The 67,365-nt window shown below is 35.1% G+C and overlaps 2 protein-coding genes and 1 long non-coding RNA gene across 3 annotated transcripts; 2 read left to right on the top strand and 1 right to left on the bottom strand.

Annotated features, from left to right (window-relative positions):
* The first annotated feature begins 19,191 nt into the window (after positions 1-19,191).
* On the top strand, positions 19,192-20,237 carry LOC139197634 (uncharacterized). The gene is made up of 2 exons (XR_011583207.1): positions 19,192-19,917; positions 20,019-20,237. It is a non-coding gene; the product is annotated as an uncharacterized lncRNA (long non-coding RNA).
* A 966-nt stretch (positions 20,238-21,203) lies between these two features.
* LOC103438366 (linoleate 13S-lipoxygenase 2-1, chloroplastic-like) lies at positions 21,204-29,517 on the top strand. Its single transcript, NM_001293856.1, has 9 exons — positions 21,204-21,591; positions 24,853-25,121; positions 26,126-26,363; positions 26,846-27,181; positions 27,316-27,401; positions 27,607-27,717; positions 27,803-28,104; positions 28,337-28,603; positions 28,758-29,517. The coding sequence occupies exons 1-9, from the start codon at positions 21,204-21,206 to the stop codon at positions 29,515-29,517; spliced, it is 2,757 nt and encodes a 918-aa protein (NP_001280785.1).
* Positions 29,518-29,740: 223 nt separating this feature from the next.
* Positions 29,741-33,924, bottom strand: LOC103438491 (O-fucosyltransferase 20-like). The gene is made up of 6 exons (XM_070825121.1): positions 32,906-33,924; positions 32,474-32,642; positions 31,781-31,870; positions 31,376-31,659; positions 31,016-31,274; positions 29,741-30,639 (listed from the first exon to the last, which is right to left on the bottom strand). Exons 1-6 carry the CDS (start codon positions 33,613-33,615, stop codon positions 30,403-30,405), a joined length of 1,749 nt encoding a protein of 582 aa, XP_070681222.1. The 5' UTR covers positions 33,616-33,924; the 3' UTR covers positions 29,741-30,402.
* Between the last annotated feature and the right edge of the window lie 33,441 nt (positions 33,925-67,365).

Here is a 67,365-nt window from a genome sequence, read left to right as displayed (position 1 = left end):
TTTCAGCTTTTCTCAATTGCTTCTTTCCGTCTTCATCGTCGCAGGTCTCTAATGATGCAAGAGAGTCTAACAGCAGCGGAAAAGAGCCTTCTTCAAAGGACTCCGAAAAAAGAAAATCACAATCATCATCATCGGGAGCTCCCATAGTCGTTTCTTACTTCCCCCAAAATTCGTATCTGTCTTGCTTGTAAAGTTGTAATTCTTTGTTTACTGCAAGAACTTCGACTAATAATGAATCTGATCGAAGAAGTGTATATTTTGGTCTCATGCGTACATGATAATATCATCATTTTGAATTGAACAATCGAGTTCACTTCGCGACAGCATCACTAACTCAAAGGAAGTGCCCTGGATGCCAGTTTGCTAAGCAGCGTGTGGCAGGTTGAAGTCAAGGAGGAATTTGTGCTCATTCAAACACAAATGGGAAAAACAGTATTGGAATGAGTATTATGGCTTGCTGAAATGTCGAACCTAACTATCCTGTACTTGGGAGTAGTTTCATGATTTCATGTTTAAATATCTTTCTTTTTCTAATTATGGATTTGATGTTTATGTTAATTAGTGTCTTCAGTTTCCTTAAGAAATAATACGAGGACTTCAAGTTCAATTCTTCCTCACGGATTGTTTTTGTTGGGAGTATGTACCTCGCATCGGGAAAAAGGGACCTTGCATGAGCTTGTAACTAATTGGGCTTCTAGCTCTCCACATTACCAATGCGAAATGCTAAGGAGAATCTCTCAAAAGTGGGACTCTCTACCACCTCATGTTTTCGGCACAATTTTTATAATGTTGGCACATGAATTGACTTTAATGTTGACACATGAATTGACTTTAAACGGTGAGGTGGCAGAAAGTCAATAGAGAGTCCCACTTTGAGAGAGTTTTCTTAGCAATTCTCATTGCTATTGGTTTTATGATGAAACCTCAACTATCTTCATGGTATCAGAGTAGGTTGTCCAATGTGTGAAGCCAACCAGCTACACGTGCTCCATATCACCCCATTTGTATTGTTCACGTGCTAGGCTTGAAAATTCACCACACGTGAGAGGACGTGTTGAGAGTGAATCTCACATCAAAAAAAGAAGGAACCTTGATCTGCTTATAAATAATTTGGCTATTCCTCATACTATCAATTGGTTTTGTAGTGAAATCTCAAATTTATTCAATCTTAATCAATTTTTTTTGTACATACCAAGATCAATAATTCCTGAGGAAGTGGGCATGTAATGCAAGTAGAGTACATTACTTTTATTTACTTTCAATGATGACGTGACATTGTTTTACGGTATAAATCTCATAACAAGAACTATTCATTCTCTTTAGTATCATCTAAAAATGATCTCTAGAAAAAATCATTAAATTTATTTATTCATATGTGTTGAATAAATTGAACAAATAACTCATGATAAACTACCAATTTATTTGATTCATATAATTGAGTTCAAACCGAATTTATTTTTCCATATAGTCACGTGATGTTACGTACATCGCCATTCAAGCAATATCCATCTGTATAGGCATCTTATTTGACCTCATTTCTCCCATATCTGTACATGACTTCCTTCCTTGGTTGTTCGTGATGATACGTATGTACAACCTTGTCCTTTTAGAGGTGAACCGTACCCCAAGTGTGGTATTCAGTATTAGCATCGTGATTTTTGGTAAGCATTTCATGTTTTTGTGTAATTTTAATTCTTCAAATTAAGGTACAGATAATAAGAGAGAATGAAGAATAACGGTTCCATTAAAAAGAGGAAAATGATAAATATACTATGTTGGTACCATATATTAGGCCTCGTCTTTGAGCCTCATTCCCAAGCTCATGACAAATGTAAAAGGAGAGTGAGCCCTTATTCTATAAAAGGGACTCTCCCTCACCCTCAAAGGAAGAGCCTGACCTTCATAGCAAGGAAACAGAGCCTCATTACAATTTAGAGGGCAATACCCTTTCAGCCAAATAGAGAGAAAAATGGTAAGGGCTGCATCCACATAGAGCTCCCTTGTCGATCTATTGTAATCCATACATTCATACAGTGAATCAGAATCAACATCAGTGTGGACGTAGCCCAAACATTGGGGTGAACCACGATACATCTTTGTGTTCTTGTGCGTTTGTGTGATTTACGGCCGGATTTACGTTGGTCCAAGACTCTCCGGATTTTGTGCATCAACATACTATTTTTTTTTTCTCGTACACAATCCTGTTTAATTTTGTTTAATTCGTTCAATCTGATGAACACAAATAAAGAGAAGTAAGTAAGTGGTAAAAATGGTATTTGAACGAGTCTTTGTTTTTTTTTTATCAATTTGTTAAGTGCATTGGTCTGCAACTGCAAACCTCTTATGAAATTTACAATTGCATCATCAGAAGGCCAGGACTGTCTGCACGTGTCACATATATTGAAATTAGATTCAAGCACCTCATTGTATTTGAACCGTGTGGTCCTCTCCAGAACCCAGATGAGATCACTTATCAGCTCAGACTCTGAGAGTGACTTCGGAAATTCACATGTAATTTTCTTTTAATTGACAAGTTCATAAAACAACTCAACTATGAATTCAAAGAACCAAACGGTCAATTGAGAGAGAGAGAGAGAACCAACGGTGAACTTCAGTCTAGCTTTATTATGTTCAGGAGAAAATGATAATTAATGATAATTAATGATTAATTAGGTCCTACTAATCCTTTTTAGCAGGTGTTAGTGGACAACTTGCACATTGCTTCTGTAAATAAATATTTTTAATAAACATAGATCATATGAGACAGATGCCTCTCAGGTAATCTATTGATTAGTCAAATGTTAGAAAATACAACATTAAATACCATGCGTGGTGCTTTATGTGTATTGTTAACTCAATCGTAGGAAATTTCAACGTGCTTTTTGTTAATTGGTTTAACGGCTGGTCAAAGCAGCCGCGTGAGGTGGTGATTTCACCCAAGGGGAAAGAGACATAAAAAAGATTAATAAACAATGCATGTGGTCTTGACATCTTCCTTGCCCTGCAAGTTAATCAACAGATATAATATTGTCCCATTTCTATCTCACCATCTATATATATACACTCAGTTTGCTCAGCTAATTGAAGCCTAAAGAAACCATAGAGTCAGTATCGCCTTGCTCTTTTCCACAACTCTTCATTAATCTAGACACAAATACAAGAGGTATATCGAGCGAAAAGAGAATTTACAAGAGATCCGAAGCAAAGTCACAATGACAGTTTTCTCAACTTTCCTGAATTGCTTCATGCCATCGTCGCAAGTCTCCGATGAAGCAGTAGGCTCTGCAACTGCAAGTATAAAAGTGCCTTATTCAACGGTATCCAAGAAAAGCAAGTCAAAATCATCATCATCGGAAGCTCCCATACTAGTCTCTTACTTTCCCCAAAATTCGTATTTGTCTCGCTTGTGATCTTGTGGTCAAAGTAACTTGAAAGTTTTGGTTCATGGCGGGATAAATTCAAGATCAATAGTATTTCTCATTCTGTATGAACAATCTTTCTTTTGGCAAGTGAAAACGTACAAAATTATAATAATTAGTTTATAAACACACACACACACATGTTTGTTAAATGAGAAGACTGTTTCTCTTTGTTATATCTAGAATTCATTGTAATCATGATTCATTAATAAAAAATCAGAGTTTTTTTTATAACTTTCTCTCAACTGAACTTTCTCACCAACCAAACAGAATTAGGGTGCGTTTGTTGCACCGGACTATCTCAGACTGGACTAGCTTCAGGGACTAAGCTGGACTGGCTTAGACTAGACTAAGCTGGACTAACTTAGTGAAGCGTTTGGTGCAGTGTCAGACTAAAAAGAAGGATAATAGCAAACTACAGTATTATATTTTTTAATTCATATCTAATAATATTATATTAATTAATTCTACCTTTTTTATTCTAATATAACTCTCCCTCTCTCTGTGGAAGCCTCATCCTTTTCTCCCTCTTTATCTCCCTCGTTCTCTCCGTCCCACTCTCTCCTTCCTGCCCTTTTTTTTTCCGATTAATTGCCAAATTTTTTTTCTGCAAAACGAAGAATCGAGCTTGGTTTTTCAGGTTTTTGTTCGGTGCAAGATTACAACTGGAGAGAGCTTTCCAAGTCCGTGGATTCAATCGGAGCCGCAAGCCTGTGGAGCGGCGGAACCAGCCTGCAACAATGCCTGGCAAGCTGTCCGGCAACGAGTCGGGGTTTGTGGAGTCGGGGAAGTGAGAGACGGCGATGGCTTAGATTTCTTGGATTCGTTTCCGTCAAACCCAAAATTGCAGATTTGGAGATCTTCTGAGATGAAGAAGAGGGAGGAGGAGAGAGAGAGAGTTAGAGAAAGGGACCGCAAGTTGTCGTTCAAGCCTGGGGTGAAGTGAAGCAACATGAGGTGAAGAGAAGAACAGAAGCGGGACTACAAATCCCCTCGTTTTTGGTGGCTCTCGCTAAGCCCACCTAGCGAAGGATTTAGTCGGCACGAGTCCGGCTTAATCCCATTAAACACAATCCCAATTTACACCAAACACAGGACTACTGATTCTAGCTTAGTAGTCCAGTCCAATGAAACTTAAGCCGGCCAAACAAACGTGCCCTTAGGGTTTTCAGGTTTAATTTTCATCTACAAAAGGTGCTTTTACATTTAAGGTGTCCCTTCGTAACACATATTTCTGAATATTTGCCACTTGGGTTTAGGTTATTGACGTACTATGGACATTTTAAGGCAACTATTTATTCTTCGCTAAACAACTATTTTGTTGTAGTTGTTACATTCTGGTTAAGGAATTTTTTTTATAGATATCGAAAATACAAAGTCACATGATGAATCATTGAACCTAAGAATGGACAACATATAGTTGATAAGTCCAATTTCTAAATTATATTCATAAAAAAATATATTCACACGTCACAGCTTAAGTAAAACAACAATGTCGGTGGCCAATTTTAAGTATAAAAATTGCTCTGGTTAAGAAGAAAATCATGAGGCTGTTAGGAACACACCATTTGAAAATAGATACAAAATGACATGGACGAAAAGACCCATATGTATGACTTTATTAAATGGTCCCTCTCTTCTTGCTCTCCAAGGTACTAAATGGTCCCCCTTTCCTGTCCTAATATTCCTGTCTCCATATCTGTAGCTGGCACTTAAATATTATAACAGATGAAAAGTGTGGCATTTGATTCTTCAACGTTTTGTGTCGTCAATTGTTGGAAGTGCATTTCAATATTGCCTTTTTTTAATTTTGAATGGCGCACATAATTAATCCACAACCACGAAAACGAGAAATGTCGTCCGTGACTGAAATAGAGATCCTTCTTGGAAATTCACAGGTTTTTCTTCTAGTTAATTTGACTACAACAGTTTCTTCTTACAAGTTTGATAGCAAAAAGCTGTGGTTCTTAGAAGTTCACTGAAAATAATCACTTTTGGGGGTCATATGAATAATTAATGAGACTATAATTAACTAGGTCTTAGTCTAGGATTTTGACATTGCTTCTCTAATCAACTCTCTTAATCAATTTAGAAAGAACAGATATCTCCTTATTTAGTCAAGGTTTGCAAAATGAGCTAAAGTAACCTGCACACTTCATGCTTCATGAATCATGACAACTTGACATGAAATTTCAACCTTATTATTTTAATTATGATATAGACTAGTTCGCCTGGAGTATGTTATTTTGATATAAATAAAACTAAGTAATTGTGCATATATAATAGTGAGATCTTGAATCTTCCGTGGCCTCCAAGTTAATCGATCGACAAAGTCCCATTTCCATCTCACTATAAATTTTGGGAAATAATGCAAGTGCCTTCGCCCATGAGCAGTAGGTCTCGGGTTCGAGACTTGGGAGCAGCCTCTCCATAAAATGGGGGTAAGGCTAGCCGACATTCACCTCTCTCAGATCCTGCATAAAGCGGGAGCCTTGTGCACTGGGTACGATGAATGCAACATCATATATCACACCAACTTAGCAACCCGCTTTAAATAATCTCAATCCATATATTCTGAACCCTTACAAATTACTAGCAAATTAAATGGCTATTTTCTCAGTTTTTTTCAACTGCTTCATGGCATCGTCACAGGTCTCCCATGAGGCAGCTGCAGCCTGCAGAGTCCAATTCTTCAAAGGATTCCAGAAAAAGCAAATCAAAGTCATTGGGAGCTCCCGTAATAGTTTCTTACTTTCCCCATAATTCATACCACTCTCGCTTGTAATTTTTTTGCTCCATCCAAAATACAAATGCAAGCAAAGTCCTTATGAAGCCAAAAACTGAGAGTTCATTTCTTGTCTTTTGTTGTTTTCCTATTTAAATGATTGGATTTGATGTTTATAGTTTGGTTCCCAATCAAATTAATGAAAGTGCTTAGAAGGCAACAGATGATAGATAACACTAACAACTTCCATGCCCAGTATATGGGGAGTATTAGTCTCCATATTCAACATTTCATAATAGCGAATAAGAGCTGCATAATGTTGATTAAGAATCATGATTTGATAAAGATAGCCAAAAATACGCATGAAATCGCAACAAGGACCTTCACACTAGGAGTAAAAATAAAATTTGGAAAAAAAATTGAAATTTAGAGAGTTTGACGGAATGATTGGAATGAGGGATGAACATAAAAGATGATATATTGGTAGGAAATCATATATTAAACTGATAATAACACCATTGTACAAAAAAAAAGGGTAGGAGATGAAACATATAACTTCTTTCGCATCAATACATTGAAAGTTATAGATTTGGCTACAATATTTATATGTATTTAATATAAACACTATCTCGATCATCAAATAATAATATTAATAGAAAACTTCATTTTAATCCTTGGCAAAGATGACTTTTTGATTAAAACCATGAGTAAGATCAAAATCTAATTTTAGTCCCTTGATACATTAATAGCCTCATTTATTAATTATATTTTGATTTTTAATTATTTATCTTTTTCTTTCTAATTTTTAATGTATTAATTTTATTTCATTATAATTTTTATTTTCATTTCATTCATCGTAATATATTTTGTTGTGAACATTTAGATAAACTAATTTTTGTTATATAATATATTTCGATGTACTTTATCTTCTTCATTTAGGTATATTAAATTCATTATAATACATTTCGGTGCATACATTTAGGTACACACATTTCGGTACATACATTTCGATACAAATATTTAGGTACATTAATTCAATATAATACATTTTCGGTACTAACATTTCGGTGTATACATTTCGGTACACACATTTAGGTACATTAATTTAATATTAATACATTTCGGTGCATATATTTAGGTACATACATTTCGGTACTAACATTTAGGTACATTAATTGAGTCTTTCAAATTTGAAGAATGTTAAATAAAATTAATAAATTAAAAAACTCTTTTTTGGTCAAAAAATAAATTAAAATTTGTGTATTAATAAATTTAAATATTTAATGGGAGACATTAAATAAAATGCACATTAATTATTTTGAATTAAGGACACATTAGGGACTAAAATCAATATTTAATCTAACACCAGGTTTTTTTTTAATTTTAATATTCTTGAAGGATTAAAGTTCAAAAACCCCTTTTTAAATGGATTACAGACTTTGAATTTTCAACATGTTTTTGTTGGTCATGATGCCGATGAATCAATCAAAATTCGGATTCAACACTTCATTACCTTTGAACCGCGTGGAACTGTTCATTACATCAGCCTCCCTTCCAAATAAAATAAAAACCCTCAAAAATATATATGCTGCTCCTTCATTAGATCTCAGTTTGCTTCTAGGTTAATTACTTGGCATGAAATTTCAACATGCCCCTTGTCTAGTCAAAGCAGCCGCGTGACGAACTTTCTTAATAAAGATTACTTTTTGGAGTCTATAAAATGCATTGCGATCTTGAAATATTGCTTGCCCTTCCCAGTTAATCAACATATAATATATATATATATATATATATATATATATATATATATCTCTTTGTTACATGCTCCCAACTTATTTCCAGCCCATTAATCTAGGCATTGTACCTAAGAAGTCTCAAGCCAAGAAACAAAGGTGATTTTGTCAATTGCTTCATGACATCGTCACAAGTCTGCGCTGACAAAGGAGGCTCTCCGACTACCGCAAGCTTGCCTGCTTCAAGCGAATCGAAGAAAAGCAAGTCAAAATCATCAGCATATTGGTCTCGCAAGCATGTTTCTAATTATTACATGGAAATACTACTAAATCTCATCAAGGGCATGTGAATCAATGGATCCAAGTCATATCATATATACCAGAACTGGGCTAGACGATGAGTAATAAGTTATGTATGGCCTGATGGAAGATGAGTATATAGTTATGTTTTTCTTAATTCGGTGTATAACGCTTTGACAATTAATATCCATTTTCTTTGTTTTTTTTGTTTTCTATTTGAGTTGATCCTGTGCTTATTTAAGGAAGTGCATCGACTGCTCGAGCTATCTTTTGTAGAAAGTGTAACTCGTACTCTGTTAATTGTGGCTCGAGCCCTTTGTACAAAAAGTGTATTGTGGATTACTTCATCGTTTTTAAACTAGACTAATACTGTAACCATTATAAATCTTTTTAAACTAGACGTATACTTTAACCATTATAATCTTCGTGTTCCTGATCTTGTTTGGTTTGTTTTTCGTATCTCTTGCCTATTGTTATTTGTTACTCGTTCTACACATTCTTGCAAGTATTGATTGATGCTTTCACACATCCTAATGAGTGACATAAAATTTTGACAGATTCCATTGTTTGCGAGTGAAAAAAAAAAAAGAAGCTTTTTTCTTTTTATAAGATATAACTGAGGAATAGGTGACACACTAGGGTGTTTTTCGGCTAGGGTTTTCTCTCTTTTCTCTGAGAGACAAAACTGATTTCATTCACAATTGCATTTAAGGCTTATGATAAAACACATAGGTATTTATAATACCCCTTGCCGAACCTCCTTATAAGTTTGATGCCATGATTTTTGTCCCACGCGTCTGGCCTAATAACTTGCCCACTTTGGGCTTGTGACCTGGACTCCTTTTAATTAAATAAAGCTCAACGCTTATGTTAAACTCATGGATATCTGGATTAGATAGAAGTATTCATGATTAATCATGATACTTTTTTGACCTTGATTGTAGTTACAATGCAATTCAGTTCTTCTATCATCCATACCACTATGTGATATGGAATAATGCTAAATCTCATATAGGTACCTACGATCACAACAATGCATCTTATCATGTGAAGCAGTTCTTACAAACATAGATTGATCAACAAGTATTTCGGATGAAGAATTTTGAGATGGATCTTCTAGTGGCTTTGAGGAATATCTCCTTCTGTTGAACAATTACTAAAAGGTGATAGATTCCTTATTGCGTTTTCATATATCTTTATGTTCATATACATGAACTCAAGTAATACACAATCTGGCCCTACGAGGTAGTGAGGGCCTTGAGGTGAAGTCAAAATTCATATATATAAGCACAAGTTATCCAATGATAGCCCCATGTCTAAGAACTATTTACATACTACAACTCAAAGCTTTGTAATGTTTGACATGTTATAAGCATCCATACATTTAAATTTCTTGGGCGATCAGTGTTCAGTGAATTTGTTCAATAGGCAAGCACTTGTATATCCATCATGTCTCCAACATGCGTAACACAACATCATGCTAACCATGTGATATACATTGGCCTTTCTGGATAGTAAATGTCTAGTTAACTTTCCAAATGGCTAGGAACTTAGTTTAAGAATTAAGTGACTATGGATACAAGTCACTCTCTCCTAACCTCATTTAGGACATTGCTTCCAAACTTTAAATTTCACATACTCATTCATGATATTACCTCTATAATCTTATGTTAAACTCATGAATGAATAAAACTTGCCCTTTTTATTAATTAATTAAATGTAATTGTTACATAATATCCAATATCACATAATTGGATTTTAGGGCACAACTCCAACACGATCATGGCTAGCCATTGATTGGCACATGAGTATGTAAATCAACAAAAATCTTTCTCAATTGGTGATAGTAGACATTTGGCCAGTCTTGATTGGATCCATCATCTTATTAATTATGACAAAAAGTGTTTTGAACCATTTAAATTGTGGGTGTGATTAAATACGATTAGTATGATATATAAAATACTGAAAATATGACTTTAGTCCCTGAAATTCAAGTTTCTTTACATAAAACCCGACATAGTCTTTTTACCTGAATAAAACCCAATGATTAGGCTCCACATAAGCAAATTCATTAATTCTATTTGCCCTTACACATTTTTCATTTTTTAGATGCCTAAAACAACCCTAATTACAGTTTTAATGTATACATTAAATTCTATGCATATTTGAAGGGAGGGATTAATGAAAAAAAATGCATTAATGTTTAAAATCATTGCATATTAATATATCATAACAAATTGTATGTTAATGCTTCTGAAAGAAAAAAAAAGCACTAATGTTATACTTTCCTTAAGATTTCGTAATTGTTTTTCAAATTTGCATAAAATTTGACAATTTTAATTTAATATCGTCATTTTCTTACCCAAATGAAAATTTGAAGGGGCACTATAAAATTTGTCCAGTAATAATACATGCAAAATAATTTACTTATGAAGTTAAAGAAATGTTATTTGATTCAAGAAATTTATCTATATTTTATATAATAATATAGGTGAATCATTGCACAAATATATATTAGGAATAAAATGTGCCCAATATATATATATATATATATATATATATATATATATATATATATATAATGCATGCAAATAATTCACCTAAAAATAAAGGAAATTTGGTTAAAAATAATATATCTACTACTTTCAATTTTCTTTTTTTTTTTACAAACATAATGTACCTACAATATAATTTACCTATTGTTTAATCAAATAAAAAAAATAATGTATCTACTGTTTCATTTTAATGGCGATAATTTGTCTTGGTTTAGTTTTTATGAAATAATTTAGGAACTATTTAACTTGACCAAAACTATGTAACTACTACTTTAATTTACCTACAAAATAAATGTTATTTGACTCAAAATTAATTTATTTATATTTTACATATAAATATAGATAAATTATTTTTAAAACGCATACATAATAACAAATAAAAATTGTCTAATGTATGTAATAATCTATGTAAAATAATTTACCTACAACATAAAGAATATTAATTGGTTTTTTTTTATCAAACAATATTATTTGATGGAAAATAACTGATTATACAAAGGATTTTATTTTTTCATACGAAAAATGTGCTCATAATTGTTTATGAATATGGATAAATTAGTGTGTGTGTGTGTATATATATATGTTACTAATATTTATGATACAAGAAAGGAAAATTTTCCATATGGGGTTAATTGCTAATCATAATTAGGGTGAGTAATAATATTTATTGACATAATTAGGGTTTTGTGGCATAAGTTGTAAATATTTTGTAATAATTGGTTACATATTTGTCTACATGGTAGTCTATTTGAATTTTGGGTTTTATTTGAATATTTACTCTTATGTGGATTTTTGTTTGAAAAATAGGAGTTTCAAGGGCCTTTCTCTAAAGAACCCTATAAAATATTGAAAGGTTTTGTACGGGTTAAGATTAAAATTTTCTTTAACTAATTAACCATGCATGTACATATAAAGCAAGATTATAACATGCATACACAAATAAATAGCAGAAGCAACAAAACTAGTCGTAAGTACAAACCCCTTTCTCATTGACCAATGTGGTTGATCTATTATAATTTGCTTTCAAGATTCAATAACAAAATCCAAAACTCATTCACCCAAGGCAAAACTGGCCGTAGGGTTTCTTTGTCCTTTTGGTCCTTCTCTCAACGTAAGTTACCAAAGGACTTAATATGGTCCAAGTGAACTCGCGCCCAATGGTCCCTATCAATCCAACATTATTTCGACGCTCAAATTAGACATTAAACGTCTATGATAATTAATTATTGGCTTTATAGTCAAAATGGTCTTTGAGATTTGTATAACACATCATTTTGGTCCATAAGATTGAAAATCAATAGAAATGGTCCCTGAGATTGTCCACCATCCATTATTTTGGTCATTCTGTTCAAAACTCCGTTAAGTATCTCGGAGCTCTTGGCCGAAAGTTTTGGCAATTTTCAAAACTTCGTAACTCAATCGTTTCTTAATCAAATTCGATCCATAATATATCAAAATGAAGATAGGAAAGTGTAGAACAAGATTATATCTATTTGGAATCCCAATGGTTACCAGAGATGGCTGAAAAATAGTCTGAAAGGTGACTGGTCCACGAGAAAATTGGAAAACTCGCCAGAAATTGGGTAAACTTTAAACGTTCATAACTTCTTCAATACTCAAAAGAATTTAGCGATTCAAAAACAAAAATCATACTTCTAAATGATACAAAGAGAATGGTACCTTTCTTGATGGCTAAATAGCCATGTTCTGGCCAAAAAACGGCTTGAAAGTAGCTGTCTTGGTCTCGAGTTAGCCACTTTCGAGCCATTTTTCGGCCAAACCAAGGCGAATTAGCCATCAAGAAAGGTATGATTCTCTTTGTCTCATTAAGAAGTATGATTTTAGTTTTCGAATTGCTCGATTTAGTTGAGTATTGAAGAAGTTATGAACGTTTAAAATTTACCCAGTTTCCGGCGAGTTTTCCAGTTTTCAGGCGGACCAGTCACCTTTCAGGCTATTTTCCAGCCATCTCTGGAAACCATTGGGCTTCCAAATAGGTATGATCTTATTTTACACTTTCCTATCTTCATTTTGATATATTATGGGTCGAATTTGGTTAAGGCTTTGAAAATTGCCCAAACTTCTAGCCAAGAGCTCCAGGAAACTTAACAGAGTTTTTAACGGAAGGGCCAAAATAATGAAATGGTGGACAATCTCAAGACCATTTATATTGATTTTCAATCTCAGGGACCAAGGTGATGTCTTATGCAAATCTTAGGGACTATTTTAGCTAAAAAGCCTTAATTATTTCATCATTTCCTCCTTACCGAAACTTTTTTATTCACCTCACACAAAGAATATGGTGTGCAATCATTAGGTTTTAATAGACGAAACCGTGAGACAAATACAAACTCTTTGATCGTTTTGAAGGATTGAAAACAACCTTTTAATCTACTTTATTGTGAAGAGCTCATTATTGATTATGCGTGACTTCACTGACTATGAGTGGTACCTAGCCGTATATCATTGCTCCCAGCTCGATAAAATGTATAAGGAAAACCTATTCAATTGCAACTTACAATGAAGAACGATCCGTCTCTACACCATACCCCCAATCACATTTTCGGGGTATAGATACTCTATATCAAACCCAATGTGATCCCTTTTCTACATACATGATACTTACTGTAGCTATCAAGAATTTATTCTCGATCACGCTTAGTACTTCAGCCGAGTATTCTTTGATAATATCTTAGAGTATTCAACTTTCATTTAAACAAAGCTAGAGATTTTTTGTTGTACATTCACCTGACACCATAGATAACAGCATTTTCAAAGGAGATGTCAAATTTTAAACATCAAAATGATAGTTGATAGCTTATGTGGCAATATGACATTTTGTACAATATTTTGCTCCACCTGATATGTTAAATAATAATGTTATTTAATAAAAAAAAATTTTGTGGAGTCCAATGCTTAAGGCAACCAGTCAAATATTTCAAAAACATAAACAACATTTATTATATATTATATTAATCTATTAAAAAATCATTTAATGAATTAGACATCTGCTGTCAAATTTGACAGCAAAAGGTTTTGCCTTCAAATGACTCAGCGCCACGTAAGAAATTGAAAGCTCGGTTGGAGAGAGTTTGCTATCATTTTTTACTGTTATATGTCTATGTGACAATTTTGACATCTTCTTTAGAGATGCTCTAAGGGGATAACCCAGATGTAGGGCATGATTCGTGTACAAAGTCACCAGTCTATCCATATGCCAACCATGATCTCTCAACTCTAATGATTAATCTGTATAATTGCAATTCAGAGTTACTTACTTGACATGTAATCTTCATTTAATCACCTCCACACTTGTCTTTGCCCACCCCCACTAATGGTCTGAGACTGACCTTGCACCTTATATCCCTAACTTAATTTGTGCATACATAGTGTGCACCATTCTTACCGGATTATCCACTTACATAATCCAATGACTAGAAATAATGTTTAAGACAACACATATGAAAGGGTCTCTTTAACTTATATTCTCGAGAAGACTACCATCCCGAGGTTACTTCTTAACATATGTATGTAAACGTTATCCATGTACTCACTGTCTAGACTACTTTGGTAATTTCACTATAGTGATCTGGCCCCTGTGATTAATTTATGGACTAATCACTATATTACGTTTAAGCAATCTCACTAGTCTTGATTGCTTTTAGGGCATACATCCAACAAATATGATATCCCTTTTACCTTTACTTGGACACCTAGATTAAAGCTTGTAATCAATTAGAAAGTAATTTATTAATTCGAGCACAAAGATGGTACAACAATGTGGTCTACCTAGAATTCCTCTTATCTAATTGGATATTGTTTAGATTTATCATTTGCCGCATCATATGGTACACTAATGTGGTCCAAAAATATGTTCAACCGCTACCATTTTTTTAGTAGAGCCATGGTGTTATAGGGTTAAACAATTAGTTGTTAGAGAGAGAGAGAATCAGTAGGATCGAACCTGCATGAGTGTATATAGACATGATTGATTTCCACCACTTTTGAAAAGCATCATCTGCCTAACATTACTCGGTAATTAAAAAGAACCAAACTAATACTTATACTCCCTTTTTTTTGGACGAAGGAAATCTCGTTTCTTTATTACTCAAACAAGCTCTTAACTAGCAGATCGTTGAAACTTCAATATGTCATCATTGAATGAGATTAAAAGATTTTACTACTTGCAATGAAGAAGATTCAGATTCTTTGGAGACTTTGTTCAATTTTAAAATTTTTTGTACATGCTTCAGCAAATTCCTCAATTATCTTTAAGCCATATTTATATAGTCTAGGATTGTTTACCATTTTGCTATTCTCATGCTCGATTGATATGCATATATTGTTATATGAGCTTCCGTAGTGAACGCTAAAATAGTCCCCGTCACCGTTTAACCTTAAACGTAGAGATGAATGACTTTTAATGGATCGGAAGGAGAGTCCCCAGCGTATAGGGCCTCTCTAAACAAGAAAAAAAAGAAGCAGGTATTTAGCATTTTAAGCCAATTGGAAAAGTCCCCTGTTTATCTCCTTTGTGCCAATGCATTTTAGGAATGCCATGAATTTGAAAGAGAAGGCGAAATATTTACCGGACCACTGGCTACTGGACACGAGGGCCCCAACAACTCGTGCGTCGTACTATCATTTTAAGAGAAGGCCAAATCCACAAGGCCGGTCATTTTCTCCTCTCATGTTAATTGCTTTCCTTGTACAGCTAATAATACACTTGGCTACATCCAAAGACATAAACACGTGCTATGCATTCGAGAACCACACATTCATGCATCAAACCCCATTATTTGCGCATCTTTGGAAGTACTTGAGGTCTCATTGTCGTCGAGAGTTGTCCCACATCGGTGAGGGACAATGCTTACTATGTGCTTACATGATCTTGGGCTACTCCTCATATTGCTAATTGGTTTTATGGTGGAACCTCAATTTCATCATGGTATCAGAGCAAGGTTGTCCACGTGTGAAGCCCAACGGCCACACGAGCTCCACATCACTCAATTGTTGTCCACGTGTAGACTTGAAAATCCGCCCTATATGTGGGGGCGTGTTGAGAGTTGTCCCACATCGGTGAGGGACAAGGTTTGCTATGTGCTTATATGATATTGGGCTACTCCTCATATAGCCAATTGGTTTTATGGTGAAATGTCAATTTCATCAATTGTGAGCCTATTAATGAAGCAACAACTGGTACCATAGAGAAGCGGCCATAAACTGGAGAGTCTTGACCAATTTGAAAGATCACTTGATGTAGTTGAAATAACTGAATTTTGGGTTGTTCGATCAATAAAGGAAGTATACTGAATCAGTATGGATATCCTTCTTCTGACACAGCAATGCAATTTCACAATCAATATCGAAATGAAGTGTTAGATAATTTCTTTCTTCTTTTCTTGTTGCTTGTCGATGTAGAATTTTGTACCATTTAATATAAAATTCCTCAAATTCCTGTAGTATGTAGTATAAGGATTTTCTTCAGTAGAAATTGAAGATCAAGTAAAATGTGAATTTTGGAAGTACTTGAGGTCTCATCTATTGCGGAATACTTCAATTCCTTATAACAACGTGAGGTTTGGTATACTTTTCAACGTGAAATTTTATTTTTACATCTCCGCATGTCTCTTTACGTGTAACGAGTTTTTAAGTTTAATATATGAACAACACCATTGGGTAAGAAACTCGTATCCAAGATGGCTCAAATCCCTTATTATATTGGCATTGAGCTACAAAATTAGTCCTGTAAATGGCATTTGAGCTGTGGCAATTAGGAAACCACGGATGTGGAACTTCACACCATGCCCCTCCTGCTCAAGTGTGCAACTTCGTGGCAATTCGGAACTATATATGAGACTAAGTCATGGATAAAAACTTGTTTGTACTTCTTGTTCATATTTGGTTGATTGGATTTCAGGGGAATGGCAGTTGAGGATCCTAAAGGCTACAGCTGAGCATGGCTTGAAGCTAACAATTGAAGACTACGCATTTGCAAATTCTGCTAAATATCTTTAAGACATTTATTTTGGTATAGGAATTTTTACCATTTTGCTATATATTCTCATGCTCGATTGATATGTATAGTTATATGAGCTTCCATAGTGAATTTTAAAGAGTAATGTTAGAAAGACTAAATTTACAAATAAAATGATATGGTTGTAGATGATTGAATTATTAATTAAGTATCAATTAACGTGTTTGTTTCTTATTGATGACACATCATTTAATTTAATTTTTTTTTAATTTTCTAGCATTATCCAAATGCTAATATTGTCCTCGTCACCGTATAGACCTTAAACTCAGAGATAGATGGCTTTCAAATTTCAATGGGTCGTTAGGAGAGGCCCCACTAAACAAGGACTAAAGGGAAGGTCTTTATCATTTTAAGCCAATTGGAAAAGTCGTCCCTTACTTCTCTCCCGTATGCCAATGCGTTTATGGAATGCCGTGAATTTGACAGAAAAGGCCAAATAATTAACGGACCACTAGCTACTTGTATCCCAACAGTCATGCATCATGCGTATCACTTTCTCTTCCCGTGTTAATTGCTTTCCTTGTTTAAGCTGACACTAAATTCGTAGATACATCCAAAGATATGTTAACCACACACGCATGCATCAAAACCCCAAATAATCACGCATCTGTGGAAGTACTTGAGCTTCCCTGTAGCGGAATACTCCAATTCCTAGTAAGAACATGGAAGAGGTTTGGTAAACCTTCCAACATGAAATTTTATTTTTACACTTCCGCATGTCTCTTAACGCATGACGAATTTTTAAATTTAACACTTAAAAACACTATTAGGTGACGTAAAGCATGTGTAGTCATTGAGCTTTTCACTTAGGCCAAACTAGCTCTAATCCTACGAAGAAAGTTGAGATTACACGCATAAAAAATTTGGTAAAATTAGCAGTATAAGGAGTTCTCAAATTCTTAGTCATAAGCACATAAAAGATTTGGTAAAATTTCTGATAGGAGATATTTCATCACATCCTCACACACACATGTGGTCCAATATCCTAATGGATAGAGCATTAGGTTTCTATGCATGCATCCTGGGTTTGAAACTCCTCAAACCCCTAAATTATTTTTGGGATACTTTAGATGCGGTCCCTAATCATTAACATTCTTTGACTAAAACCTTAATGGTATTCAAAGTTTGATCAAAGTCCCTTGACTTTGTACACCTCATTATATTACAATTAATATTTATATTTTTATAGTTTTGACATTAATTGTTTGATATTAAAATCCCTCATTATAATACTATTAGAAACGGTTACAATAAAAAAATTCAAACATTTTGATTGAATAAATGGATAAAAACTATGTAAAAATAAGAAATAATAAATGGCAAAAGAATGTATCCATAGTGTTAAAAAAAAATGGGTACATTTTACAAAAAAAATGGGTACATTTCACATATAACAAAGTGGTACATCAATAAAGAAGAATGGGTACATTATAAATAAATTAGGGTACATATAAAAGATTAAAAAATTATGAGTACAAATGAATTTTTAAAAAATATAGGCGCTAAAAGAAATTAATACATGGGTACGAAATAAAACTAAAAAGAAAATACTACAAACTTAAAAAAAAATGTTGCAAATTAAAAGTGGGTACAAACTAAAAATATAAATATATGATACAAAATTTAGACATAAAACATAAATATACCATATGTAATTTTTCTATCATTGATTAAATATACAATGTCACGTGACGGTATACACAAATATGGGCACAAAAAGAAACTAATATATGGGTAAAAATTAAAATTAAAAAAAAAGTTGGTACAAATTAAAAATAGGTACAAACTAAAAATAAAAATATATGATAAAAAATTTAGCCATAAATATAAATATACTAATTTTTCACACTAAAGGAATATATTTAAAAAATATTTTATTATTCAAACAATTAATGATGTTATTAATACCCAAAGACCTTGATTAAAAATTGAAAATGAATAGGATTTTAATCAATGGAGTAGTAAAAAGAACGATTTGATCCTAATTTCTCCATTCTTTTAATAGTTTCGGACCTCTCCCTCCCCTCAATAATAATAATTTAATAAAAGCTACATCTTTATATACTATATTTAATCCTAACAGGTCGAAAGAACAAATTGAGTGAACCCATATGGCATTAAATATGACAACAATCAAGTCAATGAGCTCCTAGCCAATGTCAACTGTAATTAAATTCAACTTCTCTTTCTCAACTTCAAATCTTCTGACCCAATTTTTTTTTAACAAATGATATTATCTACACTAAATGAGTGGAGAGTGAACTAATCCTCACAATAAATTAGCTATAATAATATACTCATTTTATTTATGGCCTCTCTGTAGCCCGTTTAACTTAGTGACACTTGTCCTTCACCTAACTCCAATCTAATAGTGTTAATTAACTTTGATATATCTCAAAGAAAACAAAAAGCAATAAACCCCTTAAGCCCCCCAGAGTCGCAACCACGTAGTGGTGAAGCCATGTGAGGGCGAGGAGTGGTGGCCGCCACTCCCCTCGCTGAACAAACAATCCTGGAGTGCTGGTTCATCCCCTCTGCTCTTGACTCCTGAAACACTGCAATTGATTTTTGAAAATAAGTTCTGAATCACTGGCAGAGTCTCATTGGGTTCCGGCTTAAAGGCCAAAAAGGAGGTGCATAGGCGAGTTGTGTCCGTATAGTTCACAGGGCTTGGAGAGAAAGTTGTGGAAAGGGTAATTTGAAGGAGAAAAAGGTGTAAAAGTATTGGTATTGGTATTGGATTCCATTGAAGCTTCATTGTCAAGAAAATTAGTTCAGAAAAAAGGAAAAAGTTGAAGAATTGTGAAGTGGGTTGTGGAAAAAATGGTGGCTTGATCAATTGGTGGGGTAAGATCAAAGATTTGACAAATTGGGTTATGTTCAGCAGAATGATTGCAGTATATTGTTAGCAGAAAAAAGAAAAAAAGGGAAGAACTGGGAAGTGGGTTGTTCTAATTAGCTCAATTTATGGGTGTGGATTGTGGAAAAATGGTGTCTTGATCAATTGGTGGAGGGAGTTCAAAGATTCGACAAACTGGGTTTTGTTCAGCACATCAGAGTGATAGCAAGAACTTCGATGGAGAAGCACAAAGTTGAGTTAAATTGATTTGATGGTTTTGGGAAGAAATAGTAAAACTTGCAGAAAAAGGTACCATTCTCTTCATCTCATCGAGAAGTATGATTTTCGTTTTTGAATCACATGATTTCGTTGAGTATTGAAGAAGTTATGAACGTGTTAAGTTTACCCAGTTTCCGGCGAGTTTTCCAGTTTTCCCTCAGACCAGTCAGATTTGAGGCTATTTTCCGGCTATCTCTGGCAGCCATTGGGCTTCCAAATAGGTATAATCTTATTCTACACTTTCCTATCTTCATTTTGATATATTATGGGTCGAATTTGGTTAAGAAACGATTGAGTTACGAAGCTTTGAAAATAGCCCAAACTTCCGGCCAAGAGTTCTGGACACTTAATAGAGTTTTTAACCGAATGACCAAAATGATGGATGATGGACAATCTCAAGGATCACTTTTATCGATTTGAAATGTTAGGAACCAAAGTGATGAGTTATGCAAATCTCAAGAACCATTTTGGCTATCTAGCCAAGTAAAAATTAATAGATAAATAAATCAAATTAAAAAAATATATACATTTAAACACTAGAAAGAAAAAAAAAAAACAAAAGAAATCCTCTTATAAGATTTTTCAAAGTGAATCTTATTTCTCCAGAAGCTATTGATTTTCTAGATAAGCTTCTTCGATATGATCACCAAAAAAGCCTTAGCAAAAGAAGCAATGGCTATGCATGTTACTAATTGACTCCTTTAATAAATAAATAAAAAACCTTGCAGATCAGAGAAAAATATTTCTGTAGCTTAGGATGTTCACTACATCCCTTGTTTTCAAAGCTTTAATGCATGATGATATGTGATATATATGCATTTTGCGTGCTGCCTAATAAATTGGCAGGGAGGAAGCGATTCAATGATATAAGATATGCATCATCTAGGGTTTCTTTTTATTTTTTCAATGTTTAATTGAAACTTTTTTGAATTTGTTTTATATATCTATTAATTTTTATTTTTAAATGATTAACTACAAGGGTAACTTCGTCCTTGAGGGTTCCTTGAGGGGTAGATGTGAAAGTAAATTAAAAGGTGAACGGGTGTTAGTGTAATGTTGCAAACCAGAGGAGGTTTTATGAAATAATAATAAACCTCAAAGGGTATTAGTGTAATTAACCCAACAAAGTAGGTTCCCATGAAGAACTCAAGCATTATCCCATTTTGGATGGAGAAGAATTGAAGTCCTCACCCTCTCTCTCATTTATCTCCCTATAAATGCATGAACTCGCAAAGCTATTTTAGCAAATTAGAATCTTTCAAAAAAAATTCTACCAGATTAGAAAGCATATTATCCAACTCTTAAGTGAGACGACGATGACGTCTCAGCTGCATAAACCCATTTACGCTCCATCCTTCTCTCTCTTTCCAAAATCGTCCATTAACCCTAATCATCTGATTAAGCATGGTAACCCCTCCCTGATCAGCATCGTTCCGCGCCACCATGTCCATCAAAATCGTAACAAGAAAAACTCCTCCTCGGTGATCCGTGCCGCTTCTGGTGAGCTCAAATCATCACCTACATCAGTGTCCACGGTTAATTCAGCGGAGAATCAGGCGTTTACAGTAAAGGCTTTGGTGACGGTGATGTCAACAGTTGAAGGGTTCCTCTCCGGCATAAGCTTGACTCGCCCCCTCGATGACATTACCGACTTGCTCGGAAAAACCTTGCTTTTGGAGCTTGTTAGCGCCGAGCTTGACCCCAGTAAGCAAGCAGTACTCTAAGCATACAGAATATATATATATATATATATATATATATATATATATATATATATATATATATATAACTTTTCTCAGTAGAATAAACACACACAGATTGTCTTACAGCCTCAGCCAGTTTGACCGTAAACTTTTTATTTCCACAAATATTTTTAGAGTTGAGAGCTTTTTTTTTTTTTTTTTTTTTGTTTAATACAAGTGAGTTTTTTCTATTATATATATATATTAGAGCAATGATAAGCGTTAGTAAGTTAAATGTTAAATTAGCCACTGACGGAATTCGAACTCATACCGTCATGCAAAGACACAACATATTTCCACAAAGCGTTAGTAAGTTAAATGTTAAATTAGCCACTGACGGAATTCGAACTCACACCGTCATGCAAAGACACAACATATTTCCACCATTGTGGTAAAAGATCACTTGCTATTATATTTGTTGTTCATTATTCGTTCGAGTTTTTTTTTTCACGAAAATAACAAACGATTAGCCCCAAGCTTATCCAAAACAGTCTTTCTTTTTTCTTTATAAAGAAACCCATTGGAAATCAACTCTAATCAGACACCTGATTCAATGGACAGAAATCCCCTTTCAAATCTGTATTCGGACTCTTTCTGTACTTGGATAATCGGATTGGTTTCGAGGTCTGTAGAAGTGATTTTAACATATCATTTTTAGCTTCCAACACATTTTTCCTTAGTTATGACAATTGAATTGAATAAATCAAATGGAATCTACTACCATAATTAAATAATAAGGATGTGTAAGAAGCAAAAAATAATGTGTGAAAATTACTTTCCATATTTATATAGCCCCCTTTCCGTTGAAGGATGCCTCAAATAAACTTATTTGAGGAAGAGGGAGATTTTGTGGTGCTCATTCCATAACTTTTTTCAATGATTCAAATCATCTATATTTCAGTTCATCATTATAGATCATCCTTGCATAAATTTAGACAAATCCAAAATCATTATAAGATTTCCACTTGTAGTGAAGATCATAGACGTGTACGGTTTAAAAAAATAAACACTCATTTGACCATTTAGTCTAATGGTCAAATGGTTTCATATTGAGATGATTTTTAATAGAGAAAATTTTCGAGAAAATACCTAAAAGATTGACTGTTTGATTGTTGTAATACGATGTGGAATGAATCCACAAAGAATCTCTCAAATATGTGGGATCCCTGGAAGGAGACTATATATTAGTAATACAAACACAAATAACTATTTTTATTAGGGCTGCTCATTTTACCAACTCCTTTGTTGGTTTCTTTTTTTCTTTTCTTTTTTTTAATGAATTTTTTTTTGGTTCCGGCTCTTGATTGATTAAACTCTTAAATTTGAACTTTATTAATTTAAATATTTTATTAATTTGAATACTTTGATTGAAGGATAAAAATGTTATTTCGGTATTAATTAAGAAATTTATTAACAACACCTATTGTTAAATCCTTCCCAAAATCATGCAAAGATTAGGGATTTTTTTTATTCTTTTTTCTTCAAATTGAATTGTAAGAAATATGATCAAATTTTTTATTTTTTCAAAATAAAATGTTTTATATTTATTTTTAAATATAGGTACGTTTTAAATTTAAATATAGTTACATTTTATCATAAAATATGGGTACATATAAATTAAAAAAAATGAGTAATTTTTACACTAAAAATGGTACATTTTAGGGAAATTTTATTTGAATCCATGTAACCTTTTTCTACACCCAACTTAAATTTAAATTGTTAATTGTCTATTTTACCCTATTGCATAATTACTATTAAGTACAAAATGAAATTAATAATAAAACTCAAATTTATCAATAAACTCATTAAACCCTACCATCACTTATTGTTTATCCTACGTTCATTTTAGCTAAAATCCTAATAGGTCTTGTAGAGCAAAACAAACTTTTTTAATTGATGTATTGTGATTTTGAAGTTTTGAATCCTCCAACTAAGGTATGACTCAATTTATGAATATTTTGTTCGTTTGATTTCAATTTTTTTAAAGTTTAGAAGATGAGTATTTGGGTTTCAAATTTTTTCATCAATCCCGAATGGTTTATTAAACTTTCTGCAATTGGTAAATTCTAAGGAAAAACTTCTTACCAATATTCTTATATTATAAACTTCCTTGCTTGTTGATAAATATAAGGGGATGAATTGTTTGATTTGTTCCTTATGCACATCAGTAGAAATAAAAAAGGCAAATGCTTGGGTTTGGTAGCAGGAAAAAAAAAAGTAGCCATGGAAATGCTAGTGGGAGAGGGGGGTGGGGCAACGATGCCTCTTTTTTTTTTTTTAAATCAATTACAGATGTTATTTTATAAAGGTAATAGGTGTAGAGATAACTTAACATTTTGAATTGGGTTTGAGAGGGTAATTTTGGTAATAAATTTGGGTTTAAAGAGAGATTAATAAAAAAACAATATGGATGAAGAGAGTAAGTTGGATGTAGAAAGAGGTTACATAGATTCAAATAAAATTTCCCTATATTTTATCATGATTCTTTTTTATTTCCTACGAAGAGGTTATGTGAAGATACAAAATAGATCTCGGGGATGTATATCTAATTTAATGTTTCAGGTTGTACTAAAAAAATTAATTAATCTTTCAGGTTAAATTTGTCTTTTGATGGAAAATTAACGGAAGTGATTTTGTGAAAACAATTTGAAGCCTTACGGAATGTTTGTGTAACACAAATCTTAGGGATGAATGTGAAATTTAATCTTTGAGGTTATATTTGTCATTTGAAGAAAATTTATGATGGTATCATCATTTTTGGATGGAAAATTAAGAGTTTTGGGGCTTACCTTAGGAGGTGTTAAGTGTATTTTCCAAAACCTTAGAAAGTTTTGTGGACAAACAACAAGATCTAGATCTACACCATAAGAAGGGGAAATGTTTGAATCTGAGACGCAATGGTTTGAAGAGGAATGTCATATCCATCCGAACCTTTCACCACTTGCTCACTATTTCTCTTTCCAACAATATTGTTTTTTGCAAACATGAATCCCACGTTGATGAAATGAGAGACCTTACATGACGGAATCTCAACTTTCTTCACTTTAATGGGTTTTATGGTGGATTGTTATCACATTAATGGGACCTCAACTTTCCGGTGGAACCTCAACTTAATTTCTTCACAGAGCATATGATTATACAATTGTATGAACAATCAGCACTTTAAATTTTACAAATACGGATCGAATTTATTCACTACATATTTTTGAATTGGGCTTTGTAGAGACGGGGTTGGAGAAGGAAACAGTGAAGGGCTATGCGCACAATGCGAGCCACAAGGACAACGAGGTGGTGTATGAGGCTACTTTCACCATCCCAGCAGGGTTTGGAGCCGTTGGAGCTGTTCAGGTAGAGAATGAACACCACAAGGAGATCTTCATCAAGAACATCGACCTCGATGGCTTCCCGAACGGCACTGTTAATATTCCCTGCATTTCTTGGGTTCATTCCAAGTTTGACAACTCTCAGAAGAGAATTTTTTTCACCAACAAGGTCCTCTATTTTAGATCCTTATATTTTTCCTTGCTTTCTCATTATTATCATACAAACACACACACACACATATATACATGGGATTAGGATCAAGAGACAAATATTTTGATAAATACTTTTACACTCTTTTTTAGCGATTAGATCTTATAACATCTAATGGTCTTGATTAATAGTGATGTGGAAGCTTTTAAGACTTGGATGATGATGTAGATTATAACCAACAATAAATTTTGGCACTCCCCTACACTTTAGTTTAGCCTTTTAGAAGGCTATACTATTGCAATTTTGCAGTGCAGTTGAGATTTATGTCTTGTACACGTCGTTGATGTATTGTTGAAGTTTTTTTAATCAATAATGCTTTGTTCAAGAAGGAAAAAGTGATCGTTTTCTTATCTTCTTTCTTAAGATTACCCAATGTTTTAAAAATCTCCGCCTGGGGCCCTTCTAGACGCTAGGCAGCTGGCCACCATCCTGATTAGTCCCCAGGCATTTGAAAAATGAGAAAGTACACCTAGCCCATCTAGGCGGCCGCCTAAACCTGTCTAGGCACCCGCTTAGATTGTGACTCTCACTTAGACATAAAATGAATAAGTTTCTTTTTGCATTCTATTTTGTCAATAAAATGTAAGAGACTTGTTAAATACTTAGATGAACACTCAGCATATGTATGTCTCCCCATATTTTCAATATATTCTAACACTTTATAATTTATATGCTTTTTTTTTTCTTTTTTGCAATTAATGTATGCCATTGCAAAGTATAAATAGACACTTATTTATACATAATATATAATATATTTACTTAAATCTACCTAGTCTGCCTAGGCCCGCACCTAAAATCCGCCTAGTTGCCTAGGCACTAGACCCAGCACGCCGCTTGACTAGCTTCTAGCGTCTTTTAGAACCTTGAGATTACCTTGTGTTTTAACTGGTTTTGGCTGACATAGTCAGCCACAAAATTAATTGTTGTGTTAATTTGTGTGGAAACGTAATGATTCGAAGCAGTCGTACATAACATCAGAGACGCCAAGTGGGTTGAAGAAGCTAAGAGAATCTGAGCTACAGACTATGCGAGGAGATGGGGGGGGCCAAAGAAAAACATCTGATAGGATCTACGATTATGATACTTATAACGACATTGGCGATCCGGACAGCAGTGATGATCTGGCTAGGCCTGTCCTTGGCGGCAAAGATCACCCGTACCCCAGGCGCTGCAGAACTGGAAGACCACGCTCTGAAAAGGGTAAATTACTTACTAATCCCTCAAATGGTTGTATAAGGTAAACGCCATGCCATTTTCTACTCAATAGGTCCATAGTTGGTAAAGAAAACTTATCTATCCCGGGTTCCAATTCAACCTCTTCTTTCTATCTCACTTGGAATATGAAGTCACGTCACGAGAGATATAGGAAAAAGAGGGGTAGAAACCCTTAGCTGCCAATTAGCTCCCATATATATGAAAATAAAACAGTGTCCTAGACACTCAAAACTAAAAGTTTGTTTTGGTTCGTGTCTCCTAACAGACATCTACAAAAATAAATTTGTGTTTATGCCCTTTGAAATGGAAACTCATCTGCTTCAAGAACTTAATGTTAAGGACAATGATTCAAGCTATGAACCATTTTCTTTTATTATATGCTAATTTCGGATGTGGGAAATTATATGACTGAGAAACTATGAGAGCAATGTGATTATTGTATCATATATTTTCTACCAATATTGCAGATCCTTTATCGGAACAAAGAAGCAGCAGTGTGTATGTACCAAGAGATGAAGCGTTTTCAGAGGTGAAACTGCTGACATTTTCGACAAAGGCCCTGAGATCTGTGCTACATGCATTGGTCCCTTCGCTCGAGACAGCACTTCTTGATCCAGACCTAGGATTTCCATACTTCACAGCCATAGATTCACTGTTTAACGAAGGAGTCAAGTTACCTAAGGCTAAGACTGGTGAGGCAAAGACTGGTGGGTTTTTCCAGACAATCCTCCCAAGGCTAGTCAAGACTATTACAGAGGGGGGAGACGATCTTCTGCTCTTTGAGACGCCTGAAATAGTTGACCGTACGCCTCCCTCCCTCTCTCCCTGTGTATAGATCGCGATCAAGCAAAAATTTCTGAATGATGATTCCCTCTTGAGGAAAACAGACCACGAAATTGTTGGCTTCACCCTGTATATCACTTGTCTTCTATTGCAGGTGATAAATTTGCTTGGTTTAGAGACGAAGAATTTTCCAGGCAAACTCTAGCTGGTCTTAATCCATATAGTATCGAGCTAGTGACGGTATGCTTTCTTTATTATTTTGCTGATACAAGTAGAACTCCTTCACTTCAATCAAGAAATTCAAATTTGTATATTCCATTTATCACCCGAGGTGGCCATCTTCCTTGGTGATCAAGTAATTAAAGAGTTAGAAGCGTATCTTGTTTTAGCTGGTTAAACTCTATTTTTTCCTCGTGGCAGTAAATTCTGTAATTTCCTGATGCAGGAATGGCCATTGAAAAGTAAACTTGACCCCGAGATTTATGGCCCCCCTGAATCATTGATCACAACAGAGCTGATTGAGAAGGAGATCAAAGGTTGTATGACTGTCAATGAGGTATAATAAACACACCCCCAATCTCTTCGACTTGCAACCGGGTTATGCTTTAAGTAAAAGAAAATTGCTTGAACATGAAATGTAGGCCTTGGAAAGGAAAAAGATGTTTATTTTGGATTACCATGACCTGCTCATGCCTTACGTGAACAAAGTAAGAGAGATTAAAGGTACCACACTGTATGGTTCTCGTACACTATTCTTCCTCACTGAAGATGGGACACTGAGGCCTGTTGCCATTGAACTCACGCGACCGCCTGTTGGTGATAAGCCACAATGGAAGCAAGTTTTTACTCCAACCTGGGATGCCACCGGTTGCTGGCTGTGGAGGCTTGCTAAGGCCCACGTTCTTGCCCATGACTCTGGCTATCATCAGCTTGTCGTGCACTGGTAAGAAACTCATTCCCAAGATGGCTCAAATCCCTTTTTATATTGGCATTGAGCTACCAAATTAGTCGTGTAAATGGCATTTAAGCTGTGGCAATTAGGAAACCAAGAATGTGGAACTTCACATCATGCCTCCTGCTCAAGTGTGCAACTTCGGTTATTGTAGCTGTGGCAATTGAGAACTATGAGACTAAGTCATGGATAATAACTTGTTTGTACTTTTATATTTTCACAGGCTGAGAACTCATTGCTGTACAGAGCCATACATAATTGCAGCTTATCGACAATTAAGCGCAATGCATCCCATCTACAGACTTCTGCACCCTCATTTCCGGTATACAATGGAAATCAATGCTCTGGCTCGAGAAAGCCTCATTAATGCAGGTGGAATCATTGAGAAATGCTTTTCACCTGGAAAGTACTCCATGGAGATCAGTTCTGTTGCTTATGACCAGCTTTGGCGCTTTGACATGGAAGCTTTGCCAGCAGATCTCATCAGAAGGTATTTTCCTTGATAAAACTAGCATAAGACTAATCCAAACTATTTGATGCAGGAAACTTTGTACAAAGAAGATTTTCGAATTTTAAAAAGAAAACTTCACTGAAAACCCCACGGAATTTGAACTGCTTGTTCATTTTGGTTGATTGGATTTCAGGGGAATGGCAGTTGAGGATCCTACAGCTGAGCATGGCTTGAAGCTAACAATTGAAGACTACCCATTTGCAAATGATGGTCTCATGCTGTGGGATGCCATTAAGGAGTGGGTGAGTGATTATGTGAACCATTACTATCCAGACCCAAATCTTATTGAGTCTGATACGGAGCTTCAAGGTTGGTGGACAGATGTTAGAACCAAAGGTCATGCAGACAAGAAAGATGAGCCATGGTGGCCTGTTCTGAAAACCACGGAAAGCCTGATTCACGCTTTGACTACTATCATTTGGGTAACCGCTGGTCATCATGCAGCAGTGAACTTTGGTCAGTACACGTTTGCCGGATATTTCCCTAACCACCCTACAATTGCTCGAACCAACATGCCAACTGAAGATCCATCTGACGAGTTTTTCCAGAACTTCATGAAGAAACCAGAAATGGCTCTGCTGATGTGCTTCCCCTCACAGATTCAAGCAACAACAGTGATGGCCGTGATAGATGTACTATCGAATCATTCACCCGATGAGGAGTATATTGGTGATAGTCTAGAGCCAGCTTGGGCTGAAAATCCTGTTATAAAGGCCGCATATGAGAGATTCAGTGGCAATTTGAAGAGGCTAGAAGGAATTATTGATGAGAGAAATACCAATATGAAACTGAAAAACAGAGTTGGAGCAGGCGTTGTTCCATATGAGCTTTTGAAGCCATTCTCAACCCACGGTGTCACAGGAATGGGAGTTCCAAACAGCATCTCCATCTAAATTTGATGATGAGGAATCGGTGTTCCAAACAGCATCTCTGTCTAGATTTTAGGTTGATGTTGTAAAAACTCTTTATGTATTCTATTTGGCCCTTAATAAATCAATAATATGGGGTGCTTAAAGTTCTGATGAAAACTGTTCCATGATTCCACCCAACTCGAACTAGTAACATCAGATAATTTGCGGATTGGAACAAGTAATATCAAATCTCTAATGGGAAAGGTTAAGGTCCAGAGTATTACTTGTTTATTTGTTTCAAAGTACAGAGATCATTACATGAAAGTTACAAATTTCAGCGCTAACTGACGCTGCTGCAACTTCCGTATACAGAGCCGGAAAATATGTTAACAGCAACATGATGTGAGCTTGTGAAACAGATATATAGCTTATTACTTGAAGTATGCTTATATACACGTATGTCTATATTATACATCGCCGTGGTACAATAAATGAATGAACCAAAATGTGGAAAATCTATCCTAAAAGAATTCTTCCTACAAAGAATTAAAGAATTAGGGGACCTTCGCCTTCTGCTGAGTTGCTCATGAAAGTCCGGAAGTGAATCCAGGTGACAGTGAAGCTTCAGAGTTTCTCTCCACAGAACCTTATACGATGTTGTCTTATAAGCAGACATTTGTCTTGCCTCCCTTGAATTTGTACACCAAGGAAGGAGTGTAGAAGAAACAATGTGAGCAAACTCACAAAATGAGTGTGATGCTGCGGTTGCTCTTAAAATCACCGTCCATCCAAAGAACCATCATTGCACTGGAGAACAAACCACTTTTCAGCAGGCTCAAATTCAAGGGATTTGCTGAGAAATTCCAATTTTTCGATTAGGTGGTCCATTGCAGAGTTAGCATTGTGCTCGAAATCTTCAGCATTGACTCACATGTACGAATGAGTATTAGTATCATTGCACATGCACTCCGGAACAGGGTACTTTGTGACATCTTTTCCAACTCTACTACTCCTGAGGTCTGGCTGTCCTAAGGAATCTCTGTGCAATTCCTGTATGATCCTATTGAACTCTGCTTCAGGGAGAGAAGAGTTCAGAAAGTACGGAAGCATATGCCTCTTGTCTGGGGTTATATACTTCTTGTGGCCAGCATAGGCACGATGTCCCTGAAAGAGAATACAAAACTTGGTGTAAGTGAAGTCTCCATCAATTTCGATAAGCAAACTATGTAAAAGAACTATTAGTATGATAATTTCATATTGTTCGTCTTCCATGCATATTTTCTCAACACATATTTCTTTTTGTTGCTCCAAATTGGAAAGGCCTCAATGACACATCGCTCATATTTCAGATCAGTTGACAATGTGAGATCAGTTGTGCATTTATCCAAGCATTTCATTTGTTTCACTAGATTTATTTTGAGCATTTTGTGCATTTATCTAAGCATTACCGGTTAACTTGATGTATTTTGATCATATTTGTTAATTGTTTTATCTAGCATATAGTATATACATTTACTAAAACAAAAACGAATAACTATACCTGCATAACATGGCCCATATTTCCCCCATGAGAAGGCATGAAGACATCACTATTCTCGGAAACTATATAATCAATGGCAGCCATGACAGAAGCTCTGTTTGCAAAAGGTTCTAGTTCACCAGGCAAAGCAAGATCTTCCTTGTTGTAAAAATGGGGAAATTCTTCAATTAACGGTAGTAAGGCTTCTTTTCCACCAAAAGGCTGCCCGCCAGCCCAATATATTCTTGCACTTTTTGGAGCTCCAAGAGCTTTAAGCAACCTAAAACACAAGATTTGGTTTGTCAGAAAACTCTCTGCTACAAACAAAAAAAAAAGGAATCTATTTGGTTTAATTAAAATGCCTAAATGTGACTATCATACCTGGTCACCTCCACGGCATTCAAGGGGCAGAGACCTGCAAGTTTTCTTTCATGGTAAGTCATGTTTGATCTTCCAGTTAGGAGCTCTGGCCGCCGTATCCTCTCATTGTAAACTATCTCATCATATTCAGGACTCAAACCAGGAAGACAACCGGTCCTCACCCATACGTCCTTCTCCATTCTTAAATGAAGCGCAAGGTAAGGACCCTTATTGCGCATCCTCTCCGCAAGCTTGTTACCAATTCCCAAAATTGGAGGAGCAAACCTCAATGCATGAAAAGCAACCTGAAGTCAAACAAGGAAGAGATTACAGTCAGCTGTCTATAGGACCTTGTTCCAATTCTGTAATGAAACAAAGTCAGCTAGCATATACAAAAATAAATTATAAACATATTTAGCGAATTACCTTGCATCGAAGCTTTTGAAGATCAGAGGGAAGATCCTTAGAGAGCCTTGAATCCAAGCCTCTTAGAAGCAGAACCCCTTCTCTTTTAATCTGCACAGAAAAGGAGGAATTAGCATAATTTATAGTGCCAATTGGAATTCCACAGGAAATTCGTTTGTAAAACCACAAATAACAAAACCGATAAACAGGGTTAAAAAATCATGTTACGATATTAGACACAAGGAAAATGACTTAAGCATGATCAGAAAACTCTGAAATCGTCATTTGTTTTATATAGTTAAAATGTTCGGCAGCACATAAAGTTTATCTGCAGTCTGCACATAAGGTTTACATAATAAGTACAATATTTTAGTCACAAAGGTTGGACTGGACGGCTCTTCAATTGTGTTACCACGGCATGGTTAGACTATATTTCTAACAGTTAGAGCTATTGAGGGCTTCCCATGCTATTGTAGCAACACTTGTAGACTAAAATATGAGAACAACAGTTAGAAAGCTGACATTTTTCGTAGGAACGCACCAGCAAAAACAAACAACCAAACAAAATTTTTTTGGTGTCACTAGGCCCACAAATAACAAACTAAACAGCTGCTAAAGCATCTTTTCCTCTATTCCATATTTCCTTAATTCAAATATTTAGGAAAAACAACCGGGTTGCTTCAATGCAAGCACAAAGACAGCAATGATTCTTACCCTCTTGTGATAATGAGACCGAATCCAATTAGGCGAAGCATGTAGAGGAGTCCGTTTCTCTTCCACTGGCCTTGTCATTATATGCGTCGATGGTAGTGCAGAAACTATCCGAACATCGTCAGCAAGAACTTCCTTAAAGTGCTTCAAATCAAATATATCAGAAAAATCACTGCACCCATCAAACGAAACACAGAAAATCAATTTCAGTCTCCTAAGCAAATATATTGCAACATAAGCTATTCATAAACCAACAACAACAAATCCTAACTATTCGTGGGGGCGGAATCGGATAATAAACCATTCTAAAAAGGAAATATAATAATTTAGCATAATTCTATGAATCATGATACACAACAACACGAACTCATTGAATCCAATAAAAGGCAAGTAATTTAGTGAGAAAAATGTGAGTTGAGTTGCAACATTGTATACCTTTCATCTCCCCAGATGACATTAACTTGAAAAATAGGAACCACCAGAGCAGCTCCAAGAATCCTGGCAATAACGACAGCATCGACAATCTGATTCCTCTGCTGGTTCATCCCACCAGAAACCACAACAATCAGGTATTTAGTCCTGTCCTTCACTATCCCCTCACTAGCTTTCTTATACTCCGTCGTCAAATCCAAGCACGGCCGATACCTCAAACCATCCGGCTGCTTCCAAAACTGACTCCCATCAGCTTCCTCTCCGACCTTCCCACTGTTTGGCTCAACCCCCACCTCTGATTGCAAAACCCCACTCGAAATCAACGGCTGGGATTCGCTCAAAACCTCGACTTGGTGGCTGTTTTCACCGTTTGAAGCAAAACCCATGTGTGATTTTAAGTACCTATTGGAGACCAAGTCATGGAGCTGAGTTGTGGAACATGGGTATGGAGAGTACGGGACTAAACGGTCGAGATTGAATCCCAGCTTCAGCATCCCAAAAATTCCAAAGAGGAAGAGGAAGAAAACCCAGAACTTTGGGGTCCTGTAGTTGCTGAGCCAGCTCAAGCAGCTGCTGCTTTTGCTCCTTGAAGATTTCTTGGGAGAAACGAGGAGCGATTGCAGAGAAGAGGAAGACAGAGAGTTGATAATCTGAGAAGGGACTGAAATATAAGAAAGCTTCTTGGTGGTGCTGTTGTTCTTCGACCTCGCCATTGATAGGCTGAGAAACTCTGTAATAACTCTCTCTTCTTCTTATTTGAAGAAAGAAAAGAAAAAAGTTGAGATTTTTTTATGGGTTTATTTATTTATGAGATTCCTTCACTCGCATTGACCACTCGGAGGGAGAGGGGGAGAGAGAGAGAGAGAGAGAGATGGTGTGAAACAGGCGGCGGGAACGCGGAAGCCTGAGAAGAATCGTACGCGTTAACGTTTATATTTATGAAAGAACAAGGGGTAGGAAAGGTAAGCCCGCAGCTTCGCTCTAAACAGAGAGACTTCAGCTGGTTTATTTATAAGAAAACTAATGAAAAAGGCTTGAAAACTTTGAGTTTTAATGATAAGGACAAAATAAAGGGTAAAGTGAATAGTATCAAGATTGACTTTTTAATGTAAAAATGTGGTTTTTCGTTAAAGTGAACAGTACCGGGAGCTTTTCGTTAAAGTTCCTTTATTTATATACAATTGGCTAAGTGGGATGTGAACTATTAAATCCTGTCCCTAACTTTGTTTAATTAAGTTTTTTTTTAATTTTCTGACAGGAGGACTCTATCTAAATACATTATACATGGTTTCTGATAAACCTTTTTTTTTTTGGCAAAAACACATACCAGTGATTATATATACACACAATGTCATATTTGCGTTACTAGCTGCATCAGCAATATTAACGATATCTTCCTAACAAATGACTTTATTTAGCACAATTTGTTGAGCAACCTATTTAGAAAGTAAAAACAACTATATTCACAAGGAATTCGAACATAGAATTTCAAGATTCAAAAGTAAATAGTTATATATATATATATATATATATATATATTTGAGCTACAAACATCCTATTGTTTTATTATGAGATAGTTTAATAACCGTTTCGTTTTTAATTTTAATATTTTTTAAAGTAAAAAATTGATTGAAAACTAATTTTAGTTTTTTTTAGTTTTCACAAATATGAAAACTAATAATTGAAACAAAGTTTGAAAACTAAAAAAAAAAACTTCCAGTTTTCAAATGTAATTACAAAATAAATTTTAATTTATAAAAATAAAAACTGATATGATTATTACACGAATTTTGTAAAATATTTTAAGGTAATGCTAGAGAGACCAAAATGTAAACCTAATGATGTGGTTGTTGATGACTAAATTATTAACTAAATATCAATTAACATACTTATTTTCTATTAGTAACATATCATTTAATATGCAAATTTGATTTTTCTAGTATTATCCTTTTATACGTGTTTAATGGTTGTATTTTTATTTGGATACAAGGAGTCCAATATTAAACACATGGTTAATTGACCAAAAAAGAAACACATGGTTAATTAATGGTATAAGCCGAGCAACATTTTGGCATGGGTCAACAAAATTAAGTTTCAAGTTTATTTACCTAGTTTTTTTTTCAGCAACTGTAATTATTTGGGAAGGAGTGAATTTAATTTTATAATAATATAGTTCAAATTAACTTTTAACGAAAATTGAATTTAAAATTTTTTACTTATAAATAGAAGAATTTTAATAAATTGTAATACTAAGGTGCAGTTTTAAATTTATTTTAAAAAGGGAGGGACAACTTACATCTCGAGGAGTATGCGTGTCGCCCGCTGGCTAAATAAACAAGATGAAAGGTGCAGCCAGCAGAGAGAGAGAGAGAGGGTGAGGGGGGGGGGCACCACCATGTGACTCTCTTCCCAACAGCCTGGATTATTATTGGTCTCTATGCCTAATGTCCCTCCCAAATTAGACCAATAGGGAGCTATAGATCTATGACATACCCAACTCCCTCCCGAAGTTGCCCAACTGGCACTGCTCTGCTTTACCATGCTGGCATACTTTCCCACGTGGCAGATAGTGACTTCTCAATTCCCCTGCCACATGGGATTTTCCTTTTTCTTACTTTTCTGTTGTTGGGGTTTGATCATTTTCTAGGGCCCAAAAAATTACTTAATCCCAGGTTACATGTAGAGTTGGATTTGGGACAAATAAAGAATGGATAATGGGATGTTTCTTTTGGCTGTAATTATGGATGAATTTTTTTGCCAAATTAACGTGTCAATCGAATTACCAATTGTATCATATCGATTTTATACCAAATTTTTTATGTCAATCGGTAATGGTACGATATTATACCATATCAAAATTTTGTGGTACGGTTTGGTAATAGATACCATTACCATAGTATTATCGTATCGTATCAAAAATATTATAGAACACATATTTATAATATATATATATATATATATATATATATATTTATAATATTCCAATAATTTGAAAATAAAACCTACTTATATTAGCATTGTTGTTTGTGACTTGAATTTGAAATCAAACACAAAAAAGTTTCCAATTCTTTTACAAATAGCCAAAGATATCTTTGCAATCTCCACTTCTATCGTTGCTAGTGAAAATGCATTTAGCCTATGGATGAGGGTTGTGGACCTTTTTAGGCCATCATTGACTCCTAAAATGATAGAGGAACTAGTGTGTACTAATGATTGGCTTAGGGCAGATAAAGTAAAGTTCAAGAAGGAACGAACGGAAGATATGCTTCAATTTAACAAGGAAATGAAAGAAATGAAAACAAGTAAGATATGCTTTAAACTTTTTAGTAAATTTGTTATTAAATGGTTTTCAACTTTAATTCTTCTTACTACTAATATGTTTTCTTTGTTTGTAATGTAGGTTTGACACAAGCTCAATCTTCAACAAGTTCAATGCCACCTCCAAAAGCTTTGATATCTCAAACTTGAAGAATTGATCAATGAATTTTACTTTTTGAAGTTTAGTTCCAATTTTCATTTCGTTTGAAACTTTAACTTCTATTTGGATTGTTAACTTCTATTTGTTTTGGTTCGTAACTTCTATTTGGAATGTAAACTTAATTTTCATCATGAATCTTGATGCATCATTTGAATTATTGTGTGTGTGAATTGTGAATGAAAAATAATAGATGAATTTAGGCTACAATGTATGAGATAAAGGTACCCCAAAAAAAGTTATGCCCTTGAATTGGGTTAAAAAAAAAAACAAAAACAGACTGTCCCAAAACAAAGTGGCAATTACCATTGTCATTCCATACCAACCGAACTATTTGGTAATACCGAACTTCGGTATACTGAAAGTTTGATACGGTAATGATAATAGATTTTGCCAAATTGAAAGTTTGGTACGGTAATTGGTACGAGGGTTTTGGTACAGTAACCGTACCGAACCCACCCATAGCTATAATTGATTTATGAATTCAAATAAGAAAGCTTCTTGGTGGTGCTGTTGTTCTTCGACTTCGCCATTGATAGGCTGAGAAACTCTGTAATAACTCTGTCTCTTCTTCTTATTTGAAGAAAGAAAAGAAAAAGGTTGAGAATTTTTTATGGGTTTATTTATTTATGAGATTCCTTCACTCGCATTGACCACTCGGAGGCAGAGGGAGAGAGACAGAGGGATGGTGTGAAACAGGCGGCGGGAACACGGAAGTATGAGAAGAAGCGTCCGCGTTAACGTTTATATTCATGAAACAAGGGGTAGGAAAGGAAAGCTCGCAGCTTCTCTTTAAACGGAGAGACTTCAGCTGGTTTATTTATATACAATTGGCTAAGTGGGATGTGAACTATTAAATCCTGTCCCTAACTTTGTTTAATTATTATTATTATTTTTTTTCTGACAGGACTCTATCCAAATACATTATACATGTTTTCTGATAAACCTTTTTTTGGCAAAAACACCTACCAGTGATTATATACACACAATGTCAAGTCTGCGTTGCTAGCTGCATCAGCAACACCAACGATATCTTCCTAATGAATGACTTTATTTAGCACAATTTGCTGAGCAACCTACTTAGTAAGTAAAAACAACTATATTCACGAGGAATTCGAACAGAGAATATCAAGATTCAAAAGTAAATAATTATATATATATATATGAGCTACAAACATCCTATTGTTTTATTATGAGATAGTTTAATAACCGTTTCGTTTTTAATTTTAATATTTTTTAAAGTAAAAAATTGATTGAAAACTAATTTTAGTTTTTTTTAGTTTTCACAAATATGAAAACTAATAATTGAAACAAAGTTTGAAAACTAAAAAAAAAAACTTCCAGTTTTCAAATGTAATTACAAAATAAATTTTAATTTATAAAAATAAAAACTGATATGATTATTACACGAATTTTGTAAAAGATTTTAAGGTAATGCTAGAGAGACCAAAATGTAAACCTAATGATGTGGTTGTTGATGACTAAATTATTAACTAAATATCAATTAACATACTTATTTTCTATTAGTAACATATCATTTAATATGCAAATTTGATTTTTCTAGTATTATCCTTTTATACGTGTTTAATGGTTGTATTTTTATTTGGATACAAGGAGTCCAATATTAAACACATGGTTAATTGACCAAAAAAGAAACACATGGTTAATTAATGGTATAAGCCGAGCAACATTTTGGCATGGGTCAACAAAATTAAGTTTCAAGTTTATTTACCTAGTTTTTTTTTCAGCAACTGTAATTATTTGGGAAGGAGTGAATTTAATTTTATAATAATATAGTTCAAATTAACTTTTAACGAAAATTGAATTTAAAATTTTTTACTTATAAATAGAAGAATTTTAATAAATTGTAATACTAAGGTGTAGTTTTAAATTTATTTTAAAAAGGGAGGGACAACTTACATCTCGAGGAGAATGCGTGTCGTGTTGTAGTATAGCCTGCTGGCTAAATAAACAAAATCAAAGGTGCAGTCAGTCAGGAGAGGGAGAGAGAGAGAGGGGGGGGGGCACCACCATGTGACGTGACTCTTCCGAACAACCTGGATTATTATTGGTCTCTATGCCTAATGTCCCTCCCAAATCAGACCAATAGGGAGCTATAGACCTATGACATACCCAACTCCTTCCCGAAGCTGCCCAACTGGCACTGCTCTGCTTTACCATGTTGGCGTACTTTTCCACGTGGCAGATAGTGACTTCTCAATTCCCCTGCCACATGGGATTTTCCTTTTTCTTACTTTAATGCTCACCTTCTGTTGTTGGGGTTTGATCATTTACTGGGGCCCAAAAAATTACTTAATCCCAGGTTACATGTAGAGTTGGATTTTGGACAAATAAAGAATGGATAATGAGATGTTTCTTTTGGCTGTAATTAGGGGTGGATCTTTTAGCTAAATTAGCCAATCGAATTGCAATTGTACTATACCGATTTTGTATCAATTTTTTTGTGTCAATCAGTAATGGTACGGTGTTATACCGTATCGAAATTTTGTAGTACGGTTTGGTAATAGATACCATTACCACAATATTACGGTATCGTGCCAAAAATATAATATAGAACACATATTTATAATATATATGTATATATATTTATAATATTCCAATAATTTGAAAATAAAACCCTACTTATATTAGCATTGTTGTTTGTGACTTTGATCTCTTGAGTTGGTGGAAATCAAACACAAAAGAGTTTCAAATTCTTGTACAAATAGCCAAATATATCTTTGCAATCTACACTTCTATCGTTGTTAGTGAAAATGCATTTAGTTTAGGGAGGAGGGTTGTGGATCCTTTTAGGGCATCATTGACTCCTAAAATGATAGAGGTACTAGTGTCTACTAATGATTGGCTTAGGGTGGATGAAGTAAACTTCAACAAGGAACCAACGGAAGATATGCTTCAATTTAACAAGGAAATGGAAGAAGTGAAAACAAGTAAGATATGCTTTAAACTTTTTAGTAAATTTGTTATTAAATGGTTTTCAACTTTAATTCTTCTTGCTACTAATATGTTTTCTTTGTTTGTAATGTAGGTTTGACACAAGTTTAATCTTTCAACAAGTTCAATGTCACCTCCAAAAGCTTCGACATATCAAGCTTGAAGAATTGATCAATGAATTTTACTTTTTGAAGTTTATTTCCAATTTTCATTTGGTTTGAAACTTTAACTTCTATTTGGATTGTTAACTTCTATTTGTTTTGGTTCGTAACTTCTATTTGGAATGTAAACTTAATTTTCATCATGAATCTTGATGCATCATTTGAATTATTGTGTGTGTGTGAATTGTGAATGATAAATAATAGATGAATTTAGGCTACAATGCATGAGATAAAGGTACCCAAAAAAAAAAAGTTTTGCCCTTGAATTGGGTTAAAAAAACAAAAACAAATTTTGTCCCAAAGCAAAGTGGCAATTACCATTGTCATACCATGTCAACCGAACTATTTGGCAATACCAAACTTCGGTATACTGAAGTTTGATACGGTAATAGTAATAGATTTTGCCAAATTGAAAGTTTGGTATGGTAATTGGTACAAGGGTTTTGGTACAGTAACCGTACCGAACCCACCCTTAGCTGTAATCGGTTTACGAATTCAAACCTTATATTTGAGTCTAAATATGAAGTCGATCATTTCCAATTTACGGGAGACAAAATTTATATTTATTTTTTTTGAAAATAAGATTTAAATTTGGTTTTCAATATGAAATTTGAGTTTAAGATGGACCCTATGCCAACAAGAAAGATATTATTCATCCAAGAAAAATAAGATTTGAATTTTGAGCACAATAATTTTCAATGCACATAATCAAAACTCAAAATATAAGTTTTAAAAGTCCAATGTTTTCTTCTCTAATGCAAAGACTTAAATCTTAAAATTCAAAATATAAGAACATAGGTTTAAGAACACAAGTCCTTGCATGGAAGTAGAAAAACAAAAATTTAATAGTTACAACCAGATTGTCTGAGGCTAATCCCTAATCCCCTTAAAGACGATTATTTTAGTGGTGCAAATTTAATAGTTACTACCAATTATTGAGAATGAAACTATTAGCTAGTCAACATAGAATGGCTAGAGAGATCAAGAAAGATATATAGAATATTGACTTGTATAAATTTGTGTGAAGAAAGGACATTATTTCATATATAAATCAGTTCTTGATAAAACATTCCTCTTGTTAATGTTTGAAGAGGTTCAAAGTGAAAATCTCCCCTCCCTTGTTAATATAATAAAGTTAATATGATATAATTATATTTAACAGTGAGAGAATAAACTGGTTTAAAATCATCATCAATAAGATTTTTCATTGTGAAGAGGAATGCCACTATCTTTATGTTTAAAGTAATCCAATTTGTTTCTTAAAAAATTGGCCATAAAGACTTATGATTCAATTGGTTAAAAACGATAAGTCATGTGTTAAACATTTTAAGTTCGACATTATCTTTCTTAGTATTGCAAGTATAAAAATATACGATTAAACAACTTTTGTGAGTGGTACATGGGTGAGTGATGTCAATTTACCTTACTTGTAATGATAACATGGATCTATAATTGCATGTACATTCTTAACCACTACTCAACACGCACTCATTCATCATAATTGGGTAATCCATGACAATTGTAAAATGAATGGGTGGGGGATTTTGAAAGGGACAAGTTCATTCAAGGTGATTATTCAAGATATATCCTAATATGAGTCCCGATCCTCTTTGTGAGGATCCCGATAATCCGTGAATTTTGTTCGTTCATCGTATATCATGCGATCAGAAATCATTTTAAATATTTTTATTTAAAAATAAACATAAACAGTATTTGACAAAAATTGACCGCATAATGTACGATGAACGGACATAATTCACGACTTTCCAGAATCCTCACCAAAAGGATCAAGAGAGGATCATGTTGGTCCTAATATATTATCCTCCCTCAAACTCCCAAACGCAAAAAATAAAAGTGAAAAGCTCTTCAAATCAAACGTACAATACAATCATGTTTTCTTGTTCATAAAGTAATTAACCTTATTCATCTTATTGATTAATTAACAGAAATTATCAGTTAATTATGAGTGGGTGATTGGTGATTAAACAACCAAAGTGGAAAAGTACCAAACTGAAATCTCAAGCCATGACATGGACCAGTTGGAGTATTAGGAATTACGGAGTGGGGCCCACTCGGACTGTAGCAATAAATGACGACTCACTCTCAGATTACGCTATTCTCGGTCGTTGGTCAAAGCTCATAAACCTACATACCCACCTCGGCGGCTCCAGCTGTGCCTCTCTCGTGTTGGACGTCTGCGTGGCCATCTTATTCGCATGTCTTTTTCTCATACCAGAGTCTCACTCTCTCCCTTAAGGTTCCAATGATGGCTTCTCTCCACATTCGCAACAGTCACCACACTCTTATTATATACTCTTCAAACTCACATAAAGTCTCTACTCGATATAATCTCTTACGAGAGATTGAAGATTCAAAGCTTCTTATTCATACCATTCGAAATAGATGCATTATTGAAGGCTATTATTGAAGATATTTGTAGCTCTTTTTTTTCTTTCTTTTGTCCACATATTTAACGGAATCATATTCATAGAGAATACAAACTTATGTTATTACTAGTTTAGCACACTCGCCTATGAAACATCAATATCTTGAACAGGTCACAACCTTTGACAACTCTTCTTGTGTTCATGTTTGATTGTCTAGGTTCTAGTTGCACTCGAGGTTTATTTATCTAATGTGATCTACTTTCTTTTTCTTCTACTTGAATGGAGAAAATTCCGGCGAAGGAAAAAATGGCGCACATGCCAATAACAATTACAAAGAAGGGAGAAGATTTCGAAACTATTACATTAATTTGAATGATGGAGAGTTTTGAACATTACTTACGTATTAAGTTTTTTAAAGTACATCGTACATGCACTTTACGTGCGGGAGTGTGTTTCGAAGTGCGAGTGTGTGAGTTCATCATTATAAATTTATACAAGTGCAAATCCATTGGCCATAATTTATAAGAACATTGAAACTTCTTATACAAGTGCAAATCCATTGCACTAATTAATGTCAACTGAAACGCCAATGCACTAATGCCAACTGAAACGCCACATATCTCATATGCCAATTTTTATTTATTTATTTTTATATTTTAAGGGGAGTGGAAGAGTTCAAAATTATTACAATAATTAAGGAGAGGGGAGAGTTTGAAATCATGATGCATAAGTAGAAACTGAATACCATATCCACTAGAATATTGGACCACAAAACATATATCTCATATCTCATCATTTGTGACACATTTCTCACCAAGTATGATTGCATATACCAAATATGCCAATAGACCTTAGTGGACCTCGATTAAGTTTGTATTGTTTCAATATTGAATGATGCATTCAAAATTTTTAATTTATGAATAATTTTCAACTAGAAGAAGTTGTTTTCACTTAAATATAGGTCTTATGTTCGATGTATAATAATTTTGTATTAATACCTTGTGAAATACTAAGGTAGTGACATAGCTTTATTATCGAAGAATTATCTCGTTGTGATATAGAATAAATGTAAGGAGAAATTAGGTTCTCATCATTCTTTTTACTACTTCATTGATTAAAATCCTATTCATTTTTAATTTTTGATCAATCTCCTTAGGTATTAATAACATCATTAATTATTTCAATAATAAAATATTTTTTATTTCTAAATATATTCATTTAATGTTAAAAATGTTACAATTAGTATATTTATGTTTATAACTAAATTTTTTATCACATATTTTTAGTTCTAGTTTGTACCCATTTATAATTTGTACTAATTTTCTTTTCAGTTTTAATTTGTACCCATATATTAATTTCTTTTTGTGCCCATATTTTTTAAAGTTTTATTTGTATTTGTACCTTCTTTTTTTTTTTAAATTTATTTGTACCCATTTTTTATTTTTGCCAAATGTACCCAAGCTAATTATATGTACCCATTCATGTAATTTTTTCAAATTTTTAATCTTAAAATGTACTCATTCTTAAATATACCAATTTGTTATATGTAAAATGTACCATTTTTTTTATATAAAATCTATTCAATTTTTTTTCTAATCTATTTTTAAACTTATATGGGTACATTCTTTTTTCTTTGATTTTAAAATGTATCTGTAAGATTCCACATCGCCCAGGGGTGTGCTCCTTATATGTTCCCAGAAACAAAACCATGAGGGCGTAGTCGGGGCCCAAAACAGACAATATCGTGCTACGGTGGTGGAGCAGGCCCGGGATGTGGTGGACCCCGGGCCGGGATGTGACAGTATCCATGTCAAGTTTAATAAAAAAAATTTACTAATGTTATTAAGCCTAATATCTTTTTTTTTTTTGTGATTTTGAAGAATGTACCCATGTTTTGATACAATAATTTTTTGGTTAATTTTGATGAATGTACCCATGTTTATACACACACACACACACACAATAGTATATTTATATTTTAATATTTTTAATCCCACAAATTATGGTTTTTTATTTAAAATCTCATTTATATAAACAACTAAAATTTTTAATTTTTAATTTATAGTAACGTACATAGAAATAAATTATCACATTAATTTCAAGGACTTCGATCAAAAATTGAAAACCAACAAGGTTTCGATAAAAGAATATTTATAACTAAGGACCGCATCTAAAGTCTCCCTAAATGTAAATACGTGGAAGACAACAAATGCATATGATTGAATTGACATTCTTTTACAATAATACAACATTAAAATGCAAGGTATGAAGAGGAAATGCTATTAGGATTCGCCTTTGCCCTTGCATATATATTGTAGTGATGAATCGTGTCATGATTCATGACCAGCTAGCTGCTATAGAATAATTTGTCAGCCGTCCCATTGGTGCCTGTGGTCTAGGTAGTTGAGTCATATATTCTTCAGTCATACACGTCAAGCCAACCAACTACGATTTCATCATGCATGTAAGCTGCAGCCTGCAGGAGGTAAGTCTGAGATGTAGTGGATAGATGAAAAATGCTATAGATTCATCAGGACACTAACAATCCTCCACTTGCGAAGCACTTAATTATATATGATGCATTTGCATGTGTTTTATTGTTCTACTTTCATGTAAAGGGGAGAATTTTAATTTTTAGAGCTCTTTGTTGCGGCATACCAAATACATTTCTTTTTTTCTTTTACTTACTTTTTTCGCAACACACTCTTTGTTTTTATTTTTATTTTATTTTTGTCCAAAAACACTCTTTATCTCATTCATGGTTGTGGTTGGTAAAACGTGAGCATCGATCCATAGTTTCTGACCCACCTTTTATTTTCATAATTTTTCTTGGTCAATTTGACATATTCTCTAGCTCTCGCATGCCAAATGAGGCCAATTCCCTCATCATTTTATAAAATTATTAAGTTATAAAAAAGATACGTGTGACAAAAATAAATTGTAAATTTAAATGATCTCAAACTCAGTATATATATATAAAGGTGAAGTGCCGATTGAGTCACTAAACTATCACCTTAGTGAAAATAAGTCCCTAATCATTAAAAATTACTAATTTCATCCCTACTATTATATTCAAAGTTATTTTATCCAATTTTTCGTCAACTTAAGTCACTTTATACACTTTAGGGTGTAATACCGTCATTTTCTCGCCTATAAACCGTTAACATTTCATATAAGTTGCGAATTTAACGTTTAATTTACCCTTCAAAGTTAACTCCATACATAATTTTTTTAATGAAAAGTTACCAATCTACCCTCCAATGTGTATCACATGCAAGTAACGTGACTTAAATTGATGGAAAATTGAATATAGTAGCTTCGAATATAATACTAAGGATGTAACTAACATATTTTTTTTAATTCAATGACTGATTGTTTTGAAAAAAAAAAAAAGTTTATGGATTTAATTTTCACTCAGGTGATAATTCAATGACTAAATTGACAGTTAACCCTATATATTATGTGAGGATTATCTCAATTTCGTGAGACTTGCCAGAATTTATTAATAAGATTTCGACGTGGTCGTTTAATAGGCATACACACACCGATATAAAACAAGTAGTTTTCACTTTGATTAGAGTTTTCCATCTCCGTCTCGACAAAGATAAAAGCAGAAAGACTTTTCTATATGTGCAAACTCCAAATGTATGCTTCACTATAAACAATTTAAGATGCAAGATGGTGGCAAATACATGTCTGAATTAAAATAATATATGGTAGTTTAAATGTAAGGATCATAGCATTATTTAAGTTTATTGTATATTGTGAGATATGCAAGCATGTTCAATATTGTAATCTTTAGCATAAATAATATCTTATGCTAAAGAGACTGATTCTGATTAATTAATCTGGACACGTTCTGGTCTCTTCTTATTGATTGGACGTAGAGAATAATCGTCATATAATTCCATTCAAAGGAATAAAAAAATATGCATTAGGATTTAGTAGTATTTCTTTTATTGATGACAAATTCGATATGTAATTACGATGTCATATTGTGTGGCTTGTTCCAAATCGTCAGCTACGATGTCAATCAAAATCTCCCACCTTCAATATCATTGTATGAAAAAAAGAACAAAGAATATTATATCTATCAAAAACATATTTTTGTATCACTATTTTTATTTCTTTTCTCCTATACATACGATCATTAATTTTTCTTCTTTTTGTTCTACCATATGTTGCTGGTTATTTGACCTATATCATAAATAATATAAGAATCAAGTTGTAATTGTCACTGCTTAACAACTCTAATTATATGTGTCCTAACCATTTTAGTTTCTATAAATAATTAAGATATCATTTGGGTGGTTATAACTAAAAGTACTATCTGTACAACCAACCCTACCTAGCTTAACTAATTTATATGAATTATCGTTTCGAAAGTGAGAGACTGAGAGACTCAGAGTAGGTGCAAAAGTCATCGCTTCCTAATAGCTGGTTGTCTCCGTGTGCTAATTAATTTGTGTCTCTGGCTTTCCTTCTGCATCTTGCCAAAGATGTAACAAACTACTACTTGTTGGTTCAACAATAATATAACTTGAGCAACTAACTGATATCCACAATGGCGGATGCACATTGAAACCAAAGTAATCTCAGAAATTTGAAAAATATACATGTGAAGGTCTTCCAATGACTCTTCAAATTTTTAGCAATCCAATCGTCATTATCTTTCTGATGGAGTAGTACTCACCTAATTAATCATTAAAACAAAATTAATTTTATTATATTAACCAAATATGGGGGTTGTTGAGTGGTTAAGCTCATATACGAATGAGAAGTTGAACAACCAGGCTTTTAAATAAAAGGAAAATCAGAGTAGAGAAGATGTGCATAAGTATTATTATTATTATTATTTTTATTATTATTATTAGTTCTTGAAAATTACATTTCTTAGAAGTAGTTAAGGAAATTGGCAAGTGGAGCTGCCTCACCTTGCCATTGGAAAAAAGGTAAAAACCTGTACCATTAACGCTACAAATTCAACCGTAATCTTTACATACGATTTCATCACTGAACAAATATGACAATTTCTTTCTTGAAGACGAAGGTATCATAATGTTGACTTAAATGGCAGTTGCAAATCAAGCATTAGTCGTAGGTCGCCCTTCCCCCACCCCACCGTTATTGGGATCCCACCTGGCCATAAATTTTACACCGGTGTAACATTGTCCCTCAGACATCCACATGTTCAAGTTCAACACAAGGTGATCAAGGCAAGTGACATTTCGTGTGCTTATCAGACGGCATGTTATTCTTCATATTGGCAATAAATTTTATGAAGAAACCTCAATTTCTTTAAGCTTGGCTTCAAATACTTCTTAGACATCTCGAATGTGGAACAATAGTATTGATTATTGGGTCCACAAATTCCTCATATGCACCACTATCAAATGGCAAACCAACTCGCCTCCTTTCCCGGCTTTCCCCCAACCTCCCGAATGGAAAATTTGTGATTTTTTGCCTCCTCTTGAATAATAGATAGCATTCGGGCTTTTAATTAGAAAAACAGAAAGAAAAAAATTATAATTTTGGTAGCCCCATTTTTGTATGAGGAGAAAAAGAATGTGTGGTTATCAATTCTCATATGTTTTGACAGACATGTAACTTGCAATGAAACGTGACACCAAGTTATTTCAAAATAATAGTTTGGCACTTTTTCATACATGTGCAAAGCTTGTGAACTAACCATGTTATCCTCCATCCCAATCTTTCATTGCTCATCAAATATATATTACACTATTTGAAGTGTAAATTTAGCAGACAAGGCAGGGGAAGTGGGGGACAGTGTTCTTGTTTGTATCAAATTATCAATACAAAAGTGTGTGCCAAACCTTGAAGTTAGTCTAAATGATCACGAGAGATGGATAAGGTAAGTTAGATTTAGTATAGGTTCAGGATTTAATTCATGCTTATACATGTAATTACATAAAAGAAAAAAAAAACATAAAAACGAAGAGTTTGAAGAATGATTTGACAAATTAAAGAGGATAAGATACAGATGTAAATGAGTGCTAACAAGGAACCAAACCAAAGCAAACAGAGATTGCTTTGAATCGAGTAGCTAGAGGAAACAAGGCAAATGCCAAAAGCCTGATCGATCGACCCATGTTTCTTACATGTGAGTCTTGTCCCCCTCTCCATGTTCATTTATTTCATGTTCGCTTCTAGTGGCTATAATTTCTCATCCCATTTTGTTTGGCTCTCGGACACTTTTTTGGTTGCATGATAAATTTTTGTCCCTCAAAGATGTAGCAACTTTTAATTATTTGATGTACTACTTTTGGTTCCAACTAACTTCTAAACCCATACACCACGAAAATTCATCTCATCTCCTTCATCATGGAAGGGACTTTGATCTCCTAAAGATAATTATAATACACCAAAGGGATTAAGAAAAGTAACTCATAGGTGCATGAGAAAGTAAAAATTTAATTAAGCATAAAAAGTTATAAAGTCAAAACTTAATGAAGGATCAATAGTTTGCCTATATTACGAATGAATAAGCTAAATGAGTGAAACCCATCTGGTTGTCACGACTCTAGAGTTTTGAAGGTCGGTAGCGTTGTCGCCCCTCAACTTTTGCTCTAGAATTTGGGGGACGTCAACGTTATTGACCCTCAATTTTTTTCCCTTGGTTTTGGGCTTTAATCATACTTGTTGTTTTCAATTTCTAAGATTGTTATTTTCTTGGAAAATTATATTCTTTAAAAAATTATATTTTTGAGGGCTAAAATTGTGCCTAGAGCTTTTATTAGCCTTCCGTGGTTAGAGATGACCTTAATCCTACGGTTGAATAATATTTTTCTTTACTTGTAAGTAAGAGGTTTTAAGTAAGAATATAGTGGTGCAAGTTTGATACTAATATTTCTCGGAATTGGATCCGCTCCGAACCTTAGTGTCCGGAGCCTAGGGATCAAATCATCTGGGCCGCTGATTGGTGTGTAAAAGAAATTAGTGCTGTTGATTTTGTGTGGTGGGCCAGGAAAATGAGTTAATGGGGACCGTTGGATTGAATTTGTGTGGCCCAGATGAATTGATTCCTGAGCTTCGGACACTAAGATCTGGAGCAGATCCAATTCCATATTTCTCCACCCCTTAGTGTATATATATCACTGTATAAAAAATTATTAAATAATGTAAGTGCAAGGATCAATGTTTTAGATAGATGTAGTATTTCCTCCAAGATAGAGGGGAAAAAAGGAGATTCCATATGTTAGCCTAGTTGGGCCTTATTTGTTGGCACCTCAGACGTGCAATATGGCCAATTGAATTGGTTTCCATTTTTGGTAATAGTAGGGGTCGAATCCCAAACGTCACTACTAACTAGAAATCAACCTGTACTGGACCTAACAAAGAAGCAGCTTTATCATCAAATGCTGGTCGACCTTTATCTACCGGTTGAGTTTCGATCGAGTAAGCAAGGAGCCTGGGCAGGTCAAAAGATCCTGCACGCTTGACCAATTTTAGCGCAAGTATGGGTGGTTCCTTCGTATATGATTTGCTATAAAGGCAACACAACGATATAGTTGCCTCTTGGTTATTGAATTCCTTGAATCAGGAGCTTGTTGTATTGCTATACGCTAGTTGAAGTTTGGGCTGATCTAAAGGACTGGTTTTCACGAGGTAATAGTTAACGAATATTTGATATTCAACGTGTGATCAATTATTGAACATATCAATAAATATCCTTGTAACGCTGATGTTTTCCTAACCAAGAAGAAAAAAGTTGAATATAAGCAGGAGCAGCAATCAGTTTCTTAAATAGTACACGACTCAAGAACAAGTGATACAGTTTCTGATGGGTCTCGATGCTATATGTGACCAGACCTTAATGATGCAAGAAGAGAAAAAACATAATATTCTGTCACGTAGATGGAGGAAGTTTGGTCTTCAAGTAATGAGTTATTGAAATACTCTTATAACCTTATTCCACACTCTTGCACCATCAATCATTTGAGGAGGAACATCTTAAACCAATATGCAGAGTACTTGAGGTACCTTTTCATTTTATTTTTGTAGTCAATATAAGTGAGCCCAAATCGAACAGTGTAGCCTGAGTCCCATTCATACACATCCAGAAGCGCCCATGCAAAGTATCCCTTCACCTTAACGCCCTCCCTGCACACGTATTGAATTAAACTTCAACGCCGTATCAAAATTTGAATTGACTTGCAATGTATATATTATATGTGTGTTTTGCTTTTTGATTAGTTAAATGTAGTTGACACCATATCCGTAAATCCTTTGTACTAACTTGATGACTTTCGAAAGATATTGAAGATGTTGATAATGGTATCTAATCCTGATACTATCCTTGAGGGCAGTCTTGAGCTATTATTTGTCTCTCCAACACCTACAAAACATCAAAGTTTAACATTTCAAATTCATATAATATATATAGCATCAATTATGCGAAATAATTAATTTGTATACAATACCATTTTCGGTAATGTAAATCTCCGGGTTGTTGTAATTTTCCTTTATATGCAGCATAAGCTCTCGAATTCCCTTTGGGTAGATGTACATGTTGTGCTAGGACAGCACCAAACTCTTTGGAACCAACTCAAGTTAACCCACAAGAAATTTATCAAATAAAATGCAAGAACAAAATATTAAAGACACCAAGATTTTAACGAGGTTCCTCAACCGTCAGTGTAACTGGAGTACGTCCTCGGAGCAGTAGGAGCTCACCCAATAATCCACTATCAACCAAATGGGAGTTTACAAAGTGTTGGCAATCTCACAACCCAAAACCCCAATACACCCAATAACTCTCACTCACCAAAGAAACAAATAGCGAGGGAAATATAGTGAATAATTTCCTCTCTATACAAAGCTTCAAGCTAATACACAAATACAACTTTGATTGAGTGAGTACCAACAAAGAAGGAAATCACTTTTCTTTCTTCTCTTTCTGCTCTCAGTTTTTTTTTTCCTCTCTGCAGCTCTCTTTGCTCTCTCAAAGATGGGCTACTAAAACTGAAAATGGTGCACTCATCCTCTCTTCTTTTCTTCTCCGAAACCAAACATATTATGGCTTTGAAAAAGCCACAAAACAAGGCACAAAACAAGCCATAAAACAAGGAAACATAATCATGTTGTCCTTTCCTTTTTTAATTTGTTTTGTTGTCCACTTGGCCACTTGGCCAATTATTCAACAATCTCCACCTTGGCCAAGTTCCGAAAAACGCCATGATAAGCCAACCAACACAATTAACACACAACATCACTCCCAAACACTAGCAAGAGAACAACTCATGCCGAGCCAAATGCTCCAAAACTCCTACTGCTCAACGCCTTCTTTATATAGGCATAATGTGAGCCAAGTTCAAACAGTAAACAAACTTGGCTACACCAATAACCTTAGTCAACATATCAGCGGGGTTGTCTTTAGTTGGAATCTTCTGGAGAATGATTTCCCCTTCACCAACAATTTCACGAACAAAGTGATAACGCACATCTATGTGCTTGGTCCTCGCATGATGAACCTGATACTTAGCCAAATAAATGGCACTCTGACTATCACAATGTACCTCCACCTGCTTCTGATCAACTCCCAAATCTCTAATCAGCCCATGTATCCAAATGGCCTCCTTTATAGCTTCAGCAACTGCCATATATTCAGCCTCTGTAGTAGACAAGACAACAGACGACTGCAAAATGGACCTCCAACAAACTGGCCCTTTAGCCATAGTAAACACATAGCCTGTAGTAGACTTCCTTCCATCTAGATCACCTACATAATCTGAATCAACATAACCAACTGCAAAATGACCAATACCAGAGTCATCTCTCTCAAAGCATAAACCAACATCTCGAGTACCATGGAGATACCTCAATATCCACTTAGCTGCTTGCCAATGCTCTTTACCTGGATTATGCATATATCGACTCACCATGCCAACTGCATGAGCAATATCCGGTCTAAAGCATACCATTGCATACATCAAACTACCAACCAAATTTGCATATGGTATATTTTTCATTTGCAGCTTCTCTTTATTAGTTTTAGGACACTGTAGAGAACTCAATTTAAAATGAGGAGCCAAAGGGGTACTAACCGGTTTGGTTGAATCATGAACTCCAAACTTCCGGATCAACTTCTCAAGATATTGTCTTTGATTCAAACTGACCAAACCCTTCGCTCTATCTCTAGTGATCTCCATGCCAATGATCTTCTTCACTTCACCAAGATCCTTCATCTCAAACTCATTCTTCATTTGCTTCTTCAATTTCTCAATCTCTTCGACATTCTTTGAGGCAATCAACATATCATCAACATATATCAACAAATAAATGAAAGACCCATCTTGCAACTTCTTGAAGTACACACAATGATCATATTGACTTCTAGAATAATTTTGGCCTCTCATAAATTTATCAAACCTCAAATACCATTGCCTTGGAGATTGCTTTAAGCCATAAAGTGATTTCTTCAATTTGCAAAACAAATTCTCCTTCCCTTTCATTGTATACCCATCCGGTTGACACATATAGATTTCTTCATTCAAATCACCATGTAGGAAAACCGTCTTCACATCAAGTTGCACAAGCTCAAGATCATACTGTGCAACAAGAGCTAACATAATGCGAATTGAGGAGTGCTTCACAACCGGAGAAAAGATTTCATTGTAGTCAATGCCCTCCTTTTGTGCATACCCTTTAGCAACTAATCTTGCTTTAAATCTCACATTGCTTTTCTCATCAGCATCTTCCTTCTTGGCATACACCCATTTGCAACCGATAGCTTTCTTGCCCTTAGGCAATTTAGCTAACTCCCAAGTCTTGTTCTTCAAGAGAGAATTCATCGCATCACCTATGGCATTGCACCACCTCTTCTTCTCCTCACTCTCAATGGCTTCCTCGAAATTGGATGGAATATCATCAGTAATAATAGGAAGAGCAAAAGCAACATAGTCACTATACCGAGCTGGCTTTGTAATTTGCCTATTTCCTCTGTTCTTGGCAATAGACTCTTGAGGTGAAACTTGTTCTTCAACTTGAATAGAATCTTCAAGTTCAACTTCTTCAACATCCTCATGGTCTCCAACTTCTTCACCTGCAGTGGCTTCAACATCAGCGGAAATAGGATTTGAAGTATCAGAGGTAACTTTCTCAAGCTCCACCTGTTGGACATCTTTCAGATTCTTCTCAAAGTCTTTGTACATACTTTCTTCATCAAATGTCACATCTCTGCTGATTACAAGTTTCTTCAATTCTGGGCACCACAACCTGTAACCCTTGACACCACTACTAAAACCAAGAAAGATAGCCTTTTTGGCTCTAGGATCAAGTTTATTTTCAGTTACATGAAAATAAGCAGGTGAACCAAAAATACAGATATAGTCATAATCAGAAGAAGGTTTTCCAGTCCATACCTCCATTGGTGTCTTACCCTGAACAGCAGCTGAGGGTAATCGGTTGATGATGTAACATGCATAATTAACTGCCTCTGCCCAAAATGACTTGCTTAAACCCGACTGAGACAACATACATCTAACCTTTTCAAGCAAGGTTCGATTCAATCTTTCTGCAACTCCATTTTGTTGTGGAGTTCCATTGACACTGAAATGTCTTACAATCCCTTCTTCTTTGCAAACTTTAAAGAAAGGGTCGGATGTGTATTCACCACCATTATCCGATCTCAAAATCTTAATCTTTCTCCCAATCTAGTTCTCAACCATTTTCTTCCAACCCAAGAAAATGCTCAACACCTCACTCTTGTGCTTCATAGTGTAGACCCAAGACCTTCTTGAATAATCATCAACAAAGGTCACAAACCAATGTCTACCACTCAAAGAAGGAGTCTTTGTAGGACCCCAAACATCCGAATGCACATAATCAAGAATGTCCTTCGTCTGATGTACAGCAGTACCAAACTTCACTCTAGTTTGCTTCCCCAAGACACAATGCTCGCAGAAATCAAGCTTACAAGTTGTGGCACCTTTTAGAAGACCTTGTTTCACAAGCCCTTGTAGAGCTTTCTCACCGGCATGACCTAATCTCATATGCCACAGTCTAGTAGTATCAGAATCGGATGTGCCCATATTTTCTGAGACTACAGATGCTTCACCTGTCACAGTGTTTCATTGCAATAAATACAAATGGCCACATCGAGGAGCTTTCATCACAACAAGTGCACCATAAGTAACTTTCAATGTCTGTCAATCTGAATGAAACCTGAAGCCTTTGGATTCCAAAGTACCCAAAGAAATAAGATTTTTCTTCAAATTCGATACATACCGAACACCTGTCAACTCTTTAACCATGCCATCATGCAACTTCAAACGAACTGTACCAAACCCTTTTGTTGTGCAAGGATTGTCATCTCCCATGAACACAACGCCACTATCAAACTCTTTCAAGCTTGAAAACCAATCCTTGTGAGGAGTCATATGATGAGTACAACCCGTATCCAACACCCATTTAGTAGCACAATCAAATGATGAGGAAGTGGTTAAAGCAAAATCAACAAAATCTGTTTCAACCTCAGCAACATTGGCTTCAGAATTTTTTTTTCCTTTGGTCTTCAACTTAGGACAATCTTTCTTCCAATGACCCTTATTACGACAAAAGGCACATTCATCCATTTCCAAAGGTTTTCTACCTTTAGAGTTTCCTCTAGATCGAGACTGTAATTTTTTTCTGCTAGAAGATGATCTTCTCTCTGATGATCTACCTCTAACAAATAAAGCTTCAGAGGTACTATCATGATTTTTGTCTTTATGCCTCATTTCATAATTCATCAAGGCATTTGACACATCTTCAAATTTCACAGTTTCTTTACCATGCATAATAGTGGTAATAAAATGCTCATAAGAGTCCGGCAAAGAATTCAACAATATTAAGGCCTTATCTTCATCCTTAATATCCTCATCTAAATTTAACAAGTCGGCAATCAACTTATTAAAAGCATCAAGGTGTCTAATCATTTTTGTACCTTCTTTGTATTGGAAGCGGTATAGCTTTTTCTTCAGGTGTAGCCGGTTCTCAGCACTCTTCGTCATATACTTGTCTTTCAATTTTTGCCACAACACACTTGCTAATGTCTCCCGCATCACAAAATACTTCTGAGTTTTTGCAAGGCACAATCGAATTGAAGAGCAAGCCCACAAATTTAATTTCTCCCATTCCGGCTTCGACATAGCTTCCGGCTTCTCTCCCAAAGCAGCAAGTAGATCTTGTTGAGCCAACACATCTTTGACCTCAATTGCCACATCCCGAAGTTGTTTGTGCTATCAAACTTTTCCACTTCGAACTTTGCATTTTGCACCGTAGTTCTTGCAAACTCGGAGCTGCTTCCAAAAGGATTCTCATCTTGCCCGTCTGACATCTTTGGCAACTAAACAGTACCCAAGAGCAACTAGTGCTCTAATACCAATTGTTGTGCTAGGACATCACCAAACTCTTTGGAACCAACTCAAGTTAACCCACAAGAAATTTATCAAATAAAATGCAAGAACAAAATATTAAAGATACCAAGATTTTAACGAGGTTCCTCAACAGTCAGTGTAACTGGAGTACGTCCTCGGAACAGTAGGAGCTCACCCAATAATCCACTATCAACCAAATGGGAGTTTACAAAGTGTTGGCAATCTCACAACCCAAAACCCCAATACACCCAATAACTCTCACTCACCAAAGAAACAAATAGCGAGGGAAATATAGTGAATAATTTCCTCTCTATACAAAGCTCAAAGCTAATACACAAATACAACTTTGATTGAGTGAGTACCAACAAAGAAAGAAATCACTTTTCTTTCTTCTCTTTCTGCTCTTAGTTTTTTTTTTTTCCTCTCTGCAGCTCTCTTTGCTCTCTCAAAGATGGGCTACTAAAACTGAAAATGGTGCACTCATCCTCTCTTCTTTTCTTCTCCGAAACCAAACATATTATGGCTTTGAAAAAGCCACAAAACAAGGCACAAAACAAGCCATAAAACAAGGAAACATAATCATGTTGTCCTTTCCTTTTTTAATTTGTTTTGTTATCCACTTGGCCACTTGGCCAATTATTCAACAGTACAGCCAGCTCAAAGCAGTCTGCAAAAACCAAAGCAGGCTCAAATGTGTGTGTGTGTGAGAGAGAGAGAGAGAGAGAGAGAGAGAGAGAGAGAGAGAGAGAGAGAGAGAGAGAGAGAGAGAGAGACCATTTTTCTCCGCTGCATGTGCATGGCAGAAGAGCAAATTAGCAGAAGAGACGCACACATTTGAGTTATATATAAATATGTATATATACATATATATATGTCAAATTTTGTATAAAGTAAATGAGGATGGATTAATATTAATATATATGAGTTGAGCATGCATATAGCTTAAGCACTACTTACTAGAGAGGGCAGTATTCATGTCTCCAAAGAAACTTTGGTTAACAGTTGTAACAGTGGAAAGCGAGAAAGCATCTGCATAAGTACTCGTGTAATAATTGACACCATGGAAATCCAGGGATCCTTTAAGAAGCTTTGATTCTGCTTTGCTGAATTTAGGCAACCGATTTCCCACCGCAGACCTCATAGTTTTGGGATACTCACCGAACGTAACAGGATGAGCAAACCTACGTAAAAATTCAACTTTTTATTTTATAATTCAAATGCAACGATGCTAGCTACCTAACTAATTTAAATTAATTTTGATTGGAGATTTAGAAATTTTGTTAATTGCTCACCAGCCGAAAATAAAATCAAGTGACTTAGAGGCCGCCCTCCCACTCAGTGGCGAAGCCAGGAATTGTCGGGAGGAGGGGCGAAATTTAAAAGGGTAAAAGGTTCAAAAAATTTTAAACATTCAAATCCTTTAGATAGTAGACAATACTAATGTCGTTCATAATTTATCATGCCAATCGTATTACACACTACGCGTAATTGCTTACAAATTCATTGACAAACTAAAATTCACTAAAATTCATTATCAAACTGTAAAATAGAAACTACTGGCCCTCTTTTGTAAGTAACATTGTGCATCTTTCATTAACTGATCATATTGTAGAGTAATCTTATATTTATCCACCTCCAATAATTGACTCAGATAACACTGTAATTACGCTAGGTTTCTAACATATATGTGGCTCTTAACATAAACAGAGGATATTAATGAATATGACATCCTAATCTTAAATATGCAATTTATGTAACCTTCGAATTCATAGCATTCGGGAAGCGAGCTATAAATGTTTTGACTACTATAATGCATTTTTAGTATAAAAGAAGTATTCAACGGCGCATGGTGCTCAAATGGCTGGACGGCGGTGGCGCGGGAAGACTCTTGAAGCCCTTGCTGTTGATTGTCACCCTCTCCAATGGCAAAACAAAGGTTCTGCAGCCTATTGCTGTAGGTGATCTGTATAATACAATGGTTTTGAACCAAAAACTAAAAAAAAAAAAAAAAAATACTTGAATGGTGTGAAGGCTGACCGGTCCCTCCTTTAGTTATTTTTTTTTAACCAACTAAATGAAACGGCGTCGTCTATTAAGGACTATTGTAAAAAAAAATTTAATCACTAAAATGAAACGGCGTCGTCCCTGTTAAGGGTTTTTCAGAAAGAAGAAAAATACCCTGCTGCCCAGCAGCAGCAGAGACCCAGAAAACCAGACAACTCCATGAACAACCATCACTTCCGATCGGACCAGAGGGGCGGAACCACAGCTACTGGGCTTAATTTCCGGCGAGGGAAGGGGCGATCGCCCCTCATTGTCCCTCTGTAGCTTCGCCACTGCTCCCACTTGCAGCTGTTTCAGATTTTGCTACATACCAGAATGTCACAACCGTTTTTAGCAAGAATCGAATTTAATATCTCTCACTTATAAATGAAGAGAAAACATTTTTTTAGAAGTATAATTAAGGAGCCAAGTGTTTTGCTATAGATAAGATCATTCCCAAGTTTATGTTGGCGACACAAAAATGAGAAATATCCAAGAGTGAAAATCATGACCTATGAGAAAAACAGAGAGAAGCGGATGGGAGACGCGAGGACGAAATGAAAAAACATCACTTATCCATCAAACGAAATGGGCCACAGACCCATTTCTTTTTCTTTTCTCTAAAAATTTAATTTTGGTTCGGTACCATTTAAAGATACACTATTATCGCTTATAATTACATTTTAAGGCTACATAATTATGACAAAGTTTAAGTTTGTGGCGGAGCCAGCTGATGCGAAATATATAAGCACACAAATTAAACCCTCTTTTTATCAATTGTAGCAAAGTATGTAAGTAGGGATCGTTCTAGGCCGGGGATTAGGAGGGATTGCCAAATCACTTGAAAACTGACTCAATTACCTAAAAACAAGTTTAAAACACTAAACTAGACTCAACGAATGCAAAACTAACTTTTAAAACACCAAGACAAATCAAAAGACTCAAAACAGCAACCAAAACACCCAAAACTGCCTTAAAACCACTCTCTGGGCAGTTTTGAGCACTAGGGAAGAATTTGGACGAAATTTGGTTCTAACTTGACTCAAGACACTTAAAAACACAAACTAAATCACTTCCTAACTAATATGACACTTCAAAATAAAGGGGGAATTGGTTTTGACGAAATTAAAAACAAAACAAACTTTGTAACTTAAAACAGATTCTAAAACGAATTTGGGTTAAATGAATGGATGGAAAGCTAGATAAGGGGTTCTTCTCCACACATGTTATACTTGCATACAAAACGATCTCTAATTGCAATTCAATAAACCATGAATACTCAACACTCCAAGTTAATTAGGTCCGCTTAAATTAACTCTCAGATTTCCCTTATGCCAATGAATTGGACGGAAAACGCGCATCGCAATCAAATTATTCTTCAAAAGTTCTTTATATGAAAGCGCATAATAAAGAAACAATCAAAGATCATTACGTTCAATGGAAATCATAAGTATTGACGAGGCACTCGTAACTATGAAAGCGCATGAAACTTATGCCAAGAATTTACTTAACGCAATTGTGATCAACAACTTTTACTACTTGTGAATATAAGTTCATAAAGATTAGGTGAAATTCCCTTATATCCTAGCATCAAATTCATGCATGCAAATTAAGTGTCGACCCTCAACCAACATACATAAACCTGTTTTAGTTCTTGTAGATAAGCAAATTGAATTCATAATTCATGAAACGCAATTAGAAGTAATCAACTCATATAGCAAGCATAAACATGGTTTCGAATCCCCCCCTAGCTAAGGGGGGGGTTTAGTTCCTCATACTCACAACGCAAAGATAAATAAGTTTAAACATTAAAATCCAAAGAAAGAAAACACCTAGAATGCTCCAACTTGGCAGCAAGTGCATCCAAGAATCCTCCTTCCTCCTTGCTGCGGCAGAGAACTTGTGGACAGGTTTTCGGGGTTATTTGTGATGTAGAATAGATGGGGAATGGTATGGAAAGGTTTAGGGTTGATGGGTGGTGCGGCTAGGGTTGAATTTAGGCAGAAATTTGGGAGAATGGTGGTGGAAGGATTTAGGGTTGATGGGTGGTGCGGCTAGGGTTGTTTTTAGGCAGAAATTTGGGAGAATGGTGGTGGAAGGCTGCGGCAAAGGCTAGGGCAGATTTCTGGCGTGATTTATGAATGTGAGAGGTGGTAGTTCGGCCAAAAGAGTTTAATGAGTATATATAGGCACTTCAAAACCCTAGCAATCAGATTAGGGTTTCTAGAAAGCCTAATCCACCAGAAAATAGGTTAAAAACAATCAGATTTTTAGTGGGAAAAGGGCCTAAGGTGCGGCTGATTAGTGGGCTAGGGTTAGGGTTTCTAGAAACCCTTGCAAGGCAAGGAAATAGGTGTTCTAGAAGGGAAAAGGTGCGGCAGGTTTAGGGTGTGTAGATAGGGCTTCTAGAAAGCCCAAAACCAAGAAGAAATAAGCCCAACCCACGACAAGGATGAAAAAAATGTTCTAGAACCACTCTTTGTGTCTTTCAACGCTTAGGAACCTTCTAATGTTGCTAAAACGCAAGGCCATTTAGGTTTAGGAAAGATCAACCCAAAATGGAAACTTTTAGGCTTAGCTTTCCTACTTCAAGTAGGAAACCTCGTTTGATTAGGAATCTTCGTTCTTCTCGGGATCCATCTTCAACTAGGAATCCCTCGTTGATTAGGAATCCTTCTCCATTTAGAACTCCTCCTCGGACTAGGAATCCTCAAATCTTCAAATCTTCAATTTCATCCCAACCTTGTGTTCCAAGCATGTACTTTTCAATCCAAGCTCACTTTTTGCTCCAAAAACTCCAAATTGCCATCTTTTATGTAATACGCCCTTTAAACCTGAAAACACATGAAAGTAGCTTAAAAGACTACTTTAACGAAGAAAATATAACGAAAATTCATAAGAACTAGCTAACTAAGGCGCATAAATATGCTCCTATCACCAGCATGGAGTCATTGATTGTCCTTGACCCCAATAACTTTAAAAACCCTATATATATTTGTTTGTATATTGTATTTGACTCCTATAAACAGTTAAGGCAAACTAAATTACTTCATCTTCCTACTTCTTCTACTTTCTTCTATCATATTTGTCTTTCTTTTATCTCTTCTTATATGAAATACTTTAGTTGAAAAGGCTTGACAGTTTTCAACATTAATCCACAGTGTCCTGCATCCACCCTCGACAAGCCTCTACAAGTAATTGTAGTTGTCGACATATGTTGTCATAAACTTTCGGCATATGTTGACAGGAATTGGCAGGTGTCTACTAGGTGCTCAATGAAATGCCCAATGTAGCTTGGTTGATATTATGACCCAATTATTTGAAAATTCTGACTACGCCACTAGTTTAAGTTAATGACAAAAAATGACGTAATTATTAAGAGTAACTCCACCCCAAGCATATAGGCTGGTCTAAAGTGGGAAAAATAGGCTGGCACCCCTTAAAAACCTTCCAACCCATCCAAATAGGCTGACACCCAGCACAAGCCAGTCCATAGGCCGGCCCAAAACATGCTGAGTTAGAGACTAGCCTACATGACGTTAGCCACCTGATTTTTTTTTTTTGGCGCTAGGTCCCAGCAGATGAGGCTATATCCACCAGAGTGAAGGCCACAGAGAGAGGTCCATCTGCCGAAGATGGCGGAGAAGGAGATGTTGGGCTCGACTGCTACTGTTTGTTCGCGACGGTAGCAGACAATGCGCTACCGCGGTTGGTCTGACACGACACCGTAGATGGTGCAAGAGGCAGAGATAACGGCAATGGTGGCGCTGGAACCTAAGGCATGAGCTGGTGGTGATATAACGACAAAGAGGATGGTGGTGGTGATGATGATGGTGGTGGTGGTGGTAAAGAGAGGAGAAGGGTCGTTTCGTCATTGAAATGAGTGGGGATTGATAACGTGGGTGGTGGGTTGACGTGCTCTGGTCTGCTTCTTTGGATGAGCTTTTTTGGGGTTTGCATGCACGCAGACAGACACAAAAGAAGAGGAGATAGAGAGATTGAGAGAGAGAGAGATCCAAGTAGATTTTGGGGAGTTCGGAAATTAATAATATTTTTTTTATAAAGTCAGAAATTAAAAATCAAATTATTATTTTTTATTATTTTAATAAAATTGATTAGGCTATTTAGTTTTAGAGGTAGAGATACATTTGGTCAATTATTGTTCATTGAGTGGATTAAATGGCTTGTGTGCCAGCCCATTTTTTAGGGGTGAAGTTGCTCTAATAAGGTTACATACATTGTGGACATTTTATTACATTGTTAAGGTAGGTTTTTGTACTTCAACGTAGTTGAATTACGAAATTAACTTTATTATTATACCAATGACGTAGTATTACAGTACAGACATATATTATTAATAGAGATTAATGTTATGAACTTACACAAGATTTACTTCAAATTTACACTCCAAGTTATTAGGTTACATAATTACCTTCACATTATATTTAGTTACTGTTAACCCTAAAAACTACAAAGCCTACGTGGCATGCATATCCAAACAGTTACACCAAATGACGTTGGTATTACCATACTAAGGTTGCACTTTATGGTTTGAATGTTAGATTACACTGTTAAGAACTTAATATAGTACATTATAGTTGGACGTTATTGCATTATAGTTTAATGTTCAAATTAAATGGCACTAGTACATAACAACATATTTACCACGTCAATTCTATCACGAGCATCAACAGCTCGTAGAAGAAACTATTCAATTACTATGGTCAAGTGTAGCTCGGGGTAGATAATATTAATCCACCACTACCAGATTATGGCCCGTTGTTAAAAATGAATAATTTACAACGGTTTTTAATCCCGTGATGGAATATCAAAACCATCATGCAATATGCTCGTAGTGGTTACTTCAAATGACCACACTGCCTTTTGAAAATTCACCACGCCATCGGCCCGTGGTGGATGTTTTTATGTTTTTTTTTAATATAGTTAGTGACACACCCCGATCGAGATCGAGGCATGTTGGCCGTCACGTAAGAGTGACGTAATCATGTGCATAATGCGGAAGCGATATTGATGACAATAAAACACATCATTAAAAACTGAATTTCTCAAGCAGTGTTGTGGATTAGGGTACATCATTGTCGCCCCAAATCAAAGTACTAAGAGGAAGAGAGAGAAAAAAAAACCAAAACCCTAGGATTAGAGAACCGAGAAGTGGAAAGTTGCACCAATTTAAACGCCTTCTGCCGAGCCAAAAATTGAATTCAATTTGCAAAAGCAGTCACACTGGCTATGAATTCAAGTCAAAGAGGGCCTAAAGAGTGAAATTTAGAGTTTCAACACTCTCGTAGTTATGGTTTCTTTTCATGAATTGAGAGAAAAACCCATCAACCGATCGACAGACTTGAACAATTAGAGAGTAGTAAAGCATGTAAAAAGCAAAAATCTAAAGCTGTTATGGATCCATATTTCACTAAAGATCACACACGCAGAAACAACAAACCCCCCTGCATTAAAGCATCACCGTTCAGGCCCCCCCTATTTTTTCCTGAAATCCTACACCTACCCCCGTGACCGTGCAAACCATGCAAACCTCTTTGTGACACCGACATCACCCCACCCCCCTCCAATTAAACACATGAAGCAGCAACCATGTGTGCTCAAACGCGTCGAAAAACATATCACGCATTCGTTATACATTTCTCTATTAACTAATCAGCTAACTGAATTTAAATTTAGCTTCCAAACCAAAAAAGTTCTGAACTTTTAATTCTACAATCATATTCAGTTCTTCATCTCTTACTCTAAATCCCAATTACAGAAAGACCTAAACTTTACTTCAATTTAATATTGTTTTCCCCCATAACAGCACAATCCCACAAAAATAAAGTAAAAAAAACAACAATAAATCATGAATTAAATTAAATTTCTCACCTCCACCTCCAGCAGAGCTTTCACATTCTCAACCTATCACAAAAAAAAAAAAAAATCAAATCAAATTCAAGTAAAAAAAAGGAGAACTTGAACTTCGAAATTAATCGAAAGAACTATAAAATCAATTGGAGGTTTCTGCTGAAGTGAAAAGTAAGGGTTTTAAACTTTTACATTCTCATAAGGATCGATGTCTAAGGAGAGGATCTGTTCATCTCCGTTCATCACTATGATCCTCATCTTCTTCAATTCGTCGCTGCGATTGGATCTCCAATCTCTCTTTCTCTCTCTCTCTCACACACACAAAATATACTCAAAAACCCAAAAGCTAGAAACTAAAACCTAATCACCCAAAATCCCCAATCCTTAACCAAAAACATAATCAGTCACATATACTACATACTGAATGAAATGCGGAAACTCAAATCAAACGCCTTCAATTGCTTAATGTTTCAAAATTTCAATCATTTGTCGAGCCTAAATTTGAAAAATTACAATCCCCTCTTGACTAACTCCATCCAAAGATTCGAAATACCAGAAAGCAAATAATTGTTCTAAAAAATAAGTAAATTCGTTATAAATTCAAATCAACTTAACAAAAAACAACAAAGCTACCAATCAAAATAGGAATTCTGCAACTACACATGCTATTTACAGTGCTATGCAAAACTCATATTTGAATGAGGGCCTTTACTATTGAATTGAAAGATGGCTGTTTTTTTTTTTTTTTTTAAAATTAGGATGACCTTACCAATCAAAATTACAGTGCTATGCAAAACTAATATTCGTAATCTATACCAGCTCTAGCTTGCCTCCACCCGTAACAGCTCTGATCTGAGAAATACAACACAATTTCTGAAAAAGAAAAGGAGTCAGAAACCTTAAAATCCCCAAGAACCCTAATTTATAAACTCCCAATCAAACGCAAAAAGGATAGAGGAAACCCAAATAAGGGAAATTCGAGAAATTCAACATACCGTCATCGACAACGGAGGCGGTTCTTGACCGTCACTGTACCTCCATTTCACGCACGCCATGTTTGAGGCTTTCAACCGTCACTAATTGGTTTGTGGGCTTCACATCGAGAGATAAAGGGACTTATCAAAACAGATCCCGCTAACCTCCCTATTTAAAAACAGAACATGATTTAGGTGATTAAAACTCATTTGAACAATCAGCAAAACTTGAGTGAAAACAATTAACTAACTAACCACTTGCACCCTGCTCACAGTGAAAAGCAATTTCAAATCAACAACCATATGAATCCAGATTCATTAACAATCACTTTTTCCATAATTTTCCTCTTTCATTCAATTGTTTGAATGACCAAATGCCAAGTTTGGCACGGTTTCATCTGTGCCCTAGATTCTTGTAAAACACGAAGTTTAAAGAAACATGAAGCTTTAAAGTAACAGAGGCATAAATGAAAAACCTTGGAATAAACTTAACTTAAATGTAAAATGGCAATTGGGTTAACAAATCTTGGAATAAAACTAAATCACAAAATGAAAAGCACCTCCAATAAATTGACATTTTATACTTTTGGCTGGCCAAAAAATATCTACCTTTGCTGGAATATGCAAATAAAAATGCAATTTGACAAAAACATTGAAATTGAAATGCATAGAAGCAAAGCAAATTACAAAACCTCAAACCAAATGACAGCTTGGAAATGGAAGCAAATGTGAACTGTTTTTAATCATTTAGGTTCAAATGATTGGCAGGAGAAAGGACCATTCTTTGAATCAACATGATAAAAAACAGAACATGATTTAGGTGTTCAAATCACCAAAACTGAGAAAAACAAATTACGAAAAAAATTGAGAAAAACAATTAAATTGAAATGCACAGAACAAAAAAAATTGAGAAAAACACTTAAATTTCTTTATGCACAGAAGCAAAGCCAAGCACAAAACCTCAAACCAAATCACAGCCTGGAAATGTCAGAGCTTCAAAGCATAGACATACTCTAAATCAAATATAATTAACGCTAATCAAACGTAATTAAAGCTTATTAAAACAAATAAGAACTTGGAAATAGAAAAGCAGCATAACAAAAATACGAAAAAGCAAAGATTGAAGATGGAAAAGGAACCTGCAATTCGGGTTCTCGAGATGCAAAGAGACCAAGAGAGCGACAAAAAAATACAATGCAAGAAACCCTAATTTCTTAGCAAAAATCATGAACAGTTAAAACCTAGGTTTATTCGAACAGTAACCTAGGAATTGAAAGAAAGCTTACCTTTTGAATCGAAGGGAAACCAGAAACAAAAGGCTTCAATCACTACCTTTGCATGTTCGATTTATCAGTAAAATACACAGAATAAGAGTTACATCACATAGCAATAAATTAGAGAGAATTCGAAGACAAAAGGAGATTTGAAATGTGTAAACCTCACAAACATCACAAACCCTAGAATTCTTGCCGACCAAAATCACAATTTCGAATCTGAAGCTGCATGATATGAATAGAGTTTGTAAACCTAATCCTAAATCACAAAAGATTTGAAACAACCCTAGGTAGAGCTTTCGAAACCAACCCCTTTCTCTCCCTCGAATCGTACACCCCCTGTGACTCTGTTTGCCTGCAAGCCGCATGCCTTCCTCTCACCAAATCCCTATCTCTCTCCCTCCCTGTCTCTATTCTCTCTCTGCTCGCTCGCTCTTTCTCTCCCGACGGCATGCTCTCACCGAGTCCCACTGCAGCTCGAGAAAGAAAGGAAATGAAAGTCTCTAACCCACCCAACCCGTTCGAAACCCTACAGACTAAAATGACCATCGCACCCCTGCCTTTCCAATATCATCAACACGCGACATGAAGATCAGCGGCAGAGAGAGTCAGTGGCAGCCTTGTAAATAAAGTGAAATTCGGTTCCAAAGACTGTTCGTTTGTACAGTGCAATTCCAAATGACTAAGGGTGCGTTTGTTGCACCGGACTATCTCGGATTGGACAAGCTTCAGGGACTAAGCTGGACTGGCTTAGATTAGACTAATCTGGACTAACTTAGTGAAACATTTGGTGCAGTCTCGGACTAAAAAGCAGGATAACGAAAAACCATCACATTCATCACCCAATGACCAACAAAGCAATTGAGAACAAAAATCATACATTTTTTTATATAAAATTATAAAATTTTCATTTAATAAATAATGATGTTAGGAGCTACACATGATATGGAGTCATCGAATGAAGTACAACGTTGTGTATACAAAATGTATATATACGTTCTATATGATTTCTATTCGGCATACAAACTCAACTCAGGATCTGCTCCCTTCTTCCAGTAACTAGTGGACTGGTGCACTCGAGTCTGGACTCTCAATATCTGTTCTTCGCATATCAAATACGAAGAGTGCTTAACCTCGTGGCCGAAGATAAGGACACGCCAACATTCCTCTATGCACCCAACATGTGGAAATACACTTGAGGTGCCCACCCATCCAGTTGGTTTAGGAGAGGTAAGGACTGCTAGTAACAAATTGAAGCTGTGACAATTCCTACAAGACCTCCGCCGAAGACGTCCTGCCAATGATTCAGTAATCATCACACGAGAGATTCCCACGACAGCAGCACATAGTGATGGAAGAAATACAATACAAAGCTTTGCATAATAGCCTCTGTGATCAACACTTTGATCTTCCTAGACAAATACCATGCAAGAAAACCAAGAACTGCAAATAAAACTGAAGTATTTCAGCACAAGGAATCAAACAACAACAATTTTCTGCATTTATTTACATAAGTGAGATTAAATGAACAATTGTAAAAAGCAATTGAAATAGAATTGGAGGGATATGAACGGGAAAGTATAGTAGACCAAAACAAACAACTGAACCCAGTGCACCAGGCTACTGCCAAGGCAGCCATTGCAGAGTCATTGCAAAGTATATACATAGACAAACAATTAATGAATTTGGCTCCAAGTTTTCGAATTTTATTTATTAATAATTTACCAAAAACAACACCCAAACTCCAAAGCTCTGCATCTGCACCTCAATTCTTTGTCCTTAATACTAGTTTTCTAATCAAAAGCCTTGCATCTACATCCAAAGCCTTACATATACATCAAATTGTGGACGTGATAGGAATAGACAAGAGCACCACATGTTGAGGCACACAATTCTTTGTCCTTAATACTAATTTTCTAATCAAAATTTGCACCATAATTATCATTT

This window comes from Malus domestica, chromosome 07 (genome assembly GCF_042453785.1).
Source record: "Malus domestica chromosome 07, GDT2T_hap1".
In the NCBI taxonomy this organism is placed as follows: domain Eukaryota; kingdom Viridiplantae; phylum Streptophyta; class Magnoliopsida; order Rosales; family Rosaceae; genus Malus; species Malus domestica.
Note: the sequence above shows the minus strand (reverse complement) of the source record. Positions and strands in the feature narration are given on the sequence as shown.

Bases quoted from the DNA above. Each gene is read 5' to 3' on its own strand.
- LOC103438366 (NM_001293856.1), top strand. From the start codon at position 21,204: ATGACGTCTCAGCTGCATAAACCCATTTACGCTCCATCCTTCTCTCTC. The intron at 21,592-24,852 runs GTAAGCAAGCAG...TGGGCTTTGTAG, and splicing joins TAGCGCCGAGCTTGACCCCA to AGACGGGGTTGGAGAAGGAA. The intron at 26,364-26,845 runs GTAAATTACTTA...CCAATATTGCAG, and splicing joins AAGACCACGCTCTGAAAAGG to ATCCTTTATCGGAACAAAGA.
- LOC103438491 (XM_070825121.1), bottom strand. From the start codon at position 33,615: ATGGCGAGGTCGAAGAACAACAGCACCACCAAGAAGCTTTCTTATATT. The intron at 31,275-31,375 runs GTATGATAGTCA...CTTGTGTTTTAG, and splicing joins AATGCCGTGGAGGTGACCAG to GTTGCTTAAAGCTCTTGGAG. The intron at 30,640-31,015 runs GTATAGTTATTC...ATTCTCTTTCAG, and splicing joins ATATGGGCCATGTTATGCAG to GGACATCGTGCCTATGCTGG.